Source organism: Meles meles, chromosome 19 (genome assembly GCF_922984935.1).
Source record: "Meles meles chromosome 19, mMelMel3.1 paternal haplotype, whole genome shotgun sequence".
NCBI lineage: Eukaryota > Metazoa > Chordata > Mammalia > Carnivora > Mustelidae > Meles > Meles meles.
The window spans coordinates 52545062-52600334 of NC_060084.1; the positions used below are offsets into that span (position 1 = coordinate 52545062).

At 57.6% G+C, this 55273-nt stretch overlaps 3 protein-coding genes across 9 annotated transcripts; all 3 read right to left on the bottom strand.

The window, feature by feature from the left end:
* Positions 1-4286: 4286 nt before the first annotated feature.
* Positions 4287-8205, bottom strand: JOSD2 (Josephin domain containing 2). Of its 4 annotated transcripts, none has more exons than XM_045988361.1 (5): positions 7897-8205; positions 7207-7369; positions 5616-5741; positions 4666-4860; positions 4287-4563 (listed from the first exon to the last, which is right to left on the bottom strand). In XM_045988361.1, exons 1-5 carry the CDS (start codon positions 7916-7918, stop codon positions 4464-4466), a joined length of 606 nt encoding a protein of 201 aa, XP_045844317.1. In that variant the 5' UTR covers positions 7919-8205; the 3' UTR covers positions 4287-4463. The 4 variants fall into 4 exon arrangements, with proteins under 4 accessions (XP_045844317.1, XP_045844320.1, XP_045844318.1 ...); XM_045988364.1 differs by having other exon boundaries at positions 7939-8204; XM_045988362.1 differs by having other exon boundaries at positions 7207-7366; positions 7897-8204.
* Positions 8206-8442: 237 nt separating this feature from the next.
* Positions 8443-10834, bottom strand: ASPDH (aspartate dehydrogenase domain containing). 3 transcript variants are annotated; one of them, XM_045988321.1, is made up of 7 exons: positions 10622-10826; positions 10072-10216; positions 9744-9828; positions 9502-9651; positions 9199-9419; positions 8975-9129; positions 8443-8606 (listed from the first exon to the last, which is right to left on the bottom strand). In XM_045988321.1, the coding sequence occupies exons 1-7, from the start codon at positions 10674-10676 to the stop codon at positions 8563-8565; spliced, it is 855 nt and encodes a 284-aa protein (XP_045844277.1). In that variant the 5' UTR covers positions 10677-10826; the 3' UTR covers positions 8443-8562. The 3 variants fall into 3 exon arrangements, with proteins under 3 accessions (XP_045844277.1, XP_045844278.1, XP_045844276.1); XM_045988322.1 differs by lacking the exon at positions 8443-8606 and having other exon boundaries at positions 8615-9129; positions 10072-10211; positions 10622-10834; XM_045988320.1 differs by lacking the exon at positions 8443-8606 and having other exon boundaries at positions 8615-9129; positions 10622-10834.
* Positions 10835-13154: 2320 nt separating this feature from the next.
* LRRC4B (leucine rich repeat containing 4B) lies at positions 13155-50673 on the bottom strand. 2 transcript variants are annotated; one of them, XM_045988229.1, is made up of 3 exons: positions 50312-50673; positions 34471-34802; positions 13155-15636 (listed from the first exon to the last, which is right to left on the bottom strand). In XM_045988229.1, the coding sequence occupies exons 2-3, from the start codon at positions 34765-34767 to the stop codon at positions 13795-13797; spliced, it is 2139 nt and encodes a 712-aa protein (XP_045844185.1). In that variant the 5' UTR covers positions 34768-34802; positions 50312-50673; the 3' UTR covers positions 13155-13794. The 2 variants fall into 2 exon arrangements, with proteins under 2 accessions (XP_045844185.1, XP_045844186.1); XM_045988230.1 differs by lacking the exon at positions 50312-50673 and adding an exon at positions 36870-37118.
* Positions 50674-55273: the final 4600 nt, after the last annotated feature.

A 55273-nucleotide genomic window follows, 5' to 3' on the forward strand; every position in this document is an offset into this window, starting at 1 on the left:
GCTGCACCAGTGTGCATTCTCTTCCCAGGAGACCAGGCAGATCAGGAAGAATTGCAAGGCATCTGGGTGGAAGGGACAGGAGAGCAGAAAGAGTAGAAGGTGCAGAGGCCGTGCAGAAATTGCCTGGTAAACATTAGGAACTTTAAAAATGCCCCTTTCCTCCAAGAATGGGAGCCAGAAGCTTAGGAAGAACAGCAGAGGGCAGAGAGGAAGGGGTGCCAGAGGAGGCAAGGAGGCATTTCAGGTGCATACAGCAGGTGCTGCATAAATGCTTATCTCCTTCCCTGGTAAAGCAGAAAGCAGGCTGGGAGCTCAGGAGGAGGATGAGTGAGAAGGGGGAGTCTGAGGGTAGAGGCCAAAGGCAGGCCTCCTGGTGGCTTTCCCTCTCCGGGGCCCAGCCCACCCTCCAGCTGCTCGACTGGGACAAGGGCGCATTGTCCCTGGCCAGCTCAGCCTGGGGACAGGGAAGGGGCTGCTGTGTCTGGGGGGTGGGGCGCTGCCTGTCTCTGAGTCACTCTGTGTCTCTGCATCTCCCCACCTCACTGTGTGCGTCTCTCTGCGTCTCTGTGTCCTGCCATCCCACTGTCCCACTATCTCCCCTCTCTAAGTCTGTGGCCCCCTATTTTGGTCTCTGTTCCACCGTTTCTGGGTCCGCCCTGCCCATCTGTCTTTCTGTCTCTCCCCAGTTGCTCAGTCTGTCGTTCAGGCTCTGTTTTTGGGAGGTAGGAGCAGGCTGGACCCAGGGGGGTCAGAGGCGAGGAGTGAGCAAGGAAAGGAGGAGACAGGGGAGCGAGAGAGTGAGGACAGAACCGCTTTATTGAGCAGAAACCGCAGCAGAGGGCCTGGTGGCCTCCCTCAGGAGCTTGGGGGCAGGGGTGGGGGGTGGCGAAGGGCAACAACAGGGACTCGAGACAGCGGGACTGAGGGACACAGAAAGAGAAAGGGAAAGAGAAACTGAGGCTAGGAGAAGCAGGGGGAGGGATGGAGAGATGGGAGGAGGGAGAGATGTGGGTGGGAGGAAGAGTCAGAGATGGAGAGAGAGAGAGAGAAGGAGGGGAGACAAAAAGAGACGAAGACGAAGACGAGGGAGCAGGAGAGACCAGGGAGGGCAGGGAGGGCAGGCCGAGATCTAGAAACGGGAGAGGAGGGAGGAGAGCGAGAGGGACAGAAATGGGAAGAAACAGGACAGATGGAGAGAGACAAAGGGGAGGAGGGGATATGGGGCAAGGGAGACAGACAGACGGATGTGGAGAGAAGGGGGCAGGCAAGAGACAGGAACAGAGAGAAAAAAAGAGGGGGGGAGAGAGAGAGAGAGAGAGAGAGAGAGATGGCCCAGCTGCTGGGTGGGCAGCGGAGAAGTGGAGGAAGGAGCGCGGTCCCTCTCACCTGACATCGGCGGCGGCCGCCCCCCAGGCCCAACTGGGCAATTTAAGGGGCGCCCTGGGGGCGGGACCACCTCCCCTCACTGCCTTATCTGGTCAGCCCTGGGCTCCGAGAGCTAAATCGGGCCTCAGCTGTCAGCACCCGGGTGCGCGGGACAGCTGTCACCCCGCCCTGCACCTGCCACCTGCCACATGGCTGCGGCCGCCCCAGCGGGGAGCCGGGCGCCCGGGGCTGGCGAGGGGGCAGGGGGCGCTCTGCGCGGTGAGGGTCCAACGGTAAGCGCTCCCGCGGCCCGCAGGCCCCACGGCCTTGGAGAGCCGGAGGGGTTAGTGCCCCAGGGGGGCTGAGAGCATCAGGGGAGGGAGGGCCCGACCCCCGCCCACCCCCGGGCCCCGCCCTGGCGCGGCGGCTCCTCAGCTCCTCGCTCGGCCCATATTAGGCCATTAGGCCACGGCTGAGAAGGCACCTGGGGAGGTCACTCAGGCCCAGGAATAGAAACACTCAGGGAGTCCCGCCAGGCTGTCTGGGACCGCAAGGGACCGGCGACAGGCACGGAGGGCAGGAGGGGGCCCCAGAGGACCCAGGGAGACAGAAGCTGGGAAAGACACGGAAACATCCAAAAAGGGAGACAAAGAGAGGGACACAAAGCGAGGGACCGAGGAGTCAAAGACCCAGATGTGGGAGAGCGAGCAAGCTGGAGAGGCACAGAGGGGGCAGGCCGGGTGTGGGGACCGTCCCCCAAGTTGGGGCGCCCCTGGACCCCAGCAGTTTCTAATGTGCTGTTTGACTTTTTACAAGTTGCCCTTTGACCTCCAGAAGTCTTGGGAACCCAAACCTGCCAAGCCCCAGTCCCAGCAGCACCCACGGGCCTGACAAGCCTCCAGCTGTGCCCGCACCCCGTCTTCTGAGGGCCCTACCTGCCTCTCCCTGCCCGTGGCCATCCTGTCCCTGGGTCCCCCGTTTTTGCCCACTCCTAAAAGGGGACCCTGCTTTTGCCCAAGCCCCACTCTACCTGATTCCCTCCCTGGGCTCACACACACTCATGCCTCCTGGAACAGGCCAGAGACCCCCAAAGCCATCTCCGGAGCCCCTGACCTGGCTTCCCCTCCCCCCCCACCATTTGTCACATCCCTTACATCCCGCTGTGCGGCATGTCCACCAGTCCCCAAACCACTCTTCATCTGTTGGGGGTGGCCGCACTGTCCCAGGGTCCTAGGGCCAGATGCTTGGGTGCCTTCTTCATTCCTCCTCACGTTTGCCCCCAGAGCCAAGCTGCTGGACTGTGTCCCTCTCCCTCCCCGGGGTCCCGACTCAGGCCTCCATCCTCTCCCCTCTGGATCCTCAGCCTCTTCCCAGGCCTCCCGGGCTGTCCCCGCCACCCGCCCCACAAGGGCACTTTTGGAGCCCGGGACTGACCAGCTGCGCCCTCGTGGCCCCCACCTGCTGTCCTGGACAAGGTCCAGCCCTCAGTGTCCCCATGGAGGCCTTGTGGCCTGGGCCTGGTGGGGACCCACTCTCGTCTGACAGCCCCTGGTCAGCGACAAGTAGCGATGGCTCCCGTTGTACTGTGGGGCTCCTGCGGAGTTGTCTCCCAGTCTGAAACAGAGCCCCCTTCCTCCCACTGGCCCTTTGCAGAGGGGCAGGTCCTCCCCCCAGATCCCCTCAACTTCCTCCGGCCCCCTGGGGGTCCCTCTTAAAGCCTCCCACCCTGAACGAGGACTGGGGAGAGGGCTCCTGTTCCCTCAAGTCTGCCACCCAGCCCGAGAGCAGCTCCTGGCTTTGTCTGCGGAGGTGCCCGGAGGGTTGGGGGTGTGGGGGGAGGGGTGGGGGGTAGGGGGGAGAGACGGGGGGGGGGGGGCGGGTGTTGGGAGGAGTGTCAATGCCAACAGGACAGGGAAGCTACAGCAAGGGACAGCAGCCCCTGGGGAAGGACACAGAACAGGAGGGGTCCTGCTCCAGTGAGAATGTGGAAAGAAGACACCTGGTGGGAGCCTGTCCTCCTGCTCAAATCCCTGAGGGCCTCCATTGTCCCCCTTTGTCACCTCCTGCTCCTGCCTGGCTCTGGCCAAACCAGCCTTCCCAGAGCCTTTGCGCTGCTGCTCCCTCAGCCCAGAACGCCTTTCCTCTGCACCCCCCACAGCTCCCTCCTTCCCCTTCTTCCAGTTGCGGCTCCAAGGGCTCCGCTGCCCTGGATGAATCCCCCCACGCTGTACCAGCTCCTAAGGCTGTTTCTTCTCTCAAACGTGCGGAGGCCAGAAGTCTAATGTGCCTCACTGGGCTGGAGTCAGCGTGTGGGCAGGGCTGGTTCCTCCTGGGGCCCTGGCCCCCGGTCTGGGCTGCCTCCATTTCCCTGCTCTGGCCCCTTCTCGTCTCCAAAGCTGTCCACCACGTAGCATCTCTGCCCCGCTTCCTTTGCCAGGTCTCTTGGCCTCTCCTCTCCTGCCTCCTCCGCTGTCAGGACTGCGGGCTGGCCCGCATAATGCGGGGTCGTTTTCCTGTCTTAAGGTCGGTGGGTCAGCAACCTGCGTTCCCCTCTGCCAGGCAGCTGAACACAGGGATAGTGGCCTGGCCCCCTCTTGGAGCCACTGATGGAGAATTGAGACTCCAGGAAGAAACTTGCTTTCTCCTCAGCACTTAGCCCACCGAACACTCTAGATTGTGCCTATAGGCTCCTGGTCTCTCCCCCGGCCCACAAAAGCAGGGATTTGTGCTGTTTCCGGCTGTGCCCCCGAACAGGAAACGGAGGCCCAGAAAGGTGGGTGACTCACCCGAGCTGGTGAAGCGGGAAGGTGGGGGAGCATTTGGGCTCCGGGGCTCCTCACAATGCCCACCTGGCTACCAGCCTCTCTGCTCCGCGGGAGCCCCGGAGGGAAAGGGTCCCCCCAGGCAGATGCAGGCCAGGCTGGGAGCAAACGAGTAGATTTATTGAGGCAGCAGCGGCATTGAGCAGGGGTATGGGAAAGGGGTTGGGGCCTCCGCGGGGTCCAGGAGGAGCGGGGCCTAGTCCTTCCCCGGCACTCAGGGGCCAGCCGTGGACGCACAGGGACTGCCCAGGCAGCCTGGTTCCCTCCTCCGCGGGGTCAGTCTGTCTGCAGCCAGGAGCCCGTTTCCTCCACCTCCTTGGTCACCACCAGCAGCACCTCGCACAGGCCCTGAGCCAGCGCGGCCGCCAGGAAGGCCCTGGGCAGAGAAATGAGACTGAGGCCCAGGAGCCTGGGTGTTGCCTCCAGGGGAGGGGGGCCCTAGCGCCCTGCCCCAGCCCCGGAGTCACCTCGCCCTCACCTGACACCGTCCTCGTCCCCCAGGACCTCGGGCGCCCGCAGCTTGGAGTCCAGGTTGTAGTAGACGCCGTCCACCTGGCGGAGGGCCACCCAGTGCCGCCGGCGCAGGGGCAGGGACAGCAGCCCCAGGGACATGGGCGATGGCAGGTTCAGGATCAGTCCCAGCACCTGGGGCAGGGCCAGCTGGGACAGGGGCCTGTGTGGGAGGAGTGCAGACCCTGCCGTCAGGGTCCTGGGCTCACCCGCTGGCCCAAGGGTACTGAGCTTGTGGGACCCCGGCTGGCGAGGCAGCAGTGGCCCCCCGAGCCTGCCCAAGGACACTCCTCTCTCGGCGCAACCTTTGTCTCCTTCCACTCACCTGATCACGCATGCAGCCAAACCTCCCAGCCATCTAGTGACCACCCTGACCAGCTACCCATCTGTCATCCACCCAAACATCATTCACTACTGACGCAACTGACCAGCCAGCCACCAACTCAGCAACTTGCCCACCATCCTCCAGTCTTCAACCACTCTTTACCAATCCATCCGTCCGTCTGTCCAACCATCGAACTACCCAACCACCTGTTCACTGTCCACTGTCCACCAATCATCCATCCTTTGTTCACTCACCCGACCACTCACCCATCCCATCAGCCAACCACCACCTACTCAACACATCCAACTACCAATTTACCGTCCATTTCCTGACCAGATGACCGTCTGTCTCTCTGTCATCCACCCCTCAGCCCATCCTGTTGTCCATCCAGTCACCCACTCATCTTTCCACCATCTCCCAGCCCATGGTCTACCATCCACCCATCATTCAGCCATGCCAACCACCCACCCATCTACCCCTTCTTTCTCGCCTCCTGTCCACCCATCCCTCTCCTGCTTTGTCCCACATGGATACTGTCATGCTGTATCCACTGTCCCAGGCTTAGCACACATGACACGGGCTTGGGATCCCACCTCCTTCTGTCCCACCACACGGTGGCCAGGCCCAGCCCTTGCAGGGCAGCCATGATCACGTTGACGTCATAGTTGCCGGTGCCCAGGAGGCTGCGATGGGGATTCAGCCGGGAGTCTGGGGCCAACCTGGTTGGGGATAGTCAGAGCTTGAGTTGGGGGCCCCTGAAAAGGTTGTCCCCACAGAGCAGGAGAGGCCCAGGGTCCTTGAATCACCCAGCCTTTGGACTCTATCCTTTGTTCAACCCAATGACTTATCAGCCCCAAGCCTGATTCCTTCTGTCCCCACCTCTCTCTGCTCCTGGAGCCACATTTCCCAGCTCAGGCCTTGTCTTCCCCCAACCCAGGACCCTTATCTGGCCTCCAGCCTCCAATCTCAAGGGCTCTTTCCACACCCGACACTGACCCTGCATTTCCCCTGCTCCCCTTCCCTGGTGCCCTGTCACCCCAGGATAAAGTCTCAGCCCTTCAGCTGGCCTCCTCGCCTCAGTTCCACCCCAGCCACCTGTCCTGTACTCCTGCCTCCCAGCCTCTCTCCTGCAGCTACCCCCCAGCTCCAGGGGCCCACCCTGCCACCACTTGTCTCTGGATCCTGCCTTCTCCAAACAGTGGCACCTTTGTTCTTTCTCCGGGCCCTTGGTGGGCAGGGCAGGGGGAGGGGTCGGAGAGGAAAAGTCTGTGTATTATTTTCCTGTGTATCTGTCTGCCTGGCCTCCTCCAGGGGAGGGCTCCTACTGGACTCATCTCTGGGTCTCCAGCATAGCCTCGGTGTAAAAGAGTTGATGGCCCACTGCTGTGAATGCCAGAGGAGAGGAATAAATTCTATAATAATCAGTCTGAGGGGCTGGGACTCTGCTTGAGGATGCCGGGGGTCCACGAGGGCTGTAAGCAAGAGTGGGGAAGACACAGTCATCTCTGGGTGTAGCATCATGTGGGTGGTTACTGACAGGAGGAAGGATCCAGGAGATGACGGGCTTGGGCTAGGGCCGGGGCTGTGGGGATGGAGAGGAGGAGACAAGGGAGAGCAGGAAAAAAGAAGTGACGTTTGAAATCTTGCAAGTGAGGAGAAACATTCCAGGCTGCCGAGAGAAGGAAGCTGTTCCAGACGGGAGAATAGCTCATGCAAAGGTCCAGAAGCATCACAGCAGGGCTCATTCGGGCACTGGGGAGAACTGTGGTTTGGGGGTGCAGTGAGACATGATGCTGAAGAGGAAGACGGGGACCAGAGCATGCAGGGCCTTGGCAGGACCTGGGGCTTCTCCCAGGACTGCTGGGGAGCCACAGGAGGGCTGTGAGCAGTGGAGGGCAGGCTCAGAGCTGGGGCTGTGCAGAGCGTGGACTGATGGAGAAAACCGAGAAGCTGAGAGTCTGGAGGGGATGTGGGGATGAGGGTCCAGATAAGGGAAGATGAGGCCTGAGCTGGGGCTGTGGCTGTGGCAAAGGGCAGGTGTGAGAGGCCACATCACCATCTCTCAGTCCCGGGGTTCCCCAGGCAGGTGATGAGGCAGCTCTGTCGCTGCCTCGCTGTGAGACCTAGTTGGTGGTTTTGCCCACGAGCCACGCTTCTCCAGGGGTTAGGATGGGTGACGGTCACCTCTTGCAGATCTCATCGGCAGCCTCCTGGCTAAAGAGCTGCTGCTGCAGGACGTTGTTGAGGGCGTGGACGGCACACAGCTCCAGGCGTTGCCGTTCGTGATAAACGGAAGGCGGGTTCGGCTGTGCTCCTGGGGCCTGGGACATGCCGTCCTCGGCTCCTGCTTGGGGGTGACGGAAGAAGGTACTCGGCCTGGGATCTGGAAGCCCAACCTGCCAGCAGGCCCTGGGGGCACTGCCATTGAGGTGGGGGCTCAGGGCAGCCTGAGAGGACACTGGGTCACTAAGCCTGCTCCCCAGGCCTCTCCTGGCAGTGGGGTACCTCCATCCCCTACTGCTAGTGAAAAGGCTCTCCTCACCTAGCAACAGAGAACCCCCCATCCCTAAGTGAAAGGGTCCCTATGGTGGTCACCTAGCAACTCCCTCTCTCCTGTCTCTAGGTAACAGGCTCCCTCTCTGGTTACCTAGCAACAGAGGACCCTCTCCCCAACTAGGTGACAAGCCTCTCTAGTTACTTAGCAATAGAGAAATCCTCCTCCTCTGTTTCTAGGGAACAGGGTCTCCTCTGGTCGCCTAGCAACAGAAGACTCCCCTCCCCTATCACAAACAACAGGGTTTTCAGCTCCAGTAACTCAGCAACAGGGCCCCCTCCCCGGACACCAAGGAACAGAGCCCTTTCCCCGACCCATACCCCAACCGCGGCGCTTCCCCATTGCCTGGCAACGCCCCTCACCCCGCCTGCCTCTCTGCTCCCCGAGACCAGGGGCTCCCGCATCCCCCTGGGCGGCGGCTGTGGGTTCCGAGTGCGGGGCGGGCAGCACGGCGCTGACTGGCCAGGCCGGAAGCACACAGCTCCCGGCGGCCCCCGCGTGCCGGACTACATCTTCCGGCAGCCCCCGCGAGGGCCCGCTGCTCGGTACGGAACTTCCGGGCGGCTTGGCTCGGAAGTCCACTGTAGCTGAGAACTCGGAACTGCAGTTCCGCCGCTGCGGTGAATTCCGGAAATATGCCCTACGGCGGCCCTCCCCCACGGCCCCTCTCCGCCATCGCGCGCGGCCACGCCCCCTGGTGCTCAGAGGATTCTGGGAAATGTAGTGGGTAGGCTCTCGCGATAACTTCCGGGAGTGTTGTTCCCTCGTGTGCGGTGCTCTTCCTCTGCGGTGGCATCAAGCCGGGTGTGAAATCGCAGCGTGACGTCACAGAAGGGAAACAAGGGACGAGAGACACCAGACCATGGAGGGAGAAGAGCCTCCAATATTTACTGAGACAGGAGGGAGGTCGGGGGTAACCGAGGCCAGGGCGGTGGTGGGGGGACGTAAATGAGACGAAGGTGTCCGCTAGGGAAGGAGGCGGCTTCTCAGCAGAGATGGATCCCCGGCCTGGAGGGGAGCTGGCAGCAGCCTGCGGGGGGGGTGGGGGGGGGAGAGGGAGTGAAACGCTGGGTCCCAGAGATGAGAGACAGACGCCTGATGGGAGGGACAGACCACGGTGGGGGTGGAGGAAGACAGAGACGGACTGAGACCCGGAGGGGGACCGAGACACACAGTGAGAGAGGTTATAGGCTCCCAAGCGAGAGAAGGATACAGAAACTCAGGGAAAGGAGCCTTGGACACAGATCTATCAAGATTCAGAAACGTGGAGTAGAAGGTGAAGGAGACACAAATAAAGATCAGTCAACTGAGACAGAAACAGAACTGCAGAGCCAGACAGAGCCCGAGACCCAAGCTCCGCAGAGCATGGGGCCCAGGACTTGGGGAGAGGGGCCGCACCCAGGAGGCTGCGCCAGAAGGCTGTAACAGTGGCAGAGCCCGTGACAGCGCCGGGCTCAGCAGGATTCTCTCTGTGGGTGTGCACAGCAAACCTTCGCCCTGTGGGGCCTGGGGGTCCACTCAGCTCCACGTCCACCATGTGCATGTCTGTGAGGCTGGGGCAAGCAGGGTGGTCAGTCTGACTGGCCCAGCCCCAGCCCCAACCCCCACAAGCGTTCGCTCACCTGAGATCTGCCACAAGCACCCCAACCACGCCATCAAAGCCCAGGCTGGGGGCGGCAAGTGCGGCAGCCGCCATGGTGTTGGAGTTGCGGGGTGCAAAGGGGCAGAGTCCGCGGATGGGGCCTTCATAGAGCACAGTGCGACGCCCAGTGCTGGGTACTGCAGCCAGCGGTCCCTCTAGCCGGAAGCCGTCAGGGTGTGTGGCCATGGTGATGCGAAGACTCTGGAAGTGACAGCCAGGGTGACAGGACCGGGGGTCTCTGTAGGCCCGCTCTGGTTCGGCTGGGAGCCTAGCGGGCCCTCACCTGGAGGCCCCCAGCTGCGTCCAATCTGGTGATGTCCTCAGTGCCCCACAGGGCCCCCCGGGCCACAAACACAGCGTGGTTCCAGCGGTGCGAGGCCTCCAGGAGCTGGTGCTCTGTGGCCTGGTCAGCCAGGGCTGAGGGGGATCCCACCTGGGGTGGATGAAGGTGGGGAGGGTCTGAGGTCAGGGGACGGGCCCTACTGTAGGGTGGGGTGGAGCTGAGGCAGGCTGGGCAGGGCTCACCAGGAGATTGGCACAGCGCAGGATTTGTGCTCCAGATTCCTGGATTATTTTTGGATGGGCCACTTCCACCACAAGGTCAGGGTTCCTGGGAGAGGGGAGAAATGGGGAAGGGCCTTGGAGAGGTATTGGACTTCCCCTCCTCCGATTCCCTCAGAGTCTCTAGAGGCCCGTCACTCTTCACCCTGGCCTAAGAGGGGAAGCAGGATGGCTTGTCCTGTTTCACATTTGGTCCAGAGAGGGCAAGAGACTTGCCAGAGGTCACAGCACCTAAGGGAGGTCAGAACAGGAGCTTCAGGGAGCCCAAGTCTTTCATGGTGAGATCACTGACCTCTCCCCAAGAGCAGTGAGGTTCTGGAGCTGCAGGGACGGGGGCACATTCCCTGCCATTCGCCCTGGGTCACGATTCCAGACAAAAACAAGTTCTAGGCCCAGTTCTGGTCCCTGAGTCAGCAGGTCAGAAACAAGAGACTGTCCTGGGGAGAGGGAGGTTCAGTGAGAGAGGGACAGAGACCATTGGGAGGGGGAGAGGGACCCAGCGGGAGGGGATAGGGACCCAGGGGGAGAGGACAGAGACCCATGGGGAGGGTGGCAGGGACCCAGAGGGAGGGGGACAGAGACCACAGGGAGGGGGACAGACCTAGAGGGAGGGGGTTAGGGACTAGAGGGAGGGGGACAGGAACCCAGCAGGAGAGTGGCAGGGACCCAGAGGGAGGGAGCAATGGGGTCTGTGGTGGGAAGTGGATGGTGCTCAGGCAGACACAGAGGCAGAGCCAGGTGCAGATAAAGACATACATGACGGTGTGTTTGTGGAGGGCAAAGGGCTTTGGGGGGTTCAGGAAGGGGCCTGCGGAAGGGGCCCCAGAGGGTCAGTGACTCACCAAGGCGGCCGTAGCCCACCACCCCTACCCTCCTCGGGACCCGGTCGAGAGCCATGCCCTTGAATCTGGTGGTCTGCGTGAGGCCTGAGTTCGGTCAGCGGCTCACTGCCCCCCTTCCCTCGAGGACTGGGCCGGCTGATCTTTGGACATTTGACCCTTGATCCTCTCCAGAACCTTCCCCCTTCCCCACAGTGGCCCAGTGGAGAGGGTGTGGGTTTGCTGGGGATGGGGGCTGGGGGGTGAGGATCCTGGGGCAGTGGACACAACAACTTGGGGTTCCAGGACCCCACGTGGCCCCCATGATACCCAGCCTCTTCCTTCTCTGTTTTCTACCCTCCTCCCTTCCTGCTGATGTGGAAAATTTCCTCTGCAGTCCCCAGCCCCCCTTTCTGGCCAGCCAAGTTGTCATGGAAACTGCATCCTGCTTGGGGTGGGGGTAGAGAGGGTTGGGAACCAGGGAGAAGAGAGGCTGATGGGGACTCTGGGCTCCCAGTCTGTCCCTTGCTCCCGGGTTTCCAGTCCCCACCCTGGGGCCTGTAACCCACCCCCCAACCCCATGTCTCGGCACCCGTGTTTCTTGTCAACATTCCTCCTCTATCTTTTCCTCCTTTGGCTCTCTCCCCGACTCTCTCCCTCCATCCTGTCGCTGTCTCCGGGCCTCTGCCTGGACCTCCAGCCCTCCAGCCCCGCCCTGCCTTCTCTGGGCTGGCTGCCATTCTGTCCCCAGCTGGGCCAGGCCTGCATCTCCTCCCCACCCCAAGTTCCCAGGGAGGCCTGGCCTGGTGGTGCCCTGTCTCCCGCAGGCAGCAGGAGCTGGTCTGGCTCCCTGCAGCCCCGCACCCCCACCCCCAGCCCGGCTCCAGCCTGGTCTCCTTAGTTCACCTTGACTTCTCACCTTCCATCCACTCCTCTCTCAGCCACGATGCCGCCAGCCCCCCCCCCCCAATATCACGCTCTTGCTCCCACCCGCGCCCCATCCCCCACCTCCCGTTGTCCACGGAGAAGTCTGCAAGGCCTGCGGAGGCCCTGAGGTCCCCCCAAATGAGGCCTAACCAAGGCGCCCCGCAGGTGCCTGGCCTCAGAGCTGGCGGAGGCTGCAACGGCAGTGCGGCTCCCTGCCCCCAGCCACCACCTGGTACCCGCTGCAGTATTGCCATGGCAACCAGGATCGCACTGAAAGAGGACGGGAGAGAGAGAGAGCATGAGAGGGAGTGACAGGGCGCTGGGCTCCAAGAGTGCCAGGTCGACAGGCAGGAGCAGAGACCCCAGACGGCCATTACAGAGGCGGGTACAGCCACCAACGGGGGCACACAGGGCACACAGGGCCAGGGCCTGCCAAGTGTGGGGGCCCAGCTGGGCCGAGAGGAAGAAGAGGGCCAGCCTTGTGTGTCCATGGCCCACATCTGCCCCAAGTGGACCCTCTGCGGGCCTCGACAGCATAAGACAACAGCCCTGGCGGGGTTGCCCAGCCGACCCCTGGGGTTCGCTCCCACCAGCTGGCTCCTGTTCCCTCCCGGGGCGGGTGTATGAGACCCTGAGCTTCTGAGTTACTGCGCGGGCCCCCTCCCGCTCCCTTCCCCCCATGGCTCTGTGTAAGCCAGAAGGCAGAGCAGCCCCCTGGGCCGGGCCTGCTTTCCCCCTTTTGGCCTAACTCCCTGGCTCCCGGCAGTGGCTTGTGGGTTTGCAGAGGGGACGGACACTGTCTGGTTTGGCTCCGTTCTGAATTGAACCGTTTCCCCTAAAAAGATATGCTGAAGTCCTGTCCTCCAGGACCCGTGAATGTGACCTAATATGGAAACAGGGTCTTTGCAGATGATCGAATTAAGATGAGGCCCTGCTGGGTGCCTGGGTGCCTGGGTGCCTGGGTGGCTCGGTGGGTTAAGGCCTTTGCCTTCAGCTCAGGTCATGATCCCAGGGTCCTGGGATCGAGCCCTGCATCGGGCTCTCTGCTCAGCGGGGAGCCTGCTTCCTCCTCTTTCTCCGCCTGGCTCTCTGCCTACTTGTGATCTGTCAAATAAATAAATAAAATCTTTAAAAAAAAAAAAAAGATGAGTTCCTGCTGGCGTAGGGTGGGCCCTCGTTCCTATGCCCCATGTCCTTATAAAAAAGAGGAAATTTGGACAGAGATGGAGCGTGGGTGAAAGGAAGAGGATGGGGAGACTGGAGGGTAGCTGAGCAGCGGGAGGCAGGGAAGGATCTTCCCCACAGGCTCCAGAGGGAGCAGGGCCCTGCCCGCACCTCGATTCTAGGAGCTGCCCAGCCGCAACCTGTGGACCACCCCACCTGCGCTCCCCCACCCCGGCCCCCGCATGAGTGAGGGTGGGGTGGGGACAAGGGCCTCAGAACATCGGGGGTGCTGGGTGCCTGAGCCCTGTCTGGGGCTCCTGGGGTCAAGGGTGAGGGGCCTAAGAGCCCCCAGAGGTGCTGACCCCTGCGACCCTTTGAGCGGGCCTGTGACACTTGACTTTTCCATCCTCATTGCACCCCCGCCCGCATTCACTTTTTTCTCTGTCCTCCAGGCTTTCATGACCCAAAAAGAATTTTTTTTTTTACTTTTTCCGTGTTTTTTTTTTTTTAAAGTAATTACAGAGCAGGTAGTCGTTGACGCAAACCTCCCTTCAGTATCAAAAGAGTCTGTGGGCCAGGTGAGGGCTGGGGGCGAAGGGGGCAGGGCAGGGTGTCTGGAGGCTCTGACCGCGCGTCTGTCTCTTCAGTTTCGAGGGCGGAGGGGCGGGAGGGGGGACAGGCGTCAAACTGCAAAAAATGAACCGTAAAAGGAAGGTCGTTGGGGATGAGGGGAAAGGACACCCCCCAAAAAGCTCCGCTCTCCCCTGGAAGGCGGAGGGCCGGGAAGGGTCTGTCGAGAGCTGAGAGCTCGAGGAGGAAAAGCGGAGGGTTCCAGCCACTTCTCCGGAATCCCGCAGCCCCTCCCTTCGCCTGGGGTGGGGGGGGGGTGCGGCCAGAACCGCGGGGGGCCCGGTTCCCGGAGCCCCGCCCTGTCCTCGCGGGGGGCGGGGGTGAGCCGCCCTGGGGTCCGAATGCGGGCGGGGCTGCGACCCCTCCTTCCCCGACCTTCCCTGCGCGGTCTGGGCGCACGCGCGCGGGGGCCGGGCTGAGGGGAGGGTCCCGGTGTGGCCCGAGCCCCCGGGCGCCACCCCCCACCCCCGGCGGCTTCAGATCTGCGTCTCTTGCACGTTCTCCTTGGAGCCACTCTTGAAGAGTAGAGGTTCGTGGATGGAGTTGAGCCCAGGGGGGCCCTTGCCCCCGCAGCCCCCGCCGCTGGGGTTGCCGCTGTAGTGCGCCTTGAAGGCGGCCGCCACGTAGTGGTGGTGGTTGAGGTGGTCGCGCTCCAGGGCGGGCAGGGCCAGGTGGCTGTCCCCGCCGACGCCCCCCCCGCCGGCCACAGCGGCGGCAGCGGCCACGGACACGGCCGAGGCGGCAGGCAGCTCGTCCTCCACGTTGATGATCTCCACGGTGCGCGTGGGCCCGTGGTGCTTGTGGAGCTGGTGCTGCTTGCGCAGCTTGTAGAAGGCCACGAGCATCACGGCGGCCATGAACGTGATGGCCACGAAGCAGCCGATGATGATCTTGGTGGTCTTCATGACGTCATCCAGGTCCTTGAGGGCGTTCTCCGTCACGTCCGTGATGGGCACCGTGAACGCCTTCTCCGTGGGCCGCGAGGAGCGCGGGGCGGGCGCCGTGGTGGAGGACGAGGCGGGGCCGGCAGCGTCCCCGGGCCGGCCTCCGCCCCAGACACCGTCCGTCGTGGGTCCCGGCGGCTCCTTCTCCGTCCCCCGCGGCTGCAGGTTCTCCTCTCCCGGCTGCGTCTCCAGGGTCTCCACGGTCACGGTGGTGAAGTAGGTGTAGCCGCCGCTGCCGCCCCCGCCGCCGCCCGGTCCGCCCGGGCCGCCCCCGCCGCCGGCACCGCCGGCCGCCACGGGGTCCACGGCCGAGACGTTGAGCGTGGCCGAGGCGGTGGTGTTGCCGGCCGAGTTCGTCACCATGCACGTGTACTGGCCCGTGTCCTGTACCGTGACGTTGGTGAAGTTGAGCGTGCCGTCGTGCAGGACGGAGATGCGCACGCGGTAGGAGCCGTGGGTCATGAGGGTGCCGTTGGGCGTCAGCCAGTTGACGGAGGTCATGGAGGTGCCCGTGCGGCACTTGAGCTCGGCCGCCATGCCCTCGGTGACGTTCAGGTCCGTGGGCGGCTCCACGATGACCGGCGCGTAGCAGGTGAAGTGCGACTGGTCCAGCTCGCCGATATAGCGGCCCTTGAGGCCGGCGGGCGCGTGGCAGCGGGCACAGCACGTCGTGTTGCTGGGCACCGTCTCCTTGAGCCACCAGCTCAGCCAGAGCACGTCGCAGTTGCAGTGCCAGGGGTTATGGTTGAGGTGGACGCGCTCCAGGCGGTGCAGGGGCGTGAAGAGGTCGTGGGGCAGCGACATCAGGTTGTTGTGGGACAGGTTGAGCTCCTCCAGCGACTTGAGGTCGTCGAAGGCGTTGCGCTCGATGGTGGCCACCTGGGCGTGCATGAGCCACAGCTTGCGCAGGCTGGTGAGGCCCTGGAAGGAGCCCGGGCGGATCAGGTCCAGCCGGTTGCCCGACAGCTCCAGCTCCTCCAGGCGCACCAGGGCCGTCAGGTTGGGGATGTCCTTGAGGTTGCACATGCCCAGGTTGAGGTAGCGCAGGTTGACCAGGCCCTCAAAGGCCGCCTCCGAGATGTACTCCAGCCGCTTGAGCTCGCCCAAGTCCAGGCGCCGCAGGGACGGCACGCGGTTGAAGGCGTACGAGGGGATGCTCTCGATGGGGTTGTTGCGCAGCCAGAGCTCCCGCAGCTTGGACAGGTACTCGAAGGCCTGCGTGGGCACCGTCGTGAGCCGGTTGTCGAACAGCTCCAGCGTGTTGAGGCTGGGCAGCCCGTTGAAGGCGCCCACCTCGATCTTGCGCACCAGGTTCTTGCTCAGCTGCAGGATCTCCAGGTGCCGCAGGTGCTTGAACGTGTCGGTGCGGATCACCTGTGGTGGGGACGGGGAGACACCGTCAGCACAGCCCGGAGTCCCTTGCGCCGGGCACCCCCCCACCCCTGCGAGTGCAGAGCCGCGCCCCGCCCCTCGGGGGCTGTAACCCGGGAAGACTACCCTGGGAAACCCTTTGTTTCTCCCCGCAACACACTTGGTGCACGTGACGCACCCCTGGGCCCGCCCCTTCTCGCGTGTTTCCCCCGCGGGCGAGGAGGGCCGTAGTCCATCCCCGGTTTGCGGCGGGCGCTTACAGACCCTGTGTTCACTGCGGCCTAACCAGACGCGACCCGAAGGCCTGTCCGCCGCTCAGGGACCCACACTGTGTGCGCGCTCCGGGGAACACTGCGGCTCCCGAGGAGGAAGCAACCGTCCGTACACACGACCGGTCTCAGCGGCGGGTGTCCTGTTGAGCAAGAGAAGCCGGACACGAAGGAGCGCCGGCGGTAGGGTCGCGTCCGTCCCGCGTCCGACCTGTGCTAAGCGGTCGTCTCTGAGTGTGTGGGGTCAGGGGTGGAGGCCAGGCTGGCAGGGGGTACAAGAGAACCTTCTGGGGTGATGGAAAGGTTTTCAGCTGGGGTGGTGGGGCTGGATGAATAAGACTGTCAAAGCTCCCCAAACTGTACGGAAAACAGGGGCATTTTGTTATATGTAAATTACACCTCAGGGAAAAAAGATTAAAAATACTCACACCAACAGCTAACAGGCACTGAGCCCCTCTTTGGCACCAGACTCCATTCTAAATGCCTTACGAGTAACAATTCATTTAATCCGCCAAACTGTCCTACGAGGTAGGTACTTACTCAATATCTGGGACTATGAAATCCATAAAGCTCCAAAAACCAGAAGATTTTCCCTAACTTTGGCACCAAATGCCATTCGGTGGTACAGCCTGATCAGAACTCATGTGAAGCTAATTTAGAGCTTTTTATTGAGCCTATTCATGTGACTGTTCAAACACTTTCCTCTGGAAATAGTCCCACACTTGCTAAGAGGTTGGGGGGGCAGTATAAAATATGTGCTGGACATTAGGGCCTCACCTTTTACCAGCAGATGTCAGAACATCTGGCCTCAAGGGTTTCACAGGAGGGATTATGAAGTATCTCCATCTTAGGGGGAGGCAGAGAGAGGTGCAGTGACTCGCCCAAGGTCACAGAAGGTGATGACAGACTTGCTATCCGGCTGAGGTCATCTCAGGGGGATGACCATAGTCTGAGGGGACTCCAGAGTCCCCGCTCTTAACCCCTGAGCTTGGCTGCAGCTTCTCCAGGCAGGGCCCGAGGGGCCGCAGGAGGGGCGGGTGCGGGGCTGGGCATGGAAGGCAGAATCTTACCCGATTCTCCTTAGTAGTCCCAGTGCAGGGCGCACTGAGGCGTGACCGGCCACGCAGCCATCAGATGGCTTTTCTGAAGGCTAGTTAATGCCCTGCGGAATGCTTGTGTTATAATATTGGGGGGGGGGGATAGAAAACTCCAGAGAGCACACTATGTGGATTTTATTTTCTTTAAAGTTTGAATTTTTCATAATCCCTACACCCAGTGTGGGGCTCAAACTCACAACCTTGAGATTAAGAGTTGTGCGCTCCACTGACTGAGCCAGCCAGGTGCCCTGTGACTTTGTAGAATTTTAAAAAGAAGCTGAGGAATTAGGTGTACGCATATACGCACGAAGAAAAGACCATAAGTACATACTCCAGGCTCTTCTTGGCAGTGAAGTCCAGCTGTCGGGGATTATGGGCAATTTTTTATTTACTTCTTTTTTTTTTTTTAAAGATTTTATTTATTTATTTGACAGAGATCACAAGTAGGCAGAGAGGCAGGCAGAGAGAGAGGAGGAAGCAGGCTCCCCACTGAGCAGACAGCCTGATGCGGGGCTCGATCCCAGGACCCTGAGATCATGACCTGAGCCGAACGAAGTCAGAGGCTTAACCCACTGAACCATTCAGGTGCCCCTATTTACTTATTTCTTTAATGAACCCAAATTACTTTTATCCTAAGTAGAAAAACATTTTTTTTAAAGATTTTGTTTATTTGACAGAGATCACAAGTAGGCAGAGAGGCAGGCAGAGAGAGAGAGAGGGAAGCAGGCTCCCCGCTGAGGAGAGAGACCGATGCAGGACTCGATCCCAGGACCCTGAGATCATGACCTGAGCCGAAGGCAGAAGCCTAACCCACCGAGCCACCCAGGCGCCCCTAGAAAAACATTTTTAAAAGCTTTTTCAGGGGCGACTGGGTGGTTCAGTAGCTAAGCGTCTGACTCTTGATCTTAGCTTAGGTCTTGATCTCAGGGTCGTGAATTCAAGTCCTGCGTTGGGTTCCATGCTGGGCATGGAGCCTACTTAAAAAAAAGACAAATAAGTAAAAATTTATTTTTTAAAAAGACTAGCTGAGAGGCACCCAGCTTAAAGAACAATAATATTCCTGACACTGTCATAATCACAGACTAACAACAGCCACCTTATGTCAGGGCTATTCAGCAGAAATACAATGTGAACTACATATTACTTTTAAATTTCCTAGAAGCCACCTTAAAAAAAAAAAGAAAACCAAAACAGGTGAAATCAATTTTAATAATATATTTAACCCAATATATCTAGAATATTATGATTTCAATGTGTAATCAAGATGAGAACTATGAAGGAGCTATTTTATTGTCTTTTTGCACAGTCTTCGAAACTGCATATGTGGTTTATGGCCCGTGCGCTCAGTGGCCCGTGTGGCCGGTGTGGCCACTGTGTTAGGACGAGAAGGTTACCAGGTGCTTCCTTGCCTCTGGGAGGCTTTGTGAATGCAACTGCATTTTATCCTCCAGCAGCTTTTTTTTTTTAAGATTTTATTTATTTATTTGACAGATCACAATTAGGCAGAGAGGCAGGCAGAGAGAGAGAGAGAGGGAAGCAGGCTCCCTGCCAAGCAGAGAGCCTGATGCGGGGCTTGATCCCAGGACCCTGAGATCATGACCTGAGCCGAAGGCAGAGACTTAACTCACTGAGCCCCCCAGGCGTCCCTCCAGCAGCTTTTTGAACTAGGACTGTTAGTCCCTGTTTCCGAAAGGCAGGAATGGAGGCCCACGGAGGTGCCAGTGGCTGGGACATCAGATGCGCCGTGAAGACAGAGCCCAGTTCGCGTCCCATTCCCCTCTCTCCTGGCTGTGGGGCTGCTGGTTGGACTCTCTGGAGTCCACAGTGCGATCACTAGAGCGTGTGCGGGGCTCTTGTTGTTGGTATTTGGTAACGTGTGTGCCATTGGGATCAGAGCCTGGGGAGGACGGCTCCTGGGGCAGAGAACCCCTTACTGTACCATCTAACTGAATATCAGGGACGTGAGCCTGACACGCTGGGGCCCGGCAGTCCCCCACTGCCCCTCTGTTCGCTGACTCCGTGTCCCATCCCTTCCTCTCCGTCCCATGACCCAGCCCCACTCAGCCCACCTGGACATCCGGCCCCAGACTCCTGTTTATGCCCACACCCCCGGTCCCTCCAGGAACCCCATTATTCCCAGCGCAGGTTTCTCCCACTCCACACTGATGCAGACCAGGAATGACTCCGATAGTGCCACCCCATAATAAGACCAGTCTCCGCCCTCCAGTGGCATCCATGGGCTTGGCACGATCTTCCCTTCCTCTTCCAGCGTCACCTTCTGCTCTCAGCAGGTCCCAGAACATAGCCTCTGGGATTCTGCACTTGCTGTTCCTTCTGCCAGGAAGACCTTCCCCACTTTCTGGCCTCCTGCACCTGTCCTTCGACACCCAGCTCCCATACACTGTCACCCCCCAGCCCCTGCCACAGCTGTCTGTGCCCTTATCATCAGAGTCCAGGCCCCTCCAGGGGTCGGAGTGCTGCCCTGGGGCCCTTCCCTCCATGGAAACCAGATTCCTGAGGAGAACAGCCCTGGACACCTGGCCTGATGAAGGTGAAAGGGAGAGATGAGGTACATTTGGACTGTTATTCTGTGATTCTCAGATCATGTCAATGGTTTCCAGGAACAGTGGGATGGAGTTTGGGGGAAACACCCAGCTCAGAGTAGGGACCCAGAAGGGACATCAGCTCAGACTCCTGCAGGCGGGGCCTCAGGGGACATTAGATAGAATAACAAAGCAGGGGGCGCCTGGGTGGCTCAGTGGGTTAAAGGCTCTGCCTTCAGCACAGGTCATGATCCCAGGGTCCTGGGATCGAGCCCCGCATCGAGCCCCGCATCGGGCTCTCTGCTCAGCGGGGAACCTGCTTCCTCCTCTCTCTCTACATGATTCTCTGCCTACTTGTGATCTCTGTCAAATAAATAAAATCTTAAAAAAAAAGTAATATATACTAATTTCAGTAAAAAGTCTAAGAAGAAAAGAAAAATGAGCCAAAGGACCTCTACTTATATTAACATATATATATATAATTTATATACAATTTGGCGTACATCCTTCTAATCTTTTCTCCCTGCATATAGTACGGGGATATATCTCTTTTTCACATTTTTTTATATTTCACAAAATTTTGGTGACATGATATTTCCTCCTTGGCCCTGAATTTCCCTTAGTAGTAGTATTACAGTGTAGGGGCGCCTGGCTGGCTCAGTCAGTAGAGTGTATGACTCTTTGATCTTGGGGTCATGAGTTCGAGCCCCATGTTGGGAGTAGAGATTACTTAAATAAAAATGAAACGTAAAAAAATAGTATTACACTGTATATTTCCATTTCGTGATACATGCTTCAGAAACAAATTTCATGGCTATCTAGAATTTTTTACCAGGGTTATACCTCCTCTGGGACATTGAGATGGAATTGCCAGGGTCAATTATTTATTTTCCTTAATACACTTCTGCCTTCTCTAATTTCCTGCAGTGAACATGGCTAACTTTTAGAGTGGGACGAAACCCCAGTAAATGCTGTCAGATGAAGGAGTCTGGTCTAAAGCTCGCTGGTGGCACCTGCAGGATCTGGCGTGGAGGTGGCAGGAGCAGAACGGGCTGGCCTGGGGTTTCTGCAGGCGACAGGGTGTGTACCCAAGACTGGGGCCGCAGCCCCAGGACCCTGAGAGGCCGTGGGACCTGGCTCCTGTGGTCCCGTGGGTGGCTGCAGCCTCGGTTCCCTCCTAGGAGGAGAACGAGGGAGACCGGGCTAATCCCATGAGGTGATACCCGACAGCAACACAAAGCTTCCCTGATCAAACATGTCTGGAGCCATGCGGTCCCTCCTGGAGGCGCCACTGCTGCGAGCTGAAAGTCCGAGAAGTCCTATGGGGAAGGACGGTTCCACTTTGCTACACTCTGGGTTTCCCAAACATCACAAGCACAGAACCCTCCTCGCAGGGTGCTTTTTATCATCGCCCAGGGAAACGCTGGCGCGGCACAAAGCAGGCCCTCACTCGCCCGCAGGTTCTATTAAAATAATAGTAAGGACAACTGCGGCAGCAGGAGGAGGATCCTGTCATCACTAATCACCAGGGGGAGAATGCGATGGGCTCTTAAAAGGTTAGATTTGAGAGTTTGGACCTAGAAATCCAGAACAAAAGGGCTGCTGGTCCGGGGCCAGAGACAACTCGCCCTCACCTAGTCTCCATGGCACTTAGCTCTGGGGCCTCCCCAGTTCCTGGCGAACCCATTTGCAAGCTGAGCAGGAAAGCATTGTGTGCCCGTCTGCTCCTCCCTCCTTCCAGGGTCCCTGTTCACAGTGCACCCCGCCAGCCCAGCTTCCTGGTGGAAGGTGGGCCTGCAGCCCTCCATGGCTCCCCAGTGCTCTCAGAGGAAATTCAGCCCTGCTTGGCCCGCTTCTGCTTGCCTCTCCCCTCCCCTCTGCACAGCCCCCTGCCCTTGGCAGTCCTCACTCTGGTGACATTTCAGTCAATAACCACTCCTAGAACTATCTTTGCTTATGCTGCTCTCTTCTCAGGATGTCCTTCCCTTTTCGTCTGCCTGGAAAATTCCTGCTCACTCCCTTGGAGCCAGCCCAAATATCCCTTATTCATTCATTCATCCACTGCTTTTTATTGCATGGGGACAAAGCAGTTCTGAAGGTGCAAATGGGGGGGGGGTGCACTCGTTGTGAAAGGGCATCGAGACGTCGACCTTACAGTTGTCCCTGAGGCTCAAGGGAATGGCTGACATTTGCTCAGCACAGGACTTGGCACTGCAGGTGCTCACTGAGACGAGGTGGCAAATGCCAGGCTCTGGGCTGGGCATTCGTTCGTCACCTCAGCTGTCCCCCACCAGCCCTGCAAGGCAGATTGTTGTCAGGCTTACTTTTCAGAGAGGGAACCTGCCCAGTGAAGTCAAACAATGAGGATGCCGCAGACTTGGGGTGTGTACCCGGAGGCCCAGGCTCAGTGAGGTCCAGTGACTCAGTAGGGAATCCCACCGTGCCCACTGGGAAGTACACAGCTGGGATTCCAGCCCCCATCTCCCTGGTCCTCTGGATGGAGAGACCACAACTACTGTATGTCCATATGTCCGTAAGGTGCTTGCTGGCAGGGGCTGCTCCTGCTCTGTGCGGTTTGTCTCAGGAGTGATGGGAAGGGCGTGTGTGAAGGGAGATGAGGGGCATTTCCAAGGGGGGTGGGGTCCCTCCAATCACTTTACTAATGTACTTGAGAGCTAAGCAGAACGGGGGTGTTGCTGCAAAGGGAAGCCTGGTTTTATTGAAGATGTGCTGTCGGGTTGCTTTAAATAGTGAGGGCTTTTATTTTTACCAGGATTCCAGTCAGTTCTCCCTCCTCTGCAGGATGCCTGGGGAACAGCCTAGTGGGGAGTTGCTGGGTCTGGGTTTGAAACCTGGCTTTGCTGCTGACCAGCTGTGTGACCTGTGGTGAGTGTCCTAATATCTCTGAGCCCACTTTCCTCACAGGTACTGCAGGATCACTGTGAGACTTGGACAAGATCTGGAGTGCTTAGGACATGGCAAGCATGCAGAAATATATATATTTAAAATTTTTGATTCAGCTCATAGTGATCATGACCATTTGTCCAAGTTTGGGCATCCAGTTTCTTCCTCAGCATCTTTCTTCTACATTGGCTAACATGTCGTTCAGACACCACCACATCCTTGCTCACAGTCCTCCCGTGGCTCCCTCTAACTTTCGACCTGGGGTCAGAGGCCCTGTAGGACTGTCCCAGTGCCTCTCCTCTACTGCAGCCATAGGGAGATGTGTGGGTTCCACACGCTTGTTGTGCTATGCCCAACATCTCTGCCTTTGCACAGGCTATGCCCTCTGCCTGGGATGCCATCCTCATCCTTGTTCTCTGAGAGATTTCAGTTGCATTCCACCAGCAAGCCCTCTTTGTTTCCCTGATCACTAATGTGTCACGCACGTTCTCTTACTATCCTGGCTTAATGCATCTTTCTCCTTGGCTAGGCTTTGAGTCTTTATGAGTGGACACCATCTGGATGGTTTCCACATTCCCTGTCCCCTAGTTCCTGGCCACCTTCAGCCAAGTGTGTTGAGTGAATGGACCAGAACGGACAAGGGTCTGATTTGGAGAGCACCCCAATTGTGTTAGTTGATGTGTGCCTGCACACCTTTTGGCCTGGGTGACAATGCCGACGTGTTGAAACCCTCAGTGATGGAATCGGTTCCAACTAACTTTTTTTTTTTTTTTTTTTGGTTAACATTTGCCATCTTATTTGTTTTCATCCATACTGACCTGCTGTCTTGGGTGTATCTTTTGGATTTCATTTTTAATATAGTCTGAAAAATCTCTGTCTTTTAACTGGAAGTTTAGTCCACTTACATTTATTATAATTACTAGTACATTGGGAATTATCCTGTTATTTTGTACTTTTTCTTTGCCTGACTTTTTGCAGCCTATTCTTTCTCTTTCCTGTCATCTTTTTCATTGATTTCCTTATTCTATTTCCCTTATCTACTATTTTATAATTTTAAAAAAAATTTTTAAATTTTTTATTTAACAGACAGAGATCACAAGTAGGCAGAGAGGCAGGCAGAGAGAGAGAGAGGAGGGAGCAGGCTCCCTGCTGAGCAGAGAGCCCGATGCGGGGCTCAATCCCAGGACCCCGGGATCATGACCTGAGCCGAAGGCAGAGGCTTTAACCCACTGAGCCACCCAGGCACCCCTATTTTATAATTTTTAATAAAAGATTTTATTTATTTGAGAGTGAGCAAGTGAGAGAGAGCACAAGCAGGGGGAATGGCAGGCAGAGAGAGAAGCAGATTCCATGCTGAGCAGGGAGCCCAGCGTAGGGCTCCTGGGATCATGACCTGAGCCAATGCAGACAGTTAACTGACTAAGGCACCCAGGCACCCCTATAGTTTAGAATTTATGTATTTTCCCTTTCTCTTCTTTTAGTGGTCACCCTTAAAATTTAACATGCATACCTGAAGACCACAGTTGGCCAGTTCCTCTCCTCTCCTCCTAAACAGTACAAGGTTGATCCATCCCTACTCTGAAACAGTGTCATCCTGGGCAGGTTCCCAATGAGGCAGAAGGGCAAAGCCATTACTTGCTAAGTGACTGTTGTGTACCAGACCCTGTACTAAATGCTCTGAGATGGTGATCTTAGTTCCTGTGGAAATCCTGTCACATGGGGGTTGTTGGCCTCATGTCTCTGTCTCCCCTCATATTTGATGGTTTACTGCAGAGAGAAGTTATCTGCCTTAGCTCTGAAGTAGTGGAACCAGGACTTGAAGTCTGCTTTTCCTCAGTCTAAATAAATATGAAGTCTCCGCCGTGTCCACCCACCCTGAGCCAAGAGGGCTGGGCTCTCTGTTGTTTTCAATGTATTCTTTGAGCTGTGGTGCCTGTTCATGATTCAGCCATTACCCACGTGTTGACTTGCTCATTTGACAGATATTCTTTGAGTGTCTGTTATGTGTCAGGTATCTTGCTGGGCTCTGGGGATCCAGCTGTGGACAAGAAAGACACAGCCCTGACTTCCCAGAGCCTGACCTCAAGTGGGGAGGACACTAAACATAATAATTATGCAAATGATCATTTGAGTGGCCATGGTGTAAACAGCTCACAGGTGCTGCCCTGCCTGCAGGGGGAGAGGCAGGTGTGGGCCGCTCCACGGCACAGTTTGACATTCCCCCAACCCTGGCAGATCATCTTAAAGCCGGGCACTCTTGTAACCACTGGCCCAGAGGAGGATGGATGCAGTGGGGACTGGTTCTTGGAGAGGGCAATTCCCCCGGTCCTCCCGGCCTGACGCTGGGCCTGGAAGGACACTGATGTTCTGTGATGTTGCAGAGGAGGTAGTCCTGGGGTCTCGCTTCTGACAGGCACCTAATAGCCAAGTACCCACAGCCCCTCACTCCTTCAGCTGAGCCCTCCTCCACATGGGCCTGACTCTGTGCTTAGTGTCAAGGGTATGGATGCCAGTTAGGCAAGGAAGGGTGACCCCATTGAGGACCACTTCCAACCCTAATGGGGAGTGAGCCTCTCCTCTCCTGTCATCCTGGAAGTTGGCCTGTCCTTTAGGGGACTTTCCGCTTCAGCTACGGTAGGTAAACGTCACTAACACTGAAAAGCCCCACTGCATTCTCTTGAGGTTTTTAAGAAAATAAATCATCAAGAAATCCTTTATTAAAAATGTAACTGTGGTAGGAAATGATTAAGTGAATTGTTCACTTTAACGCTATGAAGATAAATTGTTTTTCTACATTTTGAATGTATGAACTGATAACAAAGTTTAGTAGCTTACTGTCTTTTCTTGTGAGTGTTAGTTCTTTGCATGTACAATTTTAAAAACATTGTAGTTTTTCTGTACCAAGTGCTTTTGTGATGGCTTCTTGTAGTTCCTGCTTCCCTGAGGCAAGGGCCTTGTGCCTCTCTTTTCAGTTGGGACCCCCTTGAGGGAATCTGGCAAGTTTGGGGGCTCTGCACTGAGCCACTTGGGCCTAGACTCAGCCTCTCAGGGCCTCAGTGTCCTCCTCCATAACATGGGCACAGGGGTCCTGAGGACTAGGTGAGAACAAGCCTACATCACAGTCACTCAGCACAGCCCAGGGGCAGGGTGGCCATTTAGAACACAGCACCTCCTCCTTCAGTGAAATCCACAATTGTTTCTGTTAACTTTACACCTTTGCTGCCCAACAACAAGTTCTAAACCTGCTAGAAGTTTCCAGGCCATGCTGGCATTGAGCTCTACGGGCAGGTGCCCCGAGGCTCTGTGCTTCCAGGAACCATGCTGGGCGAGGGCGGCTAGAGCCAAGCTCTCAGCGCCCACAGGCTGGCCCTCCACTGCTGCACAGAGCAGTGGGTGGGGAAGGGCTCTGGCCAGAGCTCAGAGGCCCCCACTATCAACCCAAGAGGAGAGACCAAACTGCTCTCTTCCTTAGTACCCCGGGCAGACTTAGACTTGTCTTGTGCCTGCCCCAGCCCTGCCGAGCCTTTTTGTTGGCACACCGCCGGAGTCCTGATGGCTGACCATTTACTACCTCTGGGACTGGGGGTCAAGTTTAGGCCTGCTTCCCCATCTGTGCAATGGGGATTATAAAATCTACTTCCTAGGATTGGTGAGAGGATTGAATGCCTTTTCACACATTAGGAGCTTAGTGCCTGAGAGCTCCTGTCACTCTCCTTCTCCTCCTGCTCCTCCTCCACACTTGGGCTCATGCTGTCCCCTCCTGGAACACCATCCCAGCCTCTGCACCTGCTCAGGGCACTAGTCACTCAAGGCTCTCTTAAAAAAAAAAAAAAAGCCTCCTCCTTGCTAAGGCATCCTAGCCGCCCTCGCCCCGTGTGTGCCTCTTCCTCTCAGATGCCGGCCCCATTCACACAAGAGTGTGTCCACTCACCCTGGCCTATTCCCCTCTCTCCTGCCGTCCCCCTCATCTCCTCCCATTCATCCACCTAGGAGCTGCCTTCTCAGGCCTCCTGGGCCAAGCCCTGCCCTGCCAGTGGAGTCTGGCCTGTTCCCCACCTCTGCATCCCTACCCCCAGCCTGGACAGGCATCTGAACCTGCGTGCAGATAATGCCTGGGCAGGGGAGGTAAGATCTATATCAGGAGCTAAGTGCACCCCAGCTTTGCCCAAGACAGTGAGTGGGTGGGGTTCAGAGAAGGCTGGGGGGGTGGTCAAACACCTCCTTCTGAGAGAGGCTCCCTGCCTCTGCCGGCCCCCCACTCTTTGCTCAGCTCCCACATCCATCAGGAGCACAGAGCACAGGTCCCCTTCACTGGGCCTACAGCAGAGCCTGGCACACAGTAGTTGCTCAATAAAGGAATCAGGGACATGAACTAGGGGCCGCAGACTGACAAGCCAGGGCCAGGAAGACACAGGAGGGGCAGACCATGCAGGGAAAGGGACTCATGGTCTCAGGGCAGCTTCCAGCGTGGAGCCTGCTTCTGTGTGGGGAGGAGACTCCCTTCATGGTGTCATAGTTGTGAGGATTAAACTAAATATCTGGAACCCGTGAGGAAGGGAACATGGCTGTGGCCCTTCAAGGTCAAGGTCTGTTTTCCACCAGGCTGGAAGGGCAGGGCTGGGTAGTGTCTGGGCCCAGCAGAGGGCGGCCCCGAGTGTGGTGTGGCTGGGACAGGGACAGGCTAGCCTGGGAAGGGTCTTTGCGGCAAGGGGAGCACGGGGCGGTTTAGAGTCCAGGGATGATGCAGTGACCCTGACTGCGGACAGGAGGCCTGGAGGAAACTGGGAGGAGTGTGCTGATGAGCAAGGACAAGGCCAGAGCAGGGGCTGGGTGGACAGAGTCAGGACTCTAATACACTGTTGTGATTGTATCACCAAGGATACAGAGAGCCCAGATCACTGTGAATTAAGCAACGTCTGGAATAGTGTTGAAAAAGTCCAGTTCTCCAGCCAGACTGCCTGGGCTAAGTCCCAGTTCCTCTCTGAACTGTGGCCTCCGGCACAAGGGCCTTCCTCTCTTACACCACAGTCTCCCCAGCCTATGAAATGGCGTAAGAACAGGACTTACAGGACTGTCATGGACGGAGCCTGGAGCATGACTGGGGGCCACACACATCCCCCTCTTCGCCCCCACCAGGCGAGAGATGGGCTCAGAGAAGTGATGTAATTAATGGAGGGGGAGACATGGCCCTTCTGTCTCTCAGGCCTCAGCTACTCAGCTGAAACATGGGGACCCCCACCTGTCCCTCTCCTGGGAAGCCACACAGCTCTGCAAGATGGCAAGACATTCTCTGATTTGTTAAATTTCATGGTTGTGTTTTAGGCCAGTGGTGACTTGACAAGTGTGCACATGTGTCATCAGTACATTCGGGGTGCCATGGGGACCAGGGGGCCTTGATCTGATTGGGAGTTCAGGGAGGGCACCTCTGAGGTTGAGACGTTTCCCTGAGTCAGGAAAGACCAACGTGACTGTGACAAAGGTGTTACCATCAACACTTGCTAGAGCTGCTCAGCAGCAGGCCACTTGCCAGGGGCCCCTGCTCGGTCCTCCTAAGTGAATGTGTATACGCTGCCTCGGGTGACGCTGCACCCCCATGGGACCAGCATCCCCCACTAGCACACAGTGGCACTCAGTACATGCTTGTCTAAAGAGCAAAGGCACTGAATTTCTCGGCAGCTCTGTTATTATCCCCATTTCCCTGATGATGAAACTGAGACCCAGATGGGTTCGATAATGTGCCCTAGGAAGAAGAGTGGAAGAGCATTCCAGAAAGAGGGAACACCAAGCATGAAGGCCTGAGCTGAGTGGGAGCAGCATGGGGCCAGCAGGGCCGAGTCCTAAAGGGTTCTGTCTTGGGCAGGCTCAGTCGGGGACGGTGACAGGTGGGACACCTGGGGGACTGAGCTCTGCTGGCGTCGGACTCTAGCAACTGTGTGGCTCACTGACATTGCCAGGGCTGTGCGGTCCGGCCCAAGCCCAAGGCACTCAAGGAGTTCCCCTGTGCTTGCACTGGCTCTAAATCTAGAGTCAGGCCGAGGGGGAACCCCACACCGGAAACAAGCCAAATGCCCATCACTAGGAAGCGGAAGAGATCCTGGTAACTTCATCAGACAGAATATCATCCAACAATAAAGGGGTAAGAGGTGAAGCACCATGGCTATGGGGTAGGACAACGAGGAGCCCCGGCAGCGGCAGGGAGCAAACAGAAGCCAGACAAGCAGGAGTGTAGACACGGGATTCTGCGCGTGAGGCTCAGACATGAGAAGGCAGGGGAGGGGCTGTCTTGAGTTGACTTCCGTGAAATGGGGGAAGTAATCCTATCCTCATGCGAGTGCAGTGGTCCCTGCTGGAAAAGCACTCCCAGTCCACACCCCCAGGGTCAGTGCTCAGCTTTCTCTTCCCTTTTCTGGGGGCTGGTGAGCAAATCCATCTTCACCTTGTACAATCTTTTGTCTGTATTATTTTTAGGTATAACTTTTCCTTGATTACAAAAAGTACTCAGTGCCCTCACTGAAGAAAATTTCGATACTAAAAGGAGCAAGAAGAAACGCAGCATCCACCAGAACAGTGGTGCGAAGAGAAAGGCAGTCTGAGCAGTTCTGAGTGGTCCCTGCGTTTTATTTTTGCTTTCTGCGCAGTGTTTAAAACACATGGGACGTCCTACTTGCATCCTTTGAAAGCTCAGGATCCTATTCTAAGCATTTCCCTGTGTCATTGGATATTCTTCGAAACTCTGTTTTGAATAGCCGCAGGATGTTCTGTTGTAAGAACCGGTGCCCAGATGACCAAGAACTGAACCGCTACCCTCTCGCTAGCCTTCGATCTCACTCTCGGAAGCCCCTCTGAGCCCCTCTTTTGGATGGGTGGTTTGGTTTCTTGAGACAGAGGCACCCTTCCTTGTCAAGTGCCCTCACATGATGCCCGCACGACCTCGTGGTGGACCCCCGAGGGACCCCGGGCAGCTCCCTGAACGCTCCATGGCTCCGGGTACTGTGTTAGTTTAAGTATGTGCATGACCCCTGACCCAGCAGTTCCCCCAGTGTGTTTGCTGGAGATGTGATCACGTGGCTCCCAAAGGGGTCTCGAGGAAGAATTTGGGGTGGCAACTCCATGCCTTTTGGGTGTCTGCCCTGACTTGGGAGGTGGAAGGCCGGAAGTGGGGGGGCACCCATCGAGGAGAATTCTGTAGCAGTTAAAACAGCAGAGTACACACACACACACCCCGGTGTGGATGGCTCTTAAAAACCCAGGCTGGGTGAAAATATGAAACAAAGAAAGCCATCTATAATGCAGCTTCATTTACATAAATTAAAAATACATGCACTCAAAGCAACAATAAGCATTTTGCAAGAACACACACAAGCAGAAAGATCCACAGTAAACACATTAGGACGGTTGGCTCTGGGGAGGAGGGGACAGAGCGGGGACAAGGATACAAAGCAGTGGAGGAGGAAAAGGAGAAGGCATGAGGCCTCTGTGCCCAGGGAGGACCCCAGCCTCATGGAGGAGTGCTGTCCCATTTCAGAAACAGTTAGGGGGCCCATGGAAGACTGCAGACAGTTAAAAAATTATTTCGCTCCTTAGGGCCAGTAGAAAAGCCACAGCCACCGCGTGTTATCCCTGTCCTGTCTCAGAACAGTGTTTGAACCCTCCACGAGGGTGGACGCCACTTTTCTAGAGAGGCCAGTAGGTCTTGCAGACACCACAGGGACCCATCTCCTTCCGCATGCGCGCGTGTATACACATACACACACACACACACACACACACACACACACACTCTCTCTCTCTCTCTCTCTCTCTCTCTCTCTCTCTCTCTGCCAAGTTCTCAAGACAGGAGCTCCGGTGCCAGCCTTCCTTCCATAGACACATGTCTACTGAGCACCTCCTGTGCACCAGGCTCTGTTCCCAGGGCTGGGCATACGGCAGGGAACGTGGTGAAGTCCCCACCCTCACAGGACTGACCATTGATGTGGAGCCAGATGTCAAGCAAGTGACCATGGACAGGACAGGGAGGGCTCTTTGATCCCCAGAACTCTGGCCATTTCTACAGGGCTTTGGTGTCAGGCTCTGTGTATGTGTGCATGTAAGTGTATGTGTGTGTGCATGCACACACTCCCACGCAGGTGTGGGGAAGTACCAGCCACTGTGGGGAGGACGGCACTCAGGAGCAGGACACACAGGACTTGTGGGGCAGCGCCTCTGTGATCTTCCCTCTGACTCTGAGATTCTACTTCTAGGAATTTATCCCAAGGGCAGATTCCAGAAAGTTCCAAGAACACGCACCGAGGGGTGTTGACCACAGTGCTGTTTCTATCACTTCAAACGCTGGAAAGAAGGGACAGGTGCTGTAATGGGAAGGCCATGCACCAGGATCCCATGCAGCCATTAGCACTGACGTTTTAGACGATGTCAGTGTCAGGGAGAAAGCTGTTCCTGTTACCCACTCAGGTGTCTAAAGTCAGCTGCAAACCGGTATCACCACCGGGCACACACCGGGAGCATGCGTAGAGAGGATCTTAGTGGAAGGACACTAGATGCTAATGGTAATTACCTGTTTGTAGAATTCCGCTTGGCTTTTGTCCCTGTGTTTTTACTTAGGTGTATTTTCTAGTTTTTCTAAATTAATTTGCATTCATTCTGTAATAAATAATTTAAAAATCCATTGACATGGGCACAGGAAAGAGCCAGGAAGGCTTTAAAGCAAAATATAAACAGTAGCTATTTATATCTAGGTGGTGGGATTAGGGGTGATTTTTTTTCATTTTTTAATTTGGATAATTAAAAAGTTATTTCCTTAAGGTCCTCTGATGGTTCCCTCAGCAGGCTCACTCCCGTCCCCCACCTGCAAGGTGTCCCTGAGGGGAGGCCCATTCCATTGAATGTTCACAAGTGTCCACTCTTGGGGACAGGACACTCTCCTTCCTGGGGGAGCAGGCAGTTTGGGGGCGTATGACGCATGCCTACAGCAGAACTATGCTTGACTTACAAATAAGTTCACCCACGTGGACATTCTGACAAGGATGTGGATCAAAAGTCTGGAAGCCAGAGGCCTGGGAGACGGGTGACAGACACACATGCAAACAGGCCCAAGCAAAAAGACCGGCTCAGACCTAAAACCCGGGAGTCATCCTTTCTTCCCTCTTCCCACACCCACTCTGCTGGAAAATCCTGTTGTCTCCACCTTCAAAACAGACCCAGAATCTGCCCACTTCTCACCACCTCCACCGCAACCAGCCTGGTCCCAGCCAAACTCCAGGCATTTCTCTCCCAAGTCTGCACCAGCAAGAAAACAGCAGATCCGGGATTCAAACCCAGGGCCCCTGGCTCTTGATCCATGTGACTTATAGGCCTCCTGCACCTCAGCCGAAGAGACCCAAGTCAGTAGCCCACCTGTCCTCTGCTCAGAGTTTCCCCTGGCTCCTGTCTCATTCAAAGAGCCCAAGTCCTCACCATAAGCATGAGGCCCTGCAGGACCTGGCACTTTGGCCTCCTACCATTCTTGCCCTGGCTCACTCTGTTGCAGTCACACCAGCCTTGTCGCTGTTCCTCTCACACACCAGGCAGGGTCCCACCCCAGGGCCTTTGCACTTGCGGGCCTCTCTGCCTGGAATGCCCTTCTATAAGGCTCCACCTTCAACTCTTGCTCAAGTGTCACCTTCTCCATGAGGCCACCCTGACCTCATATCTTTGAAGCTGCAGCCAACCACCCCTCCTCCTGCACACACCATCCCCTTCCATATCTTTCCTTTTCTCACAGCTGTCAGCATCCTGAACACACACCATTTACTTCCTTGTCATGTCCATGTCTGGGGGTGTGCAGGCCTGGTTGTCCTAGACTACTGCCCCCCACCCAGAAGACAATAAGGAGATATTTAACAAATACAGGCATCAAGGGCAAGGGCACAGATGGCTGGAGGGGGAATCTGTAGGCTCAGATTGGAAGGCAATGAAGGGAGGCTTGCCTCCGGGACCCAAGGGCCACACAGAGGCATATTCAGGCAGAGTGGTGAGCTGAGCAACTTCCAGCCCCAAGAGGACAACTGGTGTCAACTCCAGGGCTGGGCTGAGAGGCCGTGCCCAGTGGCACTGGACTTGGTCATCACAGCAGAGAGCTTGGACCTCATTCTGGAGTCCAGGAGCCTGCAGAGGGTTTTAGGCCGAAGCCAGCACCCCTTGGTGGCCACTGTGGGACTGGACTGGGCACTGGGGCAGGAGCGGGTGGGGCTGGGGGAGGGCATCTCAGGTCGCTAGGATGAGTCTGTGGGTGGAGCCTCATGCAGGGCCCCCGTGGGTGCTCAGCGAACGTTCGCTGCCCTGAATCATTCACTGAGCTCCCCGAAGAGAAAAGCACAGCAGAGCACAGTTCTGCTGAGGGGACGCTGCCGTGGCCTTGGGCTGCTGGGGGGAACTCAGCACACAGAAGTACTCCTGATGGGCTAACATCTCCCCTTCCGGAAACATGCCATCGCATTTGTTTCCTGTTTCTTCCCTTCTGCAAGGTGAGTTGCCCAGAGCAGGAAAGGGCCCTGCGCATCCCACTCCCGGACAAAAACAGGGCCTGGCCCCGAGCTGGTGCTGGCACATGTGTTGATGTCACATGAACAAATGAAGGACGGAAACAGAATCCAGGGAACAAGGGCATGGATGGGGAGAATGAAGCAAGGGTGTCAGCCCCCCTGCAGGTGTCAGGGGCAGGTTGGCTGAGACTAGAGCTTGGGAATGCAAGGAGGACTGGAAGCGCACCGGGAGGACAGGGACGCTGCCGTGGAGGTGGGCCTGGAGCCAGAGGGCACCACCAGTGGGACGAGGCCCCTACTGTTCTGGACCTCAAACTCTGGCCTCACTGGTGCTAGCCCCATGGCCATGTAGGATAGCCTTCTTGATTCGGGCAGCCCCTTTGGCACCATGCCCCTAAAAGTCCCCTCTCTTCTGCAGAGGGGGAGCCCTGACCCCAGACTCTCCGGGGCAGGGAAATGGGGGCACCGCCCCCTTTCCCTCCCAGGGACAGACCAGGGTGTGCCCCCGGGAGAGGGGAATGTTAGCTTCCAGGCCGGATCTGGACACAACACAGGAGCCCTCTTCTCTCCTGGCTTTATGGGCTGGGGTTGGGGGAGGCTTGCCTGTGGGGTACTGACCACAGGTCTGTAAGACGGTTGTTCTCAGCTAGGACAACCCCCCCTCCCCGAATATCTGGCAACATCTGGAACTATCTGAGGAAGTGGGAGGAGGTTGCTGCTGGCATCTAGTGGCCAGGGGTGCAGCTCAGCATCTTAGAGCACACAGCTCGGCCCCCACAACTGGAGCCCGCCTGGCCCCAGATGCCAGTAGAGTAGAGGAGAGACCATGCTTTAAAACCACACGGCTCTGCCCTCCAAGCGTCATTTATAGCCCGCCGCAGTCACGGTCACAGTGAATCGGATGGCAAGTGCCCCATTGGCGCACCAGCCATGTGCCGACATGGGACTAGGCACGTGGGAGGCTTAGATCTCTGAATGTCACACCACCTCTGGGAAGCAGGCACATGAGCGCCACACCGCGCTGGACACTTCACCAGGTGCCAGAAGATTCTAAGTCCTTGACCAGTATGAAACCCATCAGCCCTGACCCAGCCCCTTGGGGCAGGGGCTCTGTCATCCCCATTTTTCAGATGAAGAAATGGAGGTGCAGGGTCATGCCCTCAGGATCCCAAGGCCACACGGCGGGTGGAGAAGTGTGGACGGCACAGAGGCCTCGTGCAAGGGTCGCTCTCCACACCCATGACTCCAGGGCTGGGCCAAGGGCTCGCCTGTCCTGCACTGTGGGAGGCAGACAGGTGGTCCAACCCCTGAGCCCCAACACCCTGGCACAAAGACAGGGAACCTCGCATGAGAAAAGCCCGTATGCAAACAAGATCTCCTAAGTGCCAAGGGGACACCCAGAAGGCCCTGCCAGCTCGAGCAGGAGGAGCCGGCCACCACCTGTGCCTCCCCTCGCACCCCCCCTCCACCGCCCCCACCTCCGCCAGCTGCTCTCCCAGCTCACCTGGATGCCATTCTCCTGCAGGTTCAGGTACCGCGTGTTGACAGGGATGCTGGCCGGGACCTCAGCCAGCTCTCTCCGTGTGCAGATCACCCGGCTGGCCTGGTTGCTGCAGGAGCAGGCCGCGGGGCAGGAGGTGGCCGGTGGGGAGCCCCCTCCGGCCGCCAATGTCATGGCCACGCCGCCCCCGCCGGCCCCCAGGGGTGGGGAGAAGAGCCAGAGGAAGAGCAGGGCCCCATGGGGCCAGGACATCCTACCGGGCAGCAGTGGGAGGCACGGGGAGCTGCGGGCGCACGCCATCCTCAATGTTCATGCTCCGCGTGGGCGCCGGGGGGCTGTCGGGGGGAGATAGAGGAAGAGGATCAGTGAGGGACAGGAGCCCCATGTGGCCTGCCTGCCTCCCAAACCCCCCAGTGGCTCTCTGCTGCTGTCGCCACCATCCCTGCTCCACTCAGGACCTGAAGGATGGGTCTCCCCCAGCCCCCTGGAGGGTTGACCCACCTGCTGAGGGCCGCAGAGATGAAGACTAGCTCTGCCCTCCCTGCACTGTCTCAGGCCATTCCTGACCGGAAGATTATACCCATTTCACAGAACTGACAACCAAGGCAGGGGTGGGGTGGGGAGAGAAAGGCTGCCCAAGACACTTGGCCAGTAATGAAGTTAGTCCAATTCAAACTTAGTTCTCTGCATGGTTTCAGGAAGGTAGATAGATGTAGAGATGGAGGGAGAGAGAGAAAAACAGATGAAGGGAGAGAGAGAGGGTGACATGCCAGGTCCAGAAGTCTGTGGGGGTGGGGGTCACAGGCCCCATCCAAGTGTTCTCACTGCCTGCAGGACTTCCTGTCCCTGCATCCTACTCCTGCCCAGGAGTGTTTGCCAAGAGACAAGTTTCCCAGCACCAAACACTCTCCACATGGGGCCCAGCCGCAAGCTGCTTATCAGACTCCTGTCACCTGTCATCAGTCCGGGCCGTGGGCCTTGGGCCTCCCAGCAACCATGAAGAGAGTTGAGTTAGACTCCAAGGAGGAACTCAGAGAAGGTGAGGTGCCAGACAAGGCAACTGTGGAGGTGAGGTGTGGGCAGGAGAGCTGGGAGGCAGCATGGGGTGGGGTGGGGGTTGGGAGAGAGGGAGCAGACTGGAGAAGACAAGGGGGGAGGAGGTGGCCAAGGGGGTCCTGGGAGGGCCGCACCCCCACCTCCCCCCTCACCCCCGTTGGCCCTGAGGTTGCAGGTGCTCTAGGCAGGTGGCCTCCCAGGTTGGGGGGGTGGGTGGTGGGACGCCGGTGGGGAAGGGATTGGGGGTGGGGCGGCTCTGGGTGCAGAGTGGGGGTTGCGGCCAGGACCAGACAGAAGGGGATGGGCTGATCATAACAACAATGGCAAGAACTACAACAATAATAGCTTCAGCGTTCGAGGGAGCCCTTTCTACAGCCCAGACTCTGCACACATGGTGTTCTCGTTTAAGCCTCACAGAAACCGGAGGAGGAAGCTGTTAGGACGCCCAATGGACAGATGAGGACACTGAGGCGCTAGGAGGGGGAGCAGCTTGTCCCAGCCCAGAGCTGGCCAGTGGGTGGCAGAGGGGGACTGTGGCCCCGGGTTCACCCGCCCCTCCACGCAGCGTCTTGCACACACAAGTGCACCCACATCAGCAGGCTCGGTTCCAGCACAGACCTGAGTTCCCCATGGGTGAGGGGCAGAGGGAAGCGGTCTGCCCAAACATGCGCACCCTCAGACGGACTCTCAGATCCATGGACACGGGGCCACCCCCCACTCAGTGCGTGTGTACGCACGCGCGCACGCACACACATTCACTTCCTCCTTCTGCAGTTTTCAAGATCATTTTAACTCAGATAAAAATGCATGTGCGTAGTCTGTGTGCCTGAATGCATGTGTGAGAGCCCGAGCTGGGGAGACAGAGAGACCGAGAGAGACAGGGGGAAGGGGTTGGTTCGAGTCTGTATCCTGGACTCATTTTTCCACCTGGGGGCCTGGGGACTGTGTGTGCCTCTGTCCCTGAGTCATGTGAGCGCAGTGGGGTCTCTGCTTCTTGAGCGTGACAAGGGTCTCTGCTGGTTCTCGTCCTGCACCTGCACCCGCCATTCCCCTCCCACCGCCTAAGACAGGCAATGACTGGGCCCAGGGGCCGGCGCTGACAGCGGGGCCAGAAATTGCAGCTGGAGAACCCACAGGCCAGGATGCCTGCAGCAGCCACCCCAGGTCCAGGCCCGATGCCTTGTCTCTCCTTCCGCATCTGTCCCCATCTCTCCTGCAGCTAGCCTGCATCCCTCCCCCCGCACAACAGCTTCTGCAGAGGCTGGGCCTCCCGCCCCTTCCCTCCTTGCCCTCAGCCATCTCCGTCCTTGTCCCCCCCCCCAACCACCACAGTGAGGGACACTCACCCCTGTGGCTCCGCTTCTGCTGGGCCTCTCCCTGGGCCCCAGGTCCCCCCCTCCACATGCCTCCAGCTGGCAGGGGGGCTCTGCCTCCCCAGTTCTCCAGGGCTTCCTTCGAGGTCGTGCTGGGGGGGGGCGCAGGGGCTTCTTGGGTCTCCCCGCGCCCCCCCCCCCTCGCCGGTCGCCCTTCCCACCCAGGAAGGTGCGTCTAGGCCACTGCAGCCATCTCCCCCTCCCCTCCCTGCTGGCCTCTTCCTGTCTCCTACCCCCACCTCTACCTCCACTCTCCCCCCACCGCCAGCCTCTTTTCTCTCCCCCAGTGCCCCCAGCCTCCTCCTCCTCTCTGCGGGTCCCCTGGCCTAGTCCCTGTCTGCCTCCTGGGCCCCAGCCCCCTCTTCAGGCTCCCTCTCACTCTCTCGCCCCCCTCGGGATTACCAGGCCCCCTCTCTCCTTCTCCTCCATCTCCTCCTCACTCTGGCTCTGTCCCCATCACCCTCTCGTAGGTTGGGGAGCCCGTCTTGGTCAGATTGTCTGTCTGTCTGTCCGTCCGTCTGTCTTGGTCTCTCTCTCAGCCAGGCTCTGTCTGTCTCTTTCTCCGCGATTACAATTTCTAGTCACACGGCAGTGCAGAGCCAAGCTGTGCCTCAGCTCCCTCCCTCCCCACCCCCTCCCTCCTTCTCTCCCTTCTCTCTCTCCTTCTGATCGGGGAGGGCACCTCTCCTCCCTCCTCTTTGGCCCCCCTTCCCTGTACCAGGAGGCCTCCCCCTCCCCCCGCTAATCAAAGGCTCCGTTATCTAATTAACCCATTGGTTCTGGGTGGCAGGGGAAAGTCGGGGGAAGCAGGGGAGGAAGGTTGACGGCTGGACTGCCCTGGGGAGGGGGGTGTGTGGGCTGTGCCAAGCCCGGGCCTCATGGTACAGTCTCCGGCACAGAAGCCGCTGCATAACCAGGCTGGGCTACTGCTGACCCCACCTCACACCACTGGCCACAACCACCCCTCCTAAACCTGTCCCCCAGCCCAAGGGCAGACAACCTAGTAGAGTCACCCTGCAGGAGCCACCCCCGGACCCCAGGAACTCCCCAAAGCCCCTCACCACACCACACAACCCTTTACTCCTACCCCCGCTGCTGATATACCAGCGAGCCCGGGCCAACAACACTGTCACCCAGTCCTCAGACAAGGGCCAGCCCCCATTCACGGCACAAAGAAACCCAGCCCCAGATACAGCCCTCTGCCCTGGACCTTAGCCAGATCCGGAGAGCCACCGCCCCAGACACTTCTGCGAAAAGGGCAGGGCGGTGTGTTCATTTGTTGGATTTGTCTGTCGGCCCATCTAGCTTACAATTTTCTGAGTCCCTACTACGTGCAGGCACTGGTGTAGATGCTGACAAATGCTGCCTCTACACTCAAAACCCGGACGTGCACAGACCACAGGAGACCAGTAGCTATAGATGCTGGAGATGCTGTGAGAAGGGGTAATAATAGCACTGGCCTCCTAGGACTGTTTGGGGCCAACGAGCTAAATGCTCAGTAACCCAAGCAGATCTGACCACGTTTCATCCCCTCATCTTCCCCTGAGATCAGAGTCCTTCCTCACTGGTCTCCCACTTCCTTCTTCCCCAACCTCCCTCCCCGTCTGTTCCCACAGGCAGCCAGAGGGGTCTTGTCACTATTCAAGCCAGGAGCCAGACCCTTCCCAGCTCCATAGTGGCTCAGCCGGGCAAGTCTCATGAGGTACAAGGGCAGAGACATCACCTTGGTTTACAGGCCTCCCTCCCCAGGCTGGGCTACCTCTCTGACTTCAGCACTAACTTCCTCCCCTGCTCACTCACTGACCTCAGACCACACTGGCCTCTTCATGGTTTCCAGAACAGACGCAGACACTTCTGCCTCAGGGCCTTTGCTCTTGCTCTTTCTTCTGTCTGGATGTCAGAGGGTCCCCAGTGTGTGCCTGCCTTCTCTCCGGTCCCTGCTCAGATGTTACCTTCTCAGTGGGGCCATCCTGAGCACGTCAAATCACACCGCATCCTGCCCCTCTCCTTTCTCCTTTACTTTTCTATATAACATTTGTCACCATCTGGCCTCTTACAAGCCCACACTTGAACCTAAGCTCCTCAAGGGCAGGCACTGCCTCTGTTTTGTGAACAGTTTGATTCCCAGCATCTATGGTGGTGCCTGGCACATGGTAGGTGCTCAGTAAACATTGGGCGAAGGAATGAATGAGTAAAGTTGTCATTGCTATTCGTCTGTATTCCCCACAGACGAACCATGTTCCCTCATGCAGTCACACAGAAACACACTCGCCCACCCACATCCCTCACTCTGCGCTCCCAGCCCAGGACACATTCCAACAGCTGCATGTCTCAAGTTCATACCTCAGCTGTCCCTGATTCCGAGGTCCCCTCCCATCGCAGGAGGCCTGCCTGGAGGAATCAGCACTCCATATGCCACAAACACAACTGCCTTCAGCTTAATGCCTGTGCCTACGCCATGGTGCTACCTGGATGGCCAGGTCCCAGATACTATAGGCTCGAGTCCCAGACAGCAGGTCTCCAAAGCAGTTCTTGCGCCCCACTAAACATCATACCTTGAGGAGCTGCACCTAGGACACAACCTCTGTGAGCTACACTCCTGAATATTGCTTTGTGCCAAGAAGATACCTGTCCCCAGCTGTCCCCAGATCCATCCTTCCAACAGATGGCAGGAGTGCCAGCTAACCTTTCCTCTTCTGAGCATGGGGTACATGTCTGAGTGGAACCAGCTCCTTGAATAACACCACCACCATTATTGGTGATGTCTGCCACATACCCGGCATTGCCTGGAAACCATTCTAGGTGTTGTACTTGCAATAACTGTAGTTCTCCCCTTGGCCCTCTGAGAGGGGTTGATGTTACCCCCATTTCACAGATAGGAAAGCCAAGGCACAGCGAGGCAAAATCACTTGCCCAGGGCTAGGCACACCTAGGAAATGGTCCCTCCCTGCTCAGCCTCACCAGAGCAGAAAGGCCCCAGAGTCCCCCAAGCTTGTCGGGACAGCAACCACAATTCCCACGGAAGTCTCTTGGGGGCCATGGTGAACAATGGCCATCCTCCTGCGGGTCCTGCCTCCTGCCTCCTGCACGGGATGGGATAAACCTACTCTGTTCCACACCCTGCTGGTAGAGGTCACCTGACCTGCCGGCAACGATCCCCTGCTTGTCACCTTGCATCCATAACAGTGATGCGATGCATTCACTGAGCACCCACTCTGCGCCCAGTGCTGTGCCGAACACTGCCCACACCTCCAGCCACTGGCTTCTCCGCGTGGCCTGGTCTCCTGTCCAGTTAACAGAGCAGGAAGCAGATCTAGAGAGCTGAGGACACTGCTTGGTGGTCACACAGTCTGTATGCGGGATGGCTGTGGTAGGAAGCCAAGGCCCAGGACCTCTCGCACCCCCTGTGTCCTGGGAGAGGCTTCTTGCCTGTTCTCCGCCCCTGGTGCAAGGAATGAAGTAGAGCCAGAGATGCAAGAGGCTCCAAAGAGCGAAGAGGCGTGCAAGGCAGAAAGGGGCAGAGACACAGTGAGATGGGAACAAAGACAGAAGCTGGAGACCGACACACCACACACAACCGTGACCGTGCACGTGAGGGGGCAGGAGAGAGCGGGAGTCTACAAAGCAGGGCAGGAGAGCACAGAAAGCTGAAGAGCGAACTGAGGACCAGGGGAAGGTGCACGGCCAGGGCCTCACAAGCTTCTCCATCCTCCCCAGCCCGAGCTCCGAGAGATCTCGGGCACTGTGCCTGTGAGGATTCAGGCAGATGGCAGATCGGAAACTCGGGGGCCCAGGGGAGGTGGGGTGAGGAGAAAAGGGAGGCAGGGAACATTCCTGTCAGGCATACTCATTTTTCTGGGGGAAGTTCAGAAGGTGAGAGAAAAGATAGGAAATTGACTGCCATCGCAGCAAGAGGGATGGAGGTTAGATCTAAAGAAGAACTTCCCGACTGTGAGGGACTGGGGCGGAAGTGGAGCCTGGAGCCTGGAGGGTGGAGAGACATCAAAGCCAGAGAGAGCTGAACACTTCTCTCTCTGGATGCCTGTCATGTGAGCAAGGCTGGGAGCTGTTAAGTTGGTTGGGGGAGGGTATGGGCAGAGCCAGCTTCAGGGCTGGATGAAACAACTTCACACGTGTGTCCCTCTGAGCCAGTCCCTGTCCTGAATGCTTTTCAAATGGAAGCAGGCCCACAGCCCGAAGAATTGACAGTCCTCTAACTCCTGAGATGGGGAACCCTGGGAAAAGGGTTGCCCAATCTCCTTGTAGCTGCTGCTGAAGAAACAGGTTGGGGGCTCAGCTCTTGAATTGCCCCAGCGGCCTCCCGGGCTGTCACTGGCCAGCAGAACCAGACTCCGCAGGGGGATGACTTGCTGGGAGGAGGCGGGGTCATCCTCTCCATTGTCCCAACTCCTCACACTGAGGCACTGCCTCAGTAAATTTTTCACAAATATTTCACAAATATTTACTGAATGACCCTCACCTCCCACCCTCTCTGCTCCAGCCATGCTGGCCTCAGGAGGCTCCCCCACACCAGGCACATCCCAACCTCCTCGGACGTCTGGCTCTGCTGTTCACTCATCTACGTGGCTGCCTCCCCCCAGTCTCTGTTCCAGGGCCGGCAAGAAGGTTTCTTGCCCCGCCCCCACCTCTTACATTCACACTTCTTCGCTTCCTAGTCCTCGGATGGCCAGAAGGTACCCTACAGACAGCGATTTGTTCTGTCTGTTGTCTGTCTCCGCCAGAAGGTGAGCTCCTCAGGCAGGGAGTTTGTCCGGCATCTTCACTGCTGCGTCCCCAGTGCCTAGGACACGCGGGCCCCCACAAAGCCTCAGTGGACGCCAGCAGAAAGGAGAACGAGTTCGCGAGCGCCCCCTACCGCCAGGTCCCCGCCCGGCACTGGGTAGGTGGGGTCAAGGAGACCCCTGCTCCTCTGTAGGGAGTTAGTGGTCCAGAGGGGAGCTGGACGGAGCTGGACAAACGCTAAGTGAGACGGTGAGTGCAGGGTGGGGGTCCGGGACGTCTAGGAGAAGCACCGCCCTTGGCCAGTGGAGGGGAGTCTGGAGGTGATGTCAAAGCTGAACCTGAAGGATGCCGAGTGCTGGGGACCAGAGAATCACCCGGGTGCAAAGGCCTGGGGGCCCCGAGAAGCAGGTGGGAGTCAGGGAGCTGTGCGGAATCCAGCTCAGTCACAAAGATGTCCTGCCTCCACAGGAGGCTGAGAGGCAGGGGTGCTGGGGGGGGGCAGGTTGAGGCAAGGGAGGGGTAGGGAAAGACCCCTCTAAGTGAACTGGGCGGAGGCTGAAGTCTGGGGAGGAGTTGGGCCAAGAGTCCAGGGGAAGAAGCTGAGACCACGGCTGGGGCTTTGGGGATGGAGGGAGGAGGGAGACAATGAAAAGATACAGCAAAATGGCAAAAGCGGCAGAACTTAGAGGAGATGTAGGAGGTGAGGGAGAAGGAGAAGCCAAGTCCTCCTTAAAGATCTAGGGTCAGATTCTAAAAGCTAGGAGAGGAGAGAGGGCAGGAGAGGAGGCTGGGGGCAGGGGAAGAGAAGAGACAGGTCCCTGGACACAGGACCACCAAACTCAACCTTTGCTGGCAGGGGGCGAGCCCGCTTATGCTGGCAGCCTGCATGTCCCCAGATGCTCCAGGAGCCGTGGTGGAGGGCCCCGGTCTGTCCCTGGCTGTGAGGTCATGGGCCAGCCCCTCAGTCTCTCTGCTCCTGTTTCCTCTCTGTAACACAGGCCATCGGGAACACTCTGCTGCGGCCAGGGGGCCCAGGACAGAGTCTGGCACTTTGCAAGTGACAGGCAAGGGTGAGCTAGGATACAAGGTTTGGCTGGTATGTGGCTCCAGGCCTGTGTGGCTGCCAGTCTTCTGCTAGCAGGCCTTGCTGTCACTTCACTTCCTCCTCTGAGAAATGAGAATTAATAAGATACCACATGACAAAGGGCTGGGAGGGCGAGGGGCGAGGGGACACTGCAGCAGCTGTCTCCCAGCCGGGAGAGAACTGTTCCAGGACCTCATGTGTTGCTGTCTGGTGGCGCTCTCCGCAACTCTGCAAACGCTCTTCTTTTGCACTAGCCAGTATGGTAGCCATGAGCATGTGCGGCTAGTGAGCACTTGCGGAGTGGTGAGTGACTGAGGAATTGAGTTAATTTAATTTAAATTAATCTAAATGTCAATGGCCACACGTGGCTGTGGCTGCAGTGGTTTCTGTATTGGACAGCGTGGTTCTAACTGCTGCTGTGGTTGTCCTGGTGTGTCCAGCTGGACCCCAGTCCTGCCTGGAACTGGTTCTGTCTGAGTCCCCAATGCTTGGGCTCCTTCTGCTCCGACGCCCTGCCAGGCGACCTCACAGGGCTCTTACAGGACTCTCCAGGAGCCACGGAGATCAACCCTGGGGAACCGAACTTTACTGAGGGTCAGATGCTCTACCTGTGTCATCCTAGGCCTGCAGGAAAGGAACTACAGCAAGTCCACTTTACGGATGGGCATACTGAGGCCTGGTGACATCCTTGCTGTACCCGTGAGCACCCAGACCAGCAGGCTCCAAATTGGAAGCTTGACCTCCAGGCCCCTGTATTCTGTGTACACGCTGCGATTCTGTGTGGCTCTGGGATGTGGGGGCTGTGTAACACCGCTGAATTGACTCTGCTTGGAGGAGGAGCTAGGGCCTGGCCTGGTGTGCGAGGTTTTCAAAACAGACGTCGCTGCCAAGGCTTCAGAAGGGTGTGTGAGGTGAGTTTGCAGGTGGGAGGGATGCAGGGCCAGCCACCTTGACTGTTGCCTCCCTGGTTCCTTCTCCTCTTGCTGTCCCCTGGAAGGGCAACTTTGGAATTTGTCTTTACTCAGGATGTGTATAACTAACTTTAAAAAGTAGGAGGGGGGAAGATGTGTACCACTAAAAGTAATAAAAAGTTGAAAACCACTTGAACTGGAGCAGTATTGAAGTGTAAATTCTGACCAGGGTGAGGGAGGACCGTCAGGGTGAGGCAGAGGGGCCTCCCTTCCTGGGGCTGCTGGTCCTGGAGCATCCCGCACTCCGTGTCAGGACGAATCATGAACTCTCCTCCTCCCTCCCCTTGCTCTGAGGAAGAGTGTGCTCAGGGGTGGGCTAGACCCTGGTTAGAACCTCAGCCGTCACAATAACCAGCCATGTAGCCTGGGAAAGGGATATAACTTCTTGGCGCCTCAGTTTGCTCATCTGTGAAATGGGGAAAATGGCTAATCTACGTGCGGCGGTAGCGGAGACTCAGTGGTCCGATATCCGTGATGGGCCGGGCGCAGTGCCTGGCACACAGGAAGCTCTCCCTGGAATGATTCTCTCACTGTGAACACCCTCCTCCTCCGTGCCATCACACCATCACTCTAGGACGACAGGGAGCTGGAGAGAGCGCTGGTGTCCTGGAAACTTGGGTTCAAACTCTGACTCGCCACTTGCTCACTGTGTTCCCCCACCTCCTGTCCCCGTCTGGCTCTGTCTGTGAAGATAATGACACCCAGCTTGGTGGGAATTCATGGTGACATGTCCAGTGCTGGGCATTTAAATGACAGGGGCATTAAAAGTTATTTATTCTCACTGGGTCAGAAGAACAAATCTCTGCCTCATTCTGTGACTCAGTCTCCCCCCTTCCCATATGTAAATCCAGCATTTCTGGCTGGATCATTTATCAGAGAGTGGGGGGCCCACTGAATCGCCTGGGGAATCTCTGTCCCTGCCCCACCAGCTAGACATGGATCGGGCACCCCACGCCTCATGAGGAAAGCCCCCTGTGGGAATCGGGGTGGGTAGGTCCTTTCCCCTGAGGGGGCATAACAAGGGCATAAAAAAGACTGAGGGACAGGGAGCCCTTAAGTTACAGGACTCCTAATGTCTCTCTTAAAGTCTAATCTTCTGAGTCTACTGCTATTAACCGTCTGATTATTGTTATTATTAGCAACCCTAATTTCTACTTGGAGGGCCTACTGGACCCACAGGTCCGCTCTCTGGGGCTCAGCTCGGGGAAGCAACCCGCAGGGCTGCCCAATCCTGGGTTCGCAGTCCCAGCCGAGCCACTTCTGGCTGTTGGCGTTGGGCAAGGGGCCTCGTCTCTCTGAACCTCAGTTTCCCCTTACGTCTAACTGGGGATGATGATTGTGCTTCCCCTGGAGGTCTACCATGAGAAGTAAATGGAACAGATCCACACAGAATGCTAGCACAGAGCCTGGCTTGTGGTTATTATTATTTCGGGCCCAGTGTCTGAGGGTTCTGGGCAAGAGGAGGGCATATTTCAGCATTTACTGCCTGGGATTTGTCTGCCAGGGAGAGCTGGGCCTGGCACTGCTCTCTGACCTGAACAAGAGCTCAGAAGCCTAAGCTCAACTCCTGGGGCAGGAGAGAGGGCTAGGGGGCTTGGGGGGGGTGGGTCCTCGCTGAGACAGAAGGGAGTGGCCTGGCTTCCTGGCCCAGTTCTGCCTCACTCCCCCCCTCCTCCCCTTCTGGGTCATATACACGCTTCCCCACCGGACCCAGCATTCTCGCTCTTGGCAGCCCTCTAGGGGACCCAGTGGTCCCCTGGAATGGACTCCTGCCTGACCCCCGACCACAGGGTCCCTTACTGGCTGATCTCTCAGGCCTCTAATGCAGCCCTCCCGCCCCCCACCTCCACCTGCCATGACAACAGTTGGGCGTGTGGGTTTCCGAGCAACAAGGGGGCATTTTGCCACTGTTCTTACTCTCTGCCACTCCCCTGTCTGCCAGAGCCACCTTACTCTCCGGAATCTGGAAGGGAGGGGAACGGGGCTTCTGCTCAGTGAGGGTGGAAGGGTCCTAAACTCAGAGATGAGGAGGTTTCCTGAACACCACCAGAGAGGAAAGAAAGATGTGCTCCTTACACCCCAAAAAGGTGATGATGGAGGACCTAATGCTGGGTCTGAGCTCTGTAATGGCACCTACTCCCCGACCTGGAGGTAGGACCTAATGAAGTCTCTCCGAGAACAGAGCCCCAGGCCCACCACCACGCCCCCTGTCCTCTAAGACCTACACTTGGACCAGATGAACTTCCAAATATGCACCCGTCCCCCAATGTACAGGGAAACCTACCCCTCCTGGGAGGCAATCCCACAGTAGGGGACAAGTGTGGGGTCTGTGGTCCCCCCAGGCCACCCACCGGCCCAGGACAGGATGCAACATGGTGGCTTCAATGCAGCACTGAGTCTAGAACACTGCAAGGGGCCTGCGGTTTCGCAGCTGACCCTGACCATGGAGAGCTTGTGGGTGCCCTGCACCCTGGTGGTCTCGGGAGTTCCTGCTTTGGCCCCCCAGGGGGCAGGTTAGCTGAAGCAGGGCCCAGTTCCAGCAGGCCGCAGAGCTAGGGCAGTGCCAGGGAGGAGGATGGGGCAAGAGGAGCAGGCAGGTAAAGCCCCTGGCCGAGGAACCCAGATTTTGGAAAGAAACCCAAAGAAGCAGCATGGGGAGAGTGACAGGGCAAAAAAAGAGCCACGAGGAGAGGAAAGAGCCAGGATTGAAAACTCAGCTGCCCACAGAGCCAGGCAGGTAAGACAGATGGAGGAGAGCGGGGAGTGGTGGCCAGCAGGCCCCTGAGCATGGCCCATGGCTAACCCGGAAGGAGAATTTTTCAAAAGAAGCTGATAATCTGGATGTTTTGTGATGGAACCGACATAGCACATTGCATGAGTTTCAAGTGTACAACATAATGATTCGATATTTGTGAAATGATCACCACAACAAGTCTAGTTAACATTCATCACCACACAGAGTTACAATTTTTTTCCTTGTGACGAGAATGGATTTTTCTGTGAAATCACTTTTTTTTTTAAAGTTGACAACACGTGAAACACTTTGGAAGCACTGGGGGTAAAGAACACTCCCAGTCCACAGGACAGCAGGGTAAGGGCTCAGGAATATGGGCAAGTGAGCGCAGGGAAGCGGCAGCAGGAGGCAGGGAGGACGGAGGGGCTGCTGGAGGTGAGGGAGAGTGACCCAGAGGAGCAGAGGGAGGTGCTGAGCCCAGACTGGAAACCGAGGCAGATTTCACAGCAGATGAGCCCTGAGAAGGAAAGACTGATGCATAAATTCAAGGTGTAGCTGGCTAGGCAGGGGCAGGAAGGCACTGGGCTGCAGGGGGAGAAGGGCCGCCCAGGGGAGAGGTGATGGGAGGTGGCTGGATAGAGACAGGAGGTCCCCGTGACACCTTAAGAGAGATGCCGGGCCAGAGGTGGGCAAGGGTGAAAGATGGTGTGCGGTAGGGAAGAGAAGGCTGCCACCCCAGCAGACGAATCAGGGGAGCACAGGCGTGGAGATGAGAGGAGACAAAGATGCAGACTGTGGCAGGAGCCAGGGCACTGGACGAAGTCGAGAGAGTTCAGCGCACCCCCTCTGCCTCCCAGCACCTCTGCCCACACCTTCCAGACTGTCAGTGGCCTCTCCTACCAGATGTCTTAATTCTGCTGTCCCCTCAGTGACCAGACCGCTGGGAGCCTTCTGACTCAGGGAGCATTCTGCCAACTGCCTCTGGGTGGGATTAAGGGTCCCACGGCAGGGGTCCAGTGGGAGATGTGCAGTCAGCACAGGCCCGTGCCCCTCGCGCTGGGCTGGGGTGAGGGGGGTGGATGAGCTTGGGTGCAAGTGCAGCTCTGCAGCTGCATCAGTGGCCTGTGGGGCTGCATCCCCAGGGTTCCAGGGCCACCCGGCGCCTCTCACTTTGTGTCTCTTTGTGCGTGTGAGTTCACCAGGTGACTGTGTTGGAGGCCTCTCCGGCCAGTGTGCTTCTCCGTGGGGTGCTGCCTTTGTCTCTCCCTCTGGGTCTCTGTGTAGGAAGGACAGAGTGTGTCTGTACGTGCACATGACTCCAGGTCTTTCTCCTGGCCTCTGGCTGACTCTGGGTACCGCAGCCCTGTTTGTAACTGGGTCTCTGGCTGCCAGCATGTGTGTGTGTGTGCGCGTATGCGCACACCTCTGCCCCCACATGCCTCTGTGTCTTTCTCACACGCTCTCACCCTCTGCCTAGGGCTGATTTGGGTCCCTCACAGTGAGACACTGTGCCCCTAAGGCCCCTGCCCCTCTGGTCCTGAAGTGTTCCCTGGCTCCTCCTTGCCAGCACCGTGGGTCGCCAGGCACCCTCCCTGAGTCTGTGGCTCCCTGTGTCTCTGCCTGGCCCTCTTGCTCTCCCTCCTCTGTGTGTGTGTGGATGGTGTGTGTTCCCCTGGCTGACTCTCGCTTTCTTCAGAAATTAAGTGAGTAACTCTGTGTATGTCTGGTTCCGTGGTGATGCACCCTGATTGTGTGTGTGTGTGTGTGTGTGTGTATGTGTGTGTGTTTGGGAGTCAGGTCCCCTCTCTCACACCAGCTGTGCCTCTCTCTCTAAGGCTCCCGCCCTTCCCTGCCTTGTCGGAGGGTCTTTTTCAATGCCTTTCTGCTGCTTCATTCTCTGCCCCTCCTGAGGGCGTGTGTGGACAACTGGGTGGCCAGGATTAGAGGAGCCCCAGGGAAGTGCGGGAGGAAGGCGGGAAGTGGACGAGGGGGCCCGCAAGATGCGGGTTAGAAGGAGCTAGGAGACAGAAGATGCGACCAGAAGAGGGAGGGACCCATCCTGGCCATGGTCCTGGGGAGTGGGGAGGTTTTAGGGGGGAGAGGATGCTGCTGGCTGCCTGGACCAGGAGGGAAGCGACTCCGGCTGCTCCCAGCTGCCGTTGGAGCCCGAGTTCCTGTCTGGCGGCTGCGCGGCGGGACTCAGGATGTGAGGCGCATAGCAATGGGGCGCTGCGGAGGCTCAACTGCAGCTCCCAGCTGGGGGGGGGTGGGGAGGGGGCTGTGGGGCAGCCCTGAGGCTCCCTTGCCCCTCCCCCTTCCCAGCTGGGCTCTCCCCAGGGGATTTCCCCACCCTGAGAAAGTGAACCCGAGCTGGGCCTGAGGCTGCGGGGAGCAGGGCAGGGAGAAGGAGAGGGTGCTCCAGAAGAACAGCAGAGGTGGGGGTGGGGAGAGAAGGGTCAAGATGGGAGTGGCAGAAAGAAAGGGGGGGGGTGGGCAAGGGGGCATCGTGGGCATGGTGAGTTGGACCCTGGAGCGAGACTGGCTGGGCGTCTGGCAGGAGAGAAGGGAAGAGCTCATGGAAGTGAGGGCCCCAAACTTGGGTGGAACCCTGGACAGAGTCTGGGCCCCGGGCTCCTGGACTGATGAGTTGGAAGGAGGCAGCAGCAGGAAAGAGAGGCTTGGGAGAGGAGGGCTTTCAGAATGGGGGGGGGTCTGGGGTTGGGGGATTCCATGCGGCGGGCAGACAGGGAGACAGGGCCAGGGTCTCTGAGTGAGGAGAGGTCATAAAAGGCAACCGCAGACACAGATGGGTTTGTGAGAGAGACACGCTGGTGGTAGTGCTAGGGAGAGCCCCCACAAGGATCCTAAACAGAGAGGGGAGAAGACAGGGGTTCCTGCGAAGAAGACATGGTAGGGAGGGTAGGGAGTGAAGCTAGAGGAGAGAGGGGCTAAAGTGGGGGTCTCCTGGAGAGAAGGTCAAGGGAAGGGATCTCTGGGGGCAGAGTACCCTGAAGGGAAGATGAGGTACAGTTCGAAGGTCTTAGAAGAGCAGGTGTGAGAGTGGAAAGCCAACAAATGGGGGGCTGGGGAGTTCCCCAAGAGGAGAGGGCTAAGGAGGGTCGGAGGGAGGGAGGTAGTGGTTCCTCGGAGACACATGCCCAAGGATAGAAGGCCCCCCCGAAGCAGAATGGGGTCAAGGAAGCGGGTCTTGGAAAGAGAGAGGGACAGGGGTTTTGCTGCCCATCGGCAAGGGTTGGGGGACCCCAGAGGGAGAAGGGCTGAAGATTGGGGAGGGGGTAGTCTCACTCCCCAGTCACCCCCTCCGTCTTTCCCATTCTCACTTCCCAAACTCCCCGGTTCTCCCTGGTTGCCAAGGCAACCGCTCCTGCCAGGCGCGGTCACCAAGGAAACCCCGTGCCCGCCTCTCCCCCTTCCCCATCACTGGCGTGCCCCCCCACCCCAAGCAGCCACGGTGTGGAGGGTGGGAGGGGCAATGGTGGGGGAAGAACTCGGGCTCCCACCCCAGAAATGGGGGCCCACATCTACACCCGTCAAGCACCCCCAACCCCAAGCCTACATTTTCAGCCCCACAGCTGGATAGGCGTAGCGACAGCCGGACGTACACCACCACCACCACCCTGCCTGTCCCCAAGGCAGCGGCGACCCCCAACACAGAACTCGCCTGGCCGGGAGAACCCCCACCCGACTGCCTCCCCCACCCGCTTCGCCTCTCCATCAGGCCCCGCCCACTGTCCTCTGCCGCCGACCCCCCCATCCCGGAGGAGGCCTTAGACCACGGTCCCCTAATTAAGAGAATGCCCCCCATCCATCCTCCGCGGTTCTGCCTCCCGCCCCCACCTGGCGCCCCTCCACGGCTACTCACAGCGAGGAAAGGGGCTCCTTCTGGGGGGCAGCATGCCCGGCCCGTGGGGGGAGGACCCCCCCCAATGAGGCACAGGGATTTGGGGTGCGAGGCCCGCTGCGGGGAGGCGCGGGGGGCGGGGCTGCGGCCGGGCCTGGGTCTCTTGAGTTCTCCCCCCTCCCCGGCTCCTGGATGGGGAGGGGGTTTCCGCAGTGGCAGCAGTGAGATTCGGGGGGCCGCTCTGCCTCCTCGCTCGCCCGCCCGTCTGCCTGCCGCCCGGCCCGGCGCCCTCGCCTGCCGGTCCTCCGCCCGCCTTCCTTCTTGCCTTCCTTTCTTTCCTTCTTTCTTTCCTTGCTTCCTTCCTTCCAGCCTTCCTTCCTTCCTTCCTCCCTCCTCGGGCCGCCGGCGCCGCTCTCCCCCCACCCCACCCCCCCAGGCCCCGGCCCCGGCCCCGGCCCCCGCCTCGGACGGTGCGGCAGCGACCGCGAGCAGCCGAGAGCGGCGGAGACGGGAGCGGAATACTGATGATGGAGGGGGAGCGAGAGGGAGGGGAGGGAGGGTGCCGGGAGGGGGGGGGAGAGGCTGCCCGGGAAGGAAAGGAGGGGGGAGAGGAGAGAGGGGAGGGAGGGCAGAGAGGAGGAGAGGGAGAAGAAGAGGGGGAAGAGAGAGGAGGGAGGACAAAAAAGCAGAGGATGGTTAAGGGAGAGGAAGGGGGAGGGACGAGAGGGTGGAAGGGGTAAGGGTGGAGGGTGCAAGAAACCGAGGGAAGAAGGAAAAGGGAAGGAAAGGAGAGGAGGGAAGGAGAAGAGAAGGAAGGAAATCGATGGGGAGAGGGAAAGAGGGGAGGTAAGAGGGGGAGGAAAGAGAGGGAAGAGGAGGAGGAGTGGAGGGGAGAAATAGAGACATGGAGAGGGAGGGACAGTGTCCTGGATTGAGGGGACGCAAGGGGTGGAGAAATCCCTACTACACCACGGGTAAATATTTGTAGAATGAATATGAGAGGGAAGGGAGAGAGAGATGATACGGGGAAGAGGGGATGGGCAGAGGAGGAGGAAAGTGGCCCCAGAGGGAAGCGGCTAGGGGACAGGGACAGGAAAAGGCCCAGGAGCAGAGAAGAGGAGGAAGGAAAGAAGGCCTCCTTGGCAGACAATGTGGGGAGAGGGGGCTAGGTGCTATATGTTAGAGCTAGGAGCCAAGGGGAAGCTTGCAGAATGGGGGAAGAGGGCAGGGAGGAACTAAGCTAGACAGAATCGAGAGGACAGAGGATGGAGGAAGACCCACAGTGGGGTAGGGGAGAGGAAAGAGCCAGGGCCAGGGAGACAGAAGACTGGGCACTGGAATTTTGAAGGCACTAGGTAGGGGGAGCCTGAGGACAGATATGTGGGGCATTCCTCATTCCTCCAACCCCACTGTGTGCCTCCCCGCTCCCCCAAACCCAGCACCAAGAGAGAAGGATCCATTTTCTGTACAAGGACACTGGGCTCTCAAAGGATCAAGGGCAGGATCCAAATCCAGAGTCCTGGGCTCTGGAAAGAGTATTTTGAAGGGGCCCCTCCATGGCCCAGACCTGTCAGGTGGAGGCGCCTGGAAGGGGGCAGAGAACAGAGCCCCACGGACTCCCCACCCTCATCCTCTCACCTCCTCCAGGTGTCGGCAGCAGGTGCTGGGGACACATTTAGAGCTGTGAAGTGACACCGAACCTCGGGTTCAGGGAGTGGGGGAGGGAGGACGCAGAACCCCAGAGGTCACCTTGCCTTCTCTCTGCCCCATCAACTCCCCCTGTCCACTTTGCTGAAAGACTGTAAATTAGGGGTAAAGAAACCTAGAAGGGGGCTGGAAGGAGGCAGCCTTTCCCGGACACTGAATTTCCTTCCAAGTTCTGAAATTAGGGCAGAAATCTCACCTCTTCCTTGTCCCCTCCCCCCCACCAAGAAGTCCGGCAACAAACTTGGGACTTGGGGTAGAGAGAAAAGGCAAAATTTCCCTTCCTCAGTCCCAGAGTCCCAGAGAGACCGCCTCCTTCTCTTTGTCCGCATTCTTCTGAGAGCCCCAGGGAGGGGAAAGTGTGGTCCCTCCACCCACAAGGGGCAGAAATGAGATGCAGTGGAGGCTGTTCTGGGGAAGGAGGGGACTGGGAGGTAGGGAAGGAAAGTGCCCCAGACAGGTGTAATGAGCCAGCGCGGGAGACAGACCTGGAGTTCATGAGAAACAAGTGAGGTCACATTTGGGTGCAGAAGCAGCAGCTGTGGGTGGGGGGTGGTTAACCTGAGGACAGGAGAGCTACAGAGAGGGGAAGCCATAAGAAGAGAGACAGGCAAGGGCCACAGAGCAACAGGTGAGCTGTGAAGCTTTGGGTTCCCACCTGGATGCTGCTCAAGTCTGGTTTAGGAGATTGGAGGAGTGAATGTGCGCGCACTCCAAAGTGCGGCACAGCGCAGGCCCAAGGTAGGTGGCGATGGTAGCAAACGTGTAGTGACCGTGGCAGTGAGTGTGCATCCCGCAGGCGTGTTACTACACTACCATGGTCAGAGGCTCAGCCGAGCACTTCATGAGCATCTTGTTGGCTCCGTACAACTACCCTGAACTTGACTCCTGGGGATGTGGGCACTGGCGGACACAGGCCAGCATTAACTCTTTCATTACTAGAGGGTCACTGGGAGAGGCCAGTGTGGGGAAGTAGGGAAGAACTTCAGTATCTTACCCACCTGTGAGCTTCCGGTCCCTGGTCTGAAGCTCTGCCTGTAGGGAGTGATGACCCATGTGAGGGAAGGAGAAACAGGTTACCATCGAGCACCAGTGTTCACTGAAGACCAGCTCAGTGCCTGGAGCTGGTCTCGGGGCCCTGAGAATCAGCTGGAGAACAGGACAGAGCACTATCCTTGCGCTTGTAGGGCTCAACTTCCAGGAGGGAGGAACCCAAGGACCTACTTCAGATAAACAAAAGGGGGTACTATGGAGGAGAGGGGCTGGTCAGGCATTGGGAGGACAGACTTGAGATGACCAAGAGAGGTCTCTCAGAGGAAGCAGCTTCTGAGCCAAGACCTACATGATGAGAAAGAGGCAGCTATGAGGGGGCACAGAGAAGGGGCCCCTGGAAGAAGGCACATGGGGAGCCGAGGCCCTGTAGGAACAGCAAGCTTGGGCTGTTTGAGAGAGGAGACGGGTGTGGCAGAAGATGGTGAGAGACAGGGCGAGTGGGAGAAGAGGATGACAGAGTGCCGGCTTTGGCTCAAACACAATACCAAATGTTGACAACATACCTTTGGACCCTATTCGCCCTAAAGCTTAGCTCAGGTGGCAGTCCTGAGTAACCTAAAACCTAAAACCCTAAAAAGACCTGCATTTTTCTTTCATGTTTTCAACACTGCGGTTTTGATGCAAACCATATCACCTAAGAAGGGGTGGCAGGAACCCCTATAACAGTGGAGACTCAAAGGTATGTTTACTATTTCAAAAAACTAAATGTAAATTGCGCGTGTCCTTTGGGATGGCATTTCAGAGGTTAACCCAAACATCAAATTTCTCTGCTTCAGGCTGTTAAGAAAAAACATTTTCTTTTTTTAAGAAATAATTTTCTAGAGGTACCTGGGTGGCTCAGTTGGTTAAGCATCTGCTTTTGACCCAAATTATGATCGCAGGGTCCTGGGATGGAGCTCTGCCTCTCGGCCAGCTCCCTGCCGCTGCTGGGATGGGGAGTGGGCTTCTCTCTCTCCCTCTGTCCCCACCCCTGTGCTCGCTCTCTCTCCCTCTCTCTCTCTGTCTCAAAAAATAACATCTTAAAAAAACATGAAAAAAAATTTTTTTTAATCTACTCAGTGTTAACAGCTTGTCTCACCCTGATCAGAAGTTCTGATGGGGGCGCCTGGGTGGCTCAGTGGGTTAAGCCGCTGCCTTCGGCTCAGGTCATGATCTCAGGGTCCTGGGATCGAGTCCCACATCGGGCTCTCTGCTCGGCAGGGAGCCTGCTTCCCTCTCACTCTCTCTGCCTGCCTCTCTGCCTACTTGTGATCTCTGTCAAATAAATAAATAAAATCTAAAAAAAAAAAAAAAAGAAGTTCTGATGGGTAGTTAGGTGTACCTTTGATAGAGTGTGGGCAAAGGAAATTCTCCCTCAATGTAGTTTGGTTTGCTTAGAAAACACCTTCAAAGTGGGATCCATGGGAAACAGAGGAGAGGTATCACCCCCTTTCCACCCCCAGTGTTTATGTATTTTGTCCAATATACTACACTGAGCAACTGCCATGGGCCTTCACCTCCGCTGGTACATAATCACGATCGTCACCAGTGGTGGAGAGTTCTAGGAAGGGGGAAATGTCACAGTGGGTGCTAACCGAGACCCTAGGCCTTACCCCCAATTCTGTGCTTCGCTGTATCTCTAACTCAAACCCTAACCTTAATTCTGAGGAGCGATGGTGACCACCGGAAAATGAACACAGGGTTAGATGCTCAGCTTTTACACAGAGGAACCTCCTGTTGCCTGCTCCTCAGATCGCATTTCCCAAAGACGCCTGTAACAATGAACTCCTCCCCACACGCTCTGACACTCCTCTGCGTACAGTACTTGTTGTGCTGTGTGTTGTGTGTTGTTGTTGGCCCGTTGGACCCAGAGGGCTCTGGTGACTTTTTAGGCCAATGGAATGTGGCAGCAGTAATGTCATGTGACTTTCAAGGCTAGATCATAAAAGAGATGAAGCTTCTGCTTTATGCTGGAATATTCACTCTTCAGCCTTTGGTGGCTGTATCAGCTAATGGCCCGCCCTGGGGGAGGCAGTTCAAAGGAAGTCAGGAAAGGAAAACAGAGAGAGGCCCAACACTACCAGGGACGGGACTGAGGCCTGGTCAGCACACAGCTGCTTTAGCTCTCTTGTCACAGTGCTCACCGCCATCTCCCTATGTTCACTTTAGAGATCCAGAGCCAGAACTGCCCAGAGGAGTCCTTCCCAAATTCTTGACTCACAGAAACTTTAAGACATAATAGAATGA

Excerpts from the sequence above, each read along its gene's own strand:
- LRRC4B (XM_045988229.1), bottom strand. The coding sequence starts at position 34,767 with ATGGCGTGCGCCCGCAGCTCCCCGTGCCTCCCACTGCTGCCCGGTAGG. Across the intron at positions 15,637-34,470 it reads TGCAGGAGAATGGCATCCAG|GTGATCCGCACCGACACGTT; the intron begins GTGAGCTGGGAG and ends TCCCCACCACAG.
- ASPDH (XM_045988320.1), bottom strand. The coding sequence starts at position 10,676 with ATGGCTCTCGACCGGGTCCCGAGGAGGGTAGGGGTGGTGGGCTACGGC. Across the intron at positions 9,420-9,501 it reads ACGCAGCTGGGGGCCTCCAG|AGTCTTCGCATCACCATGGC; the intron begins GTGAGGGCCCGC and ends TGTCACTTCCAG. Across the intron at positions 9,130-9,198 it reads GTGCTTGTGGCAGATCTCAG|CCTCACAGACATGCACATGG; the intron begins GTGAGCGAACGC and ends TGCTTGCCCCAG.
- JOSD2 (XM_045988361.1), bottom strand. The coding sequence starts at position 7,918 with ATGGGGAAGCGCCGCGGTTGGG. Across the intron at positions 7,370-7,896 it reads GGGGAAGCGCCGCGGTTGGG|CAGGAGCCGAGGACGGCATG; the intron begins GTATGGGTCGGG and ends GTCACCCCCAAG. Across the intron at positions 5,742-7,206 it reads GCCGATGAGATCTGCAAGAG|GTTGGCCCCAGACTCCCGGC; the intron begins GTGACCGTCACC and ends ATCCCCAACCAG.